Genomic DNA, 72,089 nt, shown 5'->3' on the forward strand with positions numbered 1-72,089 from the left:
AGTTTATAAAGCAAAGAACCCAAGGAAGGAAATAACAATCTTATACGCAAAGAGATTAATATTTCACAATCAATTACAAGAATGGCTGGGTAACTACCCGCCTAAAAGAAATCTATACAAGGCTAAGTCTATCCTAGCAGTGGGAAGGGATCTTCAGGATCAGGCTTCAGGGCCACCTCCGCTTGGACCAGCACCGTCAGAGCACGGCTGCCCAAGGAAAGCCTTAAGGATGCTTAGCCCATCATCAGCAGCAGCAGCTTCATTCACCTTCTCTACCACTGGATGCGGGAAGGCAGCGTACTGATTCACAGCTTGGTCATAAGCAGCTTCAGTATTAACATTGAATAAAGGGAAGTTGGAGGGCGGAAAGCCTCTCTCAGCAAACCCTAGACCAAGCAGGAAGCCAGTCTTCTGCCCATCCTCATGAGAAGCGTTGAGGGCTGCGCTCATTGCATCGTCGTAAGAGGTCTCTGAAAGGACCCGACGCACAACCTACAAAAGAAAATTACAAGTTAGAACATTTTCTAATTACGAGCGGAAAGCGTAAAGAAAAAGATAAAGATACCTCAGGCAACGCTTCTCGAAGCAGCCATTGGAGGGTAGCTTGACTTTCTTTGTAAGCACGTTCGGCTCCGCTTTTATCAAGGTTGGCAAGTTGAACTTCCTTGGCGGCAGCTTCTTCGACGCTTTTGAGTTTCCTTTCAGTACGGTCAAGCATCCCCCTCTGGTCAAGGATCTCCTGCAGCTTCTTGGCATCTTCCATTGCCAAGGCGTCATGAGCATGCTGAAGAGCCTTTAATTTGCATTTAAGCTGCTCATTCTCTTCGCGAAGTGGCTCAGCAACAGCTTCAGCCTTGGCAGCCCTCTCAGTTGAGTTTCGCGCAGTCTCCTTGGCCAGCCGAAGCTGTTCATTCACAGCTTGGGCAGCCTTGGAGCGGGCCTCGAGTCGCGCCTGGACTTCAACCTCGAGGGCCTTGAATGCCTTCTCCTTCTCGGCTGCGGCAGCGGCCAACTGCCGGTTCTCCTCCCGAAGAGCCCGCGCTTCAGATACATCTTTGGCGCGAGCTGCTTTTAACTTGTCGTTTTCACGACAAAGCAGCTCGACGCGGGGCTGCGTTCGGGCCTGGAGAACCCGAAGCTCATTGGTTAGCCTACCCTCTTGGTAGCTAGCCATGGCTTCCCCCAACGCACCATGAGGAGCAGCGTGGCGAGCCCAGTCCACGCACTCCACAGGGGTGCGAAGGGTTGTTCCTCGGCGTATGTTCCATCTTGGAACATACACTTCATTGGAATCCGACACTGCAAAAGAAACAAAGGCAGTTAGGAAAAGATGACAAAAATATACAAAGAAAAAAGAACCCTACGTACCTGTAGGGTCAATAACAGGCCGATAGCCGCCAAACCCATCACCTGAACCTAAAGGAAATCCATCCAACAGGTCAGGCAGACGGGAAGGTGGCGTAGATCGGCGGGAAGCCCGGCGCGTACCTGATGGTCCGGCCGTCGGTGCCGGTGGCGCAGGTATAGTGGCAGCCGCCGTGGTAGCCATTGTTGGCGCCGTCTCCTCAGCAACAGTAACCGCCGGCTCCGTGAAAGATGCTGTAAAAATTGCACTCACGGCCGGCGGAGACACCTTCTCAGCTGGAACAGCCTCAGGAAGGCTGGAACCAGCGGAAGCAAGCGTAGACGCCTGGGTCGACGCCTCGGGAAGGCTGACCGAGCCTACCGTCATTGGCGGGGGAATACTTACTCCAACTCCACCCTGGAATGCGTCAACATCCACACCTGCACAAGCAAAAGTGTTAGAAAAATTTATTTGAAACAACAAATCTAGACAAGAATTATGGGGGTACTTACGGGGTTTCTTGAGCTTGAACGCACGGACGAGCGGGGGCGAACCCGATGGAGCCGGCCTCTTGACACCGGTAACCGTCGTCGTCGCTGCCTCCCCGGAGGTAACACCTGCAGCCTCCGGAGCGGTGGTCTCCTCACCACCGGGCTTCCCCGCCACCTCTGCATTATCTGACTCCGAGTCAGATAGGACTACCGGGTCGGCCGTAGAGGCCACCTTCTCCTTGCCTTTCCCGACGGCAGCCTTTTTCTTCCGCACCAGTGGAGGACCTTCTGCGGATTCCTCAGAAGAAGAAATGTCATGAACTCCAGCAGCAGGCACAGCATTGAGAGGTTCAGGGTAGAAGATAGGCTTACCTGGCCGTCGGTGGCTCAGGATCTCTTGGCCTGGCGGGTAAACCTCCACGAACCGACCCGCAGTCTGCTCTAAGATGGGCAACTCGTTCTCGTCCAGAGCACGAGTACCCATCCGCGCAGGACCATCTTCCTCCCGCGGATTCAGGAGCGACTGAAGATCGTTACCCTCTGAAATCAACAAGAAAGTTAGAAAAAATCGTAGTCAGCAAAAAAGAAACAAGACATACCATAAGGGGTAGAGTTCGAACCATATTCAAGGACGATCGGAACCTTATCCGCATTCGCCGCCTTCCACACCCGGCTCATCCCCAGCATCACCATCGCCGACTCCGGAAAACGGAAAACCGGGGACTGGACCCGGGATATCTTCGCGAACCATTCCGCCTCCTCGTAGTTGATGGCGGGAAGGTTCGGAAGCGGCTGGCCATTCTTGAACTTCATGGCAATGGGGATGGCTCGAGCGGATATAAAGAAGAACTCTCTTCTCCATGAGCGAAGACTCCGCTCGGTGGTACAAATCTTTAAACCCTTGATACGGGTTGTAAGAGTGTACCACCCTTGGATGCACCTCCAAGTATAGAAGGTCATCAGGCGGTCAACAAGGGGCTCAAGGCCCAGTATCCGGCACACCCACTCAAAGTGCCGGACCTTGGCAATGGCCATGGGGTGCACCTCTGTCAGGTGCACACCGTGCCTCTCTAGGACACGGTACACAAACTTTGTCAACGGAAACCTAAGGTTCCCGTAGACAAAGAATGCAGCATAAACCCCGATCTTGCCACTAGGGGCATCGTACACAGTATGGTGGGGCTCAGGAAACTCAGGCTCGAGAGACTCGAGCATGAACTTCCTGACGATATACTGGTACAGCTCGACAGGAAGATAACACTGGCATTCGCCAGCAGTCTTCTGATCATCAGCATCGTGAGAAGACATGGTGGAAGAAAGAAGAGATTTCAGAGCAATGCTTTACTGAAAAAGAGAAATTCGCCGGAAATTACTGGAGAAGAAGAGATGAAAGTGGAAAGTGTGAATTGCAAATAACCTTCTCCCCCTTTATATAGCAATCGCAATTAATGCGATGAATTTAATACGGAAGAGAGAGAAATCAAAGGTGCAATGAAACTATGACGCGTGGCAAAAGCAAACTGGCAACAGCTGTCAAAAAGGACGTGTGCCAGAGATTTCGCGGCTACGCGCCCGAAATCCCGTGCCCACGCGCCTGAAAAAGCAACTGGAATGACCACATAATGTCATGTCACCATAACTTCTGGCACGTCCTGACACAGTCAGAAGAAACCGTCGCACGACGTTTGAGGTATTGGGTTGTTATCCATCCAACTCTTCAAATTTCAAAATTTAAAAATTTGAAGACTAAGGTTCAAAAAAAGTAAGCGGGAAAATACCCCTTACCTTGGCAAACAAGTAACCATAAGCCGGGTGTGGGTACAGTGTAAAGGCAAAACCCTTCACATACCTAACACCCGCAGGGAATTGAAGCCAAAATATTTGGCAACCAAGTAACCATAAGACGGGTGCGGGTACAGTGTAAAGGCAAAACCCTTCACATACCTAGCACCCGCAGGGAATGGACGCCAGGAATACCTTGGAAGTAAAGTAACCGTAAGACGGACGCAGGTACAGTGTAAAGGCAAAACCCTTCACATACCTAGCACCCGCTGAGAATTGAAACCAGGAAGGATCTTCTGGGCAATGCTTGTGAAAACGGAAATAATATCCCCGCATTGCGGGAACATCGAGTACTACGTTGTTTGAGGCTCCAAGATGGAATTGGTGGTTTAAACATAATTGATCACTATGTTCAAAAACTACCAGAACCACAGGGAGAATCCGCACAACTAAGACTCAATGCTCCTGACTTGCGAGGAGGTTACAGACCTACCCGCATCATACCCAAAGACCAAGCAGGAAACTCGGGAATTTCTGCAAGTGACAAGGACTTCCGCGGGAAGAACCCCCATGGAAAACCTTACAAAAACCCCTTTTCAAAACCCTTTGCTTAAGTCCAAAAATTCACCTCACTTTATTAGACATTCGTGAGAAGAACATTGGACTGGGGGGACTTGAAGAGGTAGGTCCCAGCAGGGCTCAGTTGGTCCCGCATGACTCACCTTGAACAGGGATGTCTGCGCAAAGACCATCTACTCCCGCAGGACCCACCATGCTCAGAGAAGCCTACGCGCAGTATGCAAGCTGCATACGCAGGGAAAAGCCTCCCAATGGTAAAGTAACCCGCCTGTTCCCGCAGTTGCGGATACAAGCCATCAGGGAAGGCTACCCGCACAGCATAGCTACACGCATAAGGCTTAACACTTACAAATATTCAGTGTCACCTGAAAGAATGAGCAAAGGCGGGAGGGGGAAAACTCCCGCCAAAATGGGCCAGTCCGTATGATGGAGGATCTTTTGCGTGATACCTGACGAGGTAAAGACAAAAGATCTGACCAAGAATGCGACAGCTCACTGACAGCAGCGTGGCAGACAGCACGCCACAGCACTGTGACCAATAGCCGCCGCCTGCCCACCAACTCCTGCCAGACCACGTGCCTAGCCTGCAGTTGGTAGAAGACGAAGAGTGCACGGCACGCCTGCTCTGTGTCAGCCGCTACCTATCCACCACTCACAGGTAGGGCACGTGCATAGGTTACAGTTGGTAGCGTGTTGGGCCGGCTAAACCCCTTGGAAACCCACCTTCGGCTATAAAAGACAGCAAATGGTATTATCATTTCATCATCTACTATCTCGTATAACTTACTTGATAACTGCTCTAATAGTATTCATATACTTTTATATTCAAAGAGCAATATAGACTGATTCTCACGCCGGAGGGTGGTCACAAGGAGGAACCCCCCCCCCCTTCTCAGTGACGAGCTTACGGTGTCTGTTTTGCAGGTTCCCTGAAGTACAACTTACTCTGCTGGACCTAACCTTCGTGGGAAACATTACTTAGCCCCCAGATTACCCATAATCTGCCAGGGGTCACTTAGTGTTTCTTCAGTCACCGAAGGTAATAAATTCTAACATAGTTTCAAACTTTCAAATACATTGACAGGTAGCATAAGTTAAGTTGTTGGCATCAACAAATGTCATTTGAGATTTGTGTGGTGATATTCTGAAACTTGTGTGGTGAAAAGCGTGGTTGAGATCCCTTCATAAATAAACGAAAAAACTGAAAAGAAGACAAAACAAGTAAACAGTAAACATTTATTGGGAAAGTGAAATCTTTTAAGATATTAAAAAAAAAATATTACTGAGAAAAGTAATTGATTAAACGCTCCATTAATACGTTCAACTACTAAAGATAAAAAAAATGACAATGTAATCGTGCCTAGATGAACGATAGTGAAATGATAGCTATATGTAATAATACTTACGTCAGATACTAAAGTAAATACTACAATAACTTCCTTCAACAACCAAGTTATAACTAAGATTAAAGTACCCTTGATATCCCTCAAGGATATAATTGGTAATAGATTATTATGGTTATCGTTTAGTATGGACGGGTTTATATACTCATGAACAAATACACTTGATGTCCTCGTTTCTCGGCTTTCACTTTTATGGTTGTCTTACCTAAGAGTATAGATGTTTTAAATTTTAATAGTTTTAACACGTATATCAAGTACCTTTAAAAAACACAACTTAAACGCATTATATCTTTTGATGATGTGAAAATGATAAAAATACATAACCCGCTCCAATTTAGAAGCTAATTTAGCATGGAATAGCCGAATAACTAGTTCATTAAACACTTAGGCATGATAACTTTTAACCAAATTTTATAAGCTAGTACTAAGTACCCTCGTGTTGCGTTGGGCCTATAGTAGTGAGGGATGCATGCATGTGTTGCGCCAGGCCTGTATAACTATGATAAAAAAAGACATAGGTAACAACATTATGCAATCTAAAGCAATAGTGAGTGGAGGTTTTAGAAATGGATCCGAAATATATGGAATAAACTTATAACCATGTCTCATCTTCACTACACCCTTGTAAACATTAATGTTGTTATAGCATAAAGCTAATGCTCCATATGCAATGACCTGCAAAGTACAAATAGGCTAGTAATAAGATAAACATTTTGTAAGAAGCATCGAGCAAGTCGACAAAAGTGGAAATACTTGCTGACTTGAGGTATAGCACAAAACCTAAAGATAGCCTGATCATGCAAGTCAGACATATACTTGAAACAATCTTCAATGTGTATCATAGCGTTTGCCACCATATCGTTAAGGCACCGAATGGCCTTTTCAGAGTTCTGTTCATACTTGAGGTCCTGAGAGTGAGTTACAGAGGTGCATAATTATCGAACAACCTATTGTTTTAAGATCGACATGCACACGCACCTCTAGTTTATTTACATATTTATTCCATATCTCCCTAGGCCAATATGCACGGGACGTAGGTGTCTCCTTTATATCCACTAGATAATCTTGTATGGTATTTACTTTCTGCAGTTTTATAACAATATTGGAATCAGAGTTTCATAAAACTGGGACAAAAGCATTAAGGCTTAAAAATGTTTATCCAACACTTACCTGAAGAAATACACCCATAGAGTTGTGAAGAAACACTAATCGACCCCGGGCAGATTACGGATAATCTGGGTTACGGATAATCTGGGGGTTAAATAGATGTTTCCCACGAGGGGTTAGATCCGGCAAAGATGGTTCTTCTGATAACCTGCAAAACAGACACCGTGAGCTCGTCACTGAGAAGGGGGGGGTACCTCCTTGTGACCACCCTCCGGCGTGAGAATCAGACTAGATTGCTCTTGAATATAAGTGTATATTAAGAGAATGACTAGAGCCGATATCAGGTAATATATCAAGATATGAGATATGAGATAAGATGAGATGATCATACCATTCCAAGGTGTTGGAGTATTTATAGCCGAAGGTAGGTTTCCAAGAAGGTACAGCCGGCTGAATAGTGTTCCTGTTCTGCCAACTGTGGGCTACGCACATGCCATGCTGGTGGTTGGTGGGTAGGCAGCGGCTGATAGTGACCAGGCCGGCTGTGTACTATTCCTGTTCCACCAACTGCAGGCTATGCACGTCCTCCGACAGGTTGGTGAGTAGGCAGCGGCTAATAGTGACATACAGTACAAGAGCGTGTTGCTCGTCATACTGTTGTCAGTGAGCTGTCGTATCTTTGGTCAGATCTTTTGTCCATACCTCGTCAGGTACAGTACAAAAGATCCTCCAGTATCGTACGGACTGGCTCATTTGGGCGGGAGTATTCCCGGCTTTGCTCATTCCTTCTTCAGGTGACATTACTGAATTATTATCAGGGTAGCCTTCCCTGATGGCTTGTATCCACAGCTGCGGGAACAGGCGGAGTACTTCACCATTGGGAGGCTTTTCCTGCGGGACCAGCTTGCGTACTGCGCGTAAGGACGTCACGTCTCTGAGCATGGTGGGTCCTGCGGATCCAGTTGGTCTCTGCGCTGACGTCCCTTAAGTCTTGCGGGTTCAACCGCGCAGACGTCCGTTAAGGAGTCTTGCGGGTTCAACTGCGCAGACGTCCCTTTTCAAGGTGAGTCTTGCGGGTCCAACTGGGCTCTGCTGGGACCTACCTCTTCAAGTCCCCCGAGTCCAATGTTCTTCTCATGAATTGTTAATAAGTGAGGTGAACTTTTGGACTTAGGCAAAGGGTTTTGAAAAGGGTTTAGTTTTAAGGTTTTCCATGGGGATTCTTCCCGCGGAAGTCCTAATGTCACGTGCAGAAATTCCCGACTTTTCTGCTTGATCTTTGGGTATGATGCGGGTAGGTCTGTAACCTCCTCGCAAGTCAGGAGCGTTGAGTTCCACTTGTGTAGATTCTCCATGAGGTTTTGGTAGTTTTGAACATAGTGATCAATTATGTTTAAACAACCAATTCCATCTTGGAGCTTCAAACAATCTAGTTCTCGACGTTCACGCTATGCGGGGATGTTATTCCCGTTTCCGCAAGCATAGCCCAGAAGATCCTTCTTGGTTTCAATTCCCTGCGGAGTGCTAGGTATGTGAAGGGTTTCGCCTTGACACTGTACCCGCACTCGTCTTATAGTTACTTTACTTCCAAGGTATTTCTGGCTTCAATTCCCTGCGGGTGCCTAGTATGTGAAGGGTTTTGCCTTAACACTGTACTCGCACCCGTCTTATGGTTACTTGGTTGCCGAGGTATTCTTGGCTTCAATACCCTGCAGGTGCTAAGTATGTGAAGGGTTTTGCCTTAACACTGTACTCGCACCTGTCTTATAGTTACTTGGTTGCCAAGGTAAGGGGTATATTCCCGCTTACTTTTGAATCTTTTTGAATCTTTTTGAAATTCAAAGAGTTGGTGAAAGGATAAGAACAGTCCAAACTGTTGAAACGTCGTCCGAAGGTTTCTTCTGACAGTGTCAGGACGTGCAGGAAGTTATGGCGACGTGACAGTACATGGTCATTCCAGACGCTTTTTCAGGCGCGTGGGCGCGAGTTTTCGGGCGTGTGGTCGCGAAATTTATGGCATGCGTCCTTTCGACAGCTGTTGCCAGCTTGGTCTTTGCCACGTGTCATAGTTTCATTGCACCTGTGATTTCTCTCTCTTCCGCATTAAATTCATCGCATTTATTGCGATAAGTATATAAAGGGGGAGAGGGTCCTTTGTAATCTACACTTTCACTTCTATCTTCTCCTTCTAAGCGATTTCCGGCGAATATTCTCTGAAATCGTTGCCTTTCATCCTTCCAGAATGTCTTCTTTTGCCGAGGAGTCTGACGTGTTCGTCGAGAATCCGTCGTCCACTTCCGATTAGGATGACAAGAGTACTGCTGGCGAGTGCCAGTGTGCTCTTCCGGCCGACCTCTATCAGTACGTCGTCCGGAAGTTCATGCTCGAGCCGTTCGAGCCTGAGTTTCCGGAGCCACACCAGACGGTGTACGATGCCCCCAAGGGCAAGATAGGGGTGTACGCTGCATTTTTCGTTTATGGGAATCTCAGGTTCCCATTGACGAAGTTTGTATACCGTGTCTTGGAGAGGCACGGTGTGCATCTGACGGAGGTACACCCGATGGCGATCGCCAAGATCCGGCACTTTGAGTGGGTGTGCCTCGTTCTGGGCGTGGAGCCCCACGTTGATCGGTTGATGACCTTCTACTCCTGGAGGTGCATTCAGGGGTGGTACACCTTGGTCAATCGGATCAAGGGTTTGAAGATCTGCGCTACCGAGCGCAGTCTTCGGTCGTGGAAGCGGGAATTTTTCTATATTTCCGCTCGCGTCGTCCCCCTTGCGATGACGTTTAAGAATGGGAGAGCACTCCCCGCCCTTCACGCCCTCAACTACCAGGAGGCGGAATGGTTCACCAAGATTTCCCGGATCCAGACTCCGGTGTACCGCTTTGCGGAGTCCGGGATGGTGATGCTTGGGATGAGCCGGGTGTGGAAGGAAACGTCCCAGATTCCCATCGTCCTCGAATACGGTTTGAACTCTGTCCCTTACGGTATGCTTCATATTATCCGTTAATTTAGGGTTTTTGTTCTAACCGTTTTTTCTTTTTGTTTACAGAGGGAAACGACTTGCAGTCTCTCCTGCAGCCGCGGGAGAGTGATGGTCCCGCTCGGATGGGTACTCGTGCTCTAGATGAGAACGAGTTGCCATCCTTGAGCAAACGGCGGATCGGTTCGTGGAGGTCTACCCGCCAAGCCACGAGATCCTGAGCGCCAGGCGGCCAGGTAAAGAACTTTTTGACCCTCGCCCTCTCAATGCTCAAACCTCTGCGGGAATTCCTCTAATCTTGTCATCTTCTGACGAGGAATCCACAGATGGTCCTTTGTTGGTGCGGAAAAAGAAGGCTGCCGGCGGGAAGGGGAAGGCGAAGGTTGCCTCCATCGCCGATCCGGGGAACCGGTCAAATTCGGAGACCGAGAGCGAGGAGGCGGCGGGGAACCCAGATGGTGTTGAGACCACTGCTCCGGAGGCTGAGACGACTGTCACCTCCGAGCAGCCCAGGACGACGACGGTGACCGGTATGAAGAGGCCGGCTCCATCGGGTTCGTCCCCGCCTGTTCGCACCTTTAGGCTCAAGAAAACCCGTAAGTATAATCTTCCTTTACTTTTACTGCATAGCTTTCCACCATTATACTTACATCTTCTTTGTGCAGGCGTGGATGCTACCGCATTCCAGGGTGGAGCGGGAGGTAGCAGTTCTGGACCCATGAAGGTAGGTTTGGTCAACCTACCTGAGGCGATGACCCAGGCGACTGCGCCTGCTTCAGTTGGTTCAGTTGCTCACCCGGTTGAGCCAATTGTTCCAACTGTGACGACGTCCCCGCCGGCTGTCAGTGCCATATTTACTGATTCATTCACTGAGCCGGCGGTGAGTGTTTCTGTGGATTCTTCCGCAGCCGCGGCCGCGGTTGTGAGTTCACCTCCGGTGAGTTCACCTCCGCTGGTTTCTACCGCGGCGGCCTCCGCTATGCCTCCTCCGGCGCCGGCGACTACGGCCGGTCCTTCAGGTATGTCCGGGGTTGGGGCGTCAAGCCAATCTCTGCCTCCTTCCCATCTGCCTGACCTCTTGGATGGATATCCGTTAGGTTCTGGTGATGGGTTTGGCGGCTACAGGCCTGTCGTCGACCCTACAGGTGCGTAGGGTTATTTTGGCCTTTATTTTATATATATATATATTTTTTATCATCTTTTCCTAACTGCTTTTTGCTTTTGCAGTGTCGGATTCCAATGAAGTGTATGTTCCAAGATGGAACATCCGCCGAGGAACAACCCTTCGGACGCCTGTAGAATGCGTCGAATGGGCGCGCCACGCCGCCCCCGCCGGTGCGCTGGGGGAAGCCATGTCCAGCTACCAGGAGGGTAGGCTGTCGAATGAATTGCGGATTCTCCTTGCCCGGATGCAGCCGTGCGTCGAGTTACTTTGTCGTGAAAACGACAAGTTAAAGACGGCGCGTAGCCTGGAAGTGGCTCAGGCGCGGGCCATCCGGGAGGAGAACAAGAGGATTGCCGCAGTGGCTGCGGAAAAGGAGAAGGCCTTCCAGGCCCTTGAAGTTGAAGTTCAGGCCCGTCTCGAGGCCCATTCCAAGGCTGCCCAAGCTGTTAACGAACAGCTTCGGCTGGCTAAGGAAACTGCACGGAACGCAACTGAGAGGGCCACCAAGGCTGAAGCTGTTGCTGAGCCTCTACGCATTGAGAATGAGGAGCTTAAAGCCAAGCTAGAGAGGCTCCAGCAGGCTCATGATGCCTCGGCTATGGAAGACGCCAAGAAGCTCCAAGGGATCTTGGACCAGAGGGGCGTGCTTGACCACACTGAGCGGAAGTTAAAGGGCGTTGAAGAGGCTGCTGCTAAGGAAGTGTTGCTCGCCAACCTTAACAAAAGTGAAGCCGAACGCGCCCGTAACCAAGTTCAAGCCGCCCTCCAGGAGGCTCTGGTTGCCAAGGAATGGCTTCTTCGAGAAGCGTTGTCTCAGGTATGCGTAATTTCATAATATCTTTACGCTTTTCTTTGTAAATAGAAAAGGTTTTGATACTTGTATTTTTTCTTGCAGGTTGTGCATCGAGTCTTCACGGACACATCATACGACGATGCCATGAGCGCATCCCTCAACGCTTCTCATGAGGATGGGGAAAAGGCCGGCTTCCTGCTTGGTCTAGGGTTCGTTGAGAAAGGCATCCCGCCTTCCAACTTCCCTTTATATGATGTGGATACAGAAGCTGTATATGACCAAGCAGTGAATCAGTATGCCGCCTTCCCGCATCCGGTGGTGGAGAAGGTGAACGAAGTTGCTGCTGCTGATGATGGGCTAGCCATTCTAAAGACCTTCCTTGAACCGCCACAGCCAACTGATGGTGCGGTACAAGTGGGTTTGGAGGGAGTGGTCTTGAAGCTTGAACCTTAAGATCCCTTCACACTGTTAGGATAGGTTTACATTGTATAGATTTATATTCATGTAGGCGGGTAGTTACCCGGCCATTCTTGTAATGAATTATTATGAAATATAAATCTTTGTGCGGTGAGACCGCTACTTTCGCTGGATGGCTTGCTTTATAAACGTTATATGACTTGCTCATCCATACTTTAGTTTAAATTAGCAACTTTCCAAGTGTTCTGAATAAGTTAACCTTTGAACGTGGTAGATAATAGGTTGAAGTTTTGCTTCCTCCTTCGTGATTGTGCGGGTAAGACCGTCACTTGCACTTAGTAGGATGGCTAAACTTTACCTATATCTGACCTGCGTGGAGGTTTTCCTCATCTTTTCGTTAGAAATTTTCTAATTGTTTAGAATAAGTTAACCTTTGAACGTGGTAGATAATAGGTTGAAGTTTTGCTTCCTCCTTCGTGATTGTGCGGGTAAGACCGTCACTTGCACTTAGTAGGATGGCTAAACTTTACCTATATCTGACCTGCGTGGAGGTTTTCCTCATCTTTTCGTTAGAAATTTTCTAAGTATTTTGAATAGGTTAACCGTTCGACGCGCGGTTGTCAATAGGTTAGTTCGGTTTCTTCTATCATGATTTGTGCGGTTAGGACCGGCACTTTCATTTAGTGGGATCACCAAACTTTACCTATGACTGACCTACGTGAAGGTTTGCCGTTTTTTGTGTTTATGCGGGTTTTGCCGCCTTCCACATGCAACGACTTCTTTCCCCACTTATGTATGCGGTGAAGACCGGCATATCAGTGGAAAGTTCATAAGTATAAATGTAAGACCATCAGCGTCAATGTGATAAGGAGAATCATTTCCATTAGAAGTGGCTCTGGGCCTTTTCTTTTACAAGTTTGGAATTGATCTAAATGCAGATTGTGTAATTGAGCTCCCTTCCATGTTCTTGGGAGTGTCATCGTGTAAGGCCCCGAACCCGGTGACCCTACTTTAGCGTCGGATTTACTCATAAACACAGTTCTTCAAATCAGAGTTTATTAAAACTTTTCGCGGAATATAAAACGTCAATCATTTGTTACAAAACATTAAATCTTTTCCTTGATACCATAACACCAAAACTTTATATTTAAAACATCTTTACTTCTTTCTTCAGATGCCAGCCGTTCAATCCATGCCATGTGCCATCCTCATGCTAACTCTATAATCAGCTCACCTGCGTGCATACTAAAAGTCAGCTACGCTGAGTGAGTTCTAGTTAATCACATAATCATACAATACATTCTTGCATTTCATACTTTTATTCTTTCATACTTCTATACATTCATATATTCATACGTTTTAAAGAGCCTTTCGCCCTATAACCTCACAGATATTATAAGGGTCTGGTCCCTAACATCACAGATATTATAAGGGTCTGGTCCCTAACATCACAGATATTATAAGGGTCTGGTCCCTAACATCACAGATATTATAAGGGTCTGGTCCCTAACGTCACAGATATTATAAGGGTCTGGTCCCTAACGTCACAGATATTATAAGGGTCTGGTCCCTAACGTCACAGATATTATAAGGGTCTGGTCCCTAACGTCACAGATATTATAAGGGTCTGGTCCCTAACGTCACAGATATTATAAGGGTCTGGTCCCTAACATCACAGATATTATAAGGGTCTGGTCCCTAACGTCACAGATATTATAAGGGTCTGGTCCCTAACATCACAGATATTATAAGGGTCTGGTCCCTAACGTCACAGATATTATAAGGGTCTGGTCCCTAATTTTCGAATATTAGAAGGGTTCGATTCCCTCTTCGTCACCATACAACCATACATCATACCTCGAGTATTAGTAGGGCTCGGTACCCTTTTCGTAACCATACATTATCATTTCTTTCTTCTATTATCTCTATCATGTTCATACACATAAACATACATATCATACTTACCTTACACATAGTGTTACAACCTGACAGTACGTGCAATATCCGAAGATCGTTCACGTACCATCAAGCAATCACTCCTATATATCATATCATTCACATAAGGCATACACTTATCTCTTAGGATAAGCGTATTAACAAACATATCGAGTATGCACACAGCCCCGAAAACATAACACATAAATGGGGCTAGAAACTCACCTGAACTCTGCTTCTGTTTCTGATAGCTGTAAATCCCTTCTCTTAACTGGGCTCGGCTGACTGAACAAGTTACACGTATCAATTAACTATCACCTCTCATAACGTATTTCTATCTTTATATTTCTATCTTTGTATGACCCACAACGAACGGGGGTCCGGGGGCAGCGCCCCTGGCAGCGGGGTCTAGGGGCGGCAGCCCCTAGCAGGGTCCAAGGGGCAGAGCCCCTGGCTGGGGTCGAGCTGCCAGGTCAGCTTGGAAAAATTTTATTTCCATTAACTGTCTTAACACATTTCCCATTAGGTTTTTAATTTATTTTCTAAACGAACTTCACTTCAGGCGAAGTTAAACCTTAGGCGAACTTGGCTTCAGGCGAAGTTAAACCTTAGGCGAACTTGGCTTCAGGCGAAGTTAAACCTTAGGCGAACTTGGCTTCAGGCGAAGTTATCCTTAGGCGAACTTGGCTTCAGGCGAAGTTAAACCTTAGGCGAACTTGGCTTCAGGCGAAGTTATCCTTAGGCGAACTTGACCGTAGGCGAAGTTAAACCTTAGGCGAACTTGGCTTCAGGCGAAGTTATCCTTAGGCGAACTTACGCTTGAAGGCGAAGTTACGCTTGAAGGCGAAGTTCATCAGGCGAACTTAATCTTGCAGGCGAAGTTATCGCGCTGCAGATCTGTTTGCCCATAACTCCTTCGTTTCTTAGCCAAATAACTCGATTTTGGTACCCACGGAATCGTATGATCAGCGCCTACAAACCCCAACCATCAAATCGGCCTAAAATCGACGTTTTAGGGGTCCGATTTGGGCAGTAAGGTTTCGGGTCCGGTTAACCCGTCAAATCCTAACCATCTTCAGTAATAATAGCTTTGTTAGATTAGTTCTTACCTTACCAACTCAGATCTATCAACAAATCTCGGGTCTCGGCTTCGAATCTAGATCGGTTAGAATGTGTGTGTTTTGAGGGTGTAAGGAGTGTGTGTTAGGGAGTTTGGTGAGAAATGAGATATTTTGGGATTTTGGGGGTATTTATATCCCTGAAATCCCATTCTCATTTAACCTATCTCAATTAACCCAAGTCCATAACCCACTTCCATTACCCGACACTAGCCCGACCCATACCAACTCCTATTCTTTTATTTATTTCCTGATAACCCGAGTAAACTTCCCATCTATTAATAAGTACTATAATTAATATTACCTTTGAAATTTCGGGATGTTACACATCGAGCCTTTCGAACCGATATGCACTTTGTTCGGAATCTCGTTGTGTTCGTAAAATTTACTACACTTGCCCCGGTTTGGGTAACCGGGGTAGTGTTCGTAAAAACTGTGTAGTTGCCGGTATTCCCCCCAGTAGCTGGGGTTGTGGTTACCGGGGCTTCTTGGTCACTCGTTGGTTTTGGGACCGGAGTACCTTTAACCATATTTCCAGAAGTTTTGAGAAAACTGAAAAAAGAATTAAGTTCTAGCTTTTATGCACGGATGACGCCAATGAAGAAACACTAATCGACCCCGGGCAGATTACGGATAATCTGGGGGTTAAATAGATGTTTCCCACGAGGGGTTAAATCCGGCAAAGATGGTTCTTCTGATAACCTGCAAAACAGACACCGTGAGCTCGTCACTGAGAAGGGGGGGGTACCTCCTTGTGACCACCCTCCGGCGTGAGAATCAGACTAGATTGCTCTTGAATATAAGTGTATATTAAGAGAATGACTAGAGCCGATATCAGGTAATATATCAAGATATGAGATATGAGATAAGATGAGATGATCATACCATTCCAAGGTGTTGGAGTATTTATAGCCGAAGGTAGGTTTCCAAGAAGGTACAGCCGGCTGAATAGTGTTCCTGTTCTGCCAACTGTGGGCTACGCACATGCCATGCTGGTGGTTGGTGGGTAGGCAGCGGCTGATAGTGACCAGGCCGGCTGTGTACTATTCCTGTTCCACCAACTGCAGGCTATGCACGTCCTCCGACAGGTTGGTGAGTAGGCAGCGGCTAATAGTGACATACAGTACAAGAGCGTGCTGCTCGTCATACTGTTGTCAGTGAGCTGTCGTATCTTTGGTCAGATCTTTTGTCCATAACTCGTCAGGTACAGTACAAAAGATCCTCCAGTATCGTACGGACTGGCTCATTTGGGCGGGAGTATTCCCGGCTTTGCTCATTCCTTCTTCAGGTGACATTACTGAATTATTATGAGAGTTAAGTGCCTTGTGCGTGTAGCCTTGCTGCGCGGGTAGCCTTCCCTGATGGCTTGTATCCGCAGCTGCGGGAACAGGCGGAGTACTTCACCATTGGGAGGCTTTTCCTGCGGGACCAGCTTGCGTACTGCGCGTAAGGACGTCACGTCTCTGAGCATGGTGGGTCATGCGGATCCAGTTGGTCTCTGCGCAGACGTCCCTTAAGTCTTGCGGGTTCAACCGCGCAGACGTCTGTTAAGGAGTCTTGCGGGTTCAACTGCGCAGACGTCCCTTTTCAAGGTGAGTCTTGCGGGTCCAACTGGGCTCTGCTGGGACCTACCTCTTCAAGTTGGATAACGATTCTGGAAACAACACTTCGGTTCCTGAGGCGTGGAAGATCTTCGACAATCCCAATCCAACAAGTCCTGCAACATAGTGACAATACTCATCGTAGTCATCAACTGTCTCCACCTGCAAACACAAAAACAATATTAGAATGGGTACTTTGAAAATCATGAAAATCACGTCATTTTTGTTTAAATTCCAACCAAAATAACATTCACTTTGGCCCAAATTGGTAAATTCTCTATCTGGCCATAAGGAGTTGAAATTGATATATCAGCCATCACTAATGAAGGAAGATCATTGGGAAACAGGGTGTGCATGGGCCAGTTTGGTTTAGTTTTGACTTTTGGGTTAAAACCGATATGTCTGTTTTCAAGTTATCTATAACCATTCGGTTTCAGTTCTCTTAGCTTTTGGTTTGGGTTAGATTCGGTTTCGGTTTTGCCATTTGGGCTTGAAATTTAGGCCGAACAAAAATTTTGGCTAAAATATTCAGATTAAACTATATATTAAATTATTATAAATTACTTAAAATTTAATATAAGCAATAAAAATTAATAAGCTCGGTTTTAGTTACGCGCAAAACGGAACCGAAAATTTAGTTTCTACGAAAATATAAAACCAACCCATCGGTTGGTTATTTCGACTTCTTTCTGTCGGTTTCAGACCAGTCTTTTCAGTTTCATGCACGTCACTAGCATGGAGGTATGAACGCATACCGATGGTGCCAAGAAAACGCAAAACCAAATAAAAATGCACACCTGCATAGCATTTCGTCCATCAGACTATCCACATTGCAAAATGCCCTTAACATGTGCCTTTATCACCTGCCCGGTGAGTAAGTGACACATCATCTGCCCAACCTTAAAAGTTCTTTGCAACAGACCATTATCATGTGGGACCCATGTGCGGTTGCATGCTGCGCCGACCGTGACAAACATGTCTAAATGGCAGTTGATCTCTGCTGGGAACACGCACTAACTGCGTAGGTGGATCGGTTGGTGCTAGTCTTTTTTTTTTTTTTTTCTAATTTAGTAACTTTATCTAATGTTATTTTTGTAATATAATGTGGATATTTGGATGATTGTAATATAACTGGGTTATGTTACGTTTGCTTTTGGTTAATTTTTTTATTATAATTTGGTTGGTAGATTATGGCTTGATTAGTTATTGTGTGATGGTTAATTTGTAAATTTGCATAGAATTTTTCAACGAGAAACAAAAACTGAACAATTCTTTAAACAAAATAAAACTTATGTGAATTATAAAAAAAGGTAAATCAGTAATTTCACTCTTTCCATCGATGATAAGTTAATGGTGCTATAGTAGGGAATGAAATGGTTCATTTTTGAAGCCATTAGAACCAAACCTATTCGTTTTTTTAAAGACCAATCATGCCCGTCACTTTGTTATAATTGTTTTGATTTTAATGAGAATGAGATTATCGATTTTCAAAAACCACATGAGGCAAATGGTAGCCTTGTGATTATTGTAAAAGGAAACCGGAGCGTGGATCAGCATAGCAATATGGGCGCGTTATCATCATCTTCCCCTTTTATCCTCCGATGTCTCCTCCGCCGTCCACCACCGTCAACCACCACCACCGCCGTCCATATCTCTTCCATCACACCTTTTTTCTTCAAACCCTTCACACCCACCACTTCAATTTCCAATTTTACCCCTCACACTCCACTCTCCTCACTAATCCCAAGATCTCTCTCCACCACCACCAACACCGCCGTTGAACCACTCATATCCACCGAAACCCAAATGGACGATGTGGGTCCTACCGAAACTGAGATTGAGCAGCCTGTAGACCCTAGAATATTGAGTGCACATAAGGAAATGATGTCGAAACTGAAATCAATGAGTGTGAAAGAAAAGAAAGAGTTGGGTTCTTATGCCAACAGTTTGGGGAAAAAGCTTAAATCCCAACAGGTTGGGAAGTCGGGTGTTACCGATGCCGTTGCGATTGCGTTGGTCGAAACCCTTGAAGCTAATGAGCTTCTCAAGGTATTAACTTTATTTCGTTTCGAATTCGGTTTCAGTAGTTAAGCATTGTGTTATCCTTAGTTGGATGTTAGGGTTTAGGAATTGGCCAAATGCAGTAGAATTGAGGTTTTATTTTAGTTAAGCGAGTTTTAAGATCAATCCGAGGTACTAGCTATTTGAATTGGAATTAATTTGAAGCTCACCTCAAAATCGGTGTTCGTTTATATCATGTAGTGACTCCATATAACTAGAAACTTTGCTTAAGTCATTCTTGAAAAGAAACCACAGTTGGTAAGGTTTGGTATCACTGAAAATGTGGAATTGCAGTTTACGTGGCGGAACGTGCAAATGGTGATCCGTAAGATGTGAAGAGTTTGTGAGATATCTAATGGATTTGATAAAAAAGATGAAATTTCGTCCTTGAAAATGAAATTTGTAACATTGGTTTTCATTTGGCCTTTGCAGCTACAGAAGTTGAAAATGTTAAGAGCATGGCATTGTCAGCAAAATATTGTTCTTTTTCATCATAATCTTAACATTATCAATGTTTATAGCTGCATCCACCAAGTGGAGTGTTGTGTTGTATTTTTATTTTTATTTTTGTGTGCCATGTCTTCTTTATCCATCAAATCCACTAGCTTTCTTACGGACTCTTCCACATCTTTCAAATCACCTTTTGTAGATACTACTCCGTGAAGCGGTTTCCTCATTTTTAGTGATACTAGTTTAAAGAAGTTACATTAAATGGAGGCGTCATATAGAGTTACACCGATTTGAGGCACTTATCTCTAAGTCCTTCAAGTAGTTCTAATGCAAATATAGTTAGTATGTCATTCATCTTAGAATTATATTCACTAAGGTAAAGCTTCAATTTCATTGCATTTGCTGAGTTTGAAGAATCCTTTAATTTGGTTTGTCGTGATTACTTCAAGCCTTGGCTTTAAAACGCACGCATCAGGAGTGCGTAATGTGGTGATGAAACACGATGCGCATAATGTTATATTTTTGACTTGTAAAGTTGAAGGTGGTTTAAAATGAAAATTCTAAAAGTTCTATTTGCATTGTTTTCAAATGTGCTTAATAAGCTTGTACAATGAGCTGATGAAGTTGCTAAGTGAGTTGTATAGATTACTTCTATCTTATGCATAAACTGCTTGTACACGTAAAGTTAAAAAATTCTTATTTTTTGTTATGCATAAAACTTAATTTGTAGTACTAGAGCTTTTTTTGTATTTATTTATACCAATTTCTTGTGTTTCGTCTTCAAAAGTTAACAAGTATTATTAATATTATTGTGAATCCAAGTTACTGGTGAGCTGACTATTATGCCTTTTTGGTTCAGCTTAAAACTCTTAAATACCTTTGTGTGTGTATTCATTATTTATACATGATATGGTTATTGTATCTATCCGTTTTGATTTTGATAAATGCAACAGCTTAAAATTCACAATAACTGTCCGGGAGAGCTAGATGATGTGGTTAGTCAGTTAGAGGAAGCCACTGGCTCGGTTGTGGTTGGTCGAATCGGTCGAACCATAATCATTTACAGGCCCAGCTTAACAAAACTCAAAGCCGAAGAGAAAAAGAAACAGGCTATGAAGATTTTTCTTAAAAGAAGAGCAGCGTATAAAGCATCTTATCAGGTTTAATTACAACTTCATTCTTGACCTTTAATATTTGTTTATATTATATCCATCATATATTGGAAAGTTTGGTTTTTTGATATGCAGGGGAGGATGCAGAGTAGAGGACAGTCATCGACATCATCTAACCGGAGTCGAGAGTTTAGAAGGTCTTGAGCTTGCTTTGATGGTGCATTTGTTCATTTTGTTAGGACTTAGGATACATCCTCTAAAAATGGGATTTGGTTGGATGGGGTCTGCTATACGAGTATCATAACGTTTAGCTATCGACACTTAGAAGCATGATGTTGTAAACATTTGGACATACGTAATGCCACTTTCAACTCGGTTGATGTTTCCTACCATCTTATTTTTGGTTAAGTTGTTAAACTTGTTAAATATGCAATAAAAATATATGTTGTGTATATTATAGAGAGAAAAATATGATGAGTTGGTTATATGGAAGGAAAAGATGGTGTTTGGTCCTTGCTCAAGATTCAAGAACTACTTTTTTGGAGGTTATTTTGTGTGGCATAAGTCCATGACCCGAAAGGGTTATGAATTTATGATCTTAGCGTATGGTATATCAAAATAAAGAAAAAAAAAGCATGTGAAATTATCCAAAAAGACAAGTGTAAACCCCTAAACAAGTAAAATAATTTGTAATATGCTCATTGTTTAAAGCGTTTGAGAAAATCTCATAGAATAGTAACTAACTTAAGTGTTCCAATTAAGTCACTCATGCATATTTTTTCTAAATCGGGACACTAAATCTTTTCACCGATTTTTTTGTGCATCAAGAAAGAAATGGAGGATAAGATGTGGGCGTCGGAATTTGCAACATATGTAGTTAAATTTAAAAGGAATATTGGTTTTAAATAATCCCAATTATGGCCTATTGGTAAATATCAGTCCCAACTTTACACTTGCCTGCTGATCGTCCCAACTATTGATGTATTTGTTTTTAACGGGCCGCGACTAACGGATGTTAACTTCGTTAGTGATTTGTTGACGTGGACCTTCTTCTCCTGCCGGAAACTTTCCGGAAACCTGCAACTCGCCTCCATTCTCCCTAATATCGTTACACCATCTCTCTCTATCTTTCCCCTCATTCGAAACCTAACCGACGTGCCGCCGTTGTTGTCTCCGGCGAAGTTCACCCTCGTCAATCGTGCACCATTCGAGGTAATTGACACATCATTCGACTCGTTTTTATCCTCTTAACAAAAGCCCTATGCTTATTTTGTAAATCGTGTAACATTGATTTCAAATTTTTGAAAATAAAATCGGGTTTGGTATATAGGGATTGGCCATGAAAGAAGATGAAATCTACTTCATTTTCTAATTTCTGATGTCTTTTGAAGAGGGAGGGAGACGGTGTGACGATATTAGGGAGAATGGAGGCAAGTTGCAGGTTTCCGGCCGGAGAAGACGGTCCATGTCGGCAAATCACTAACGGAGTTAACATCCGTTAGTCGCGGCCCGTTAAAAACAAATACATCAATAGTTGGGACGGTCAGCAGGCAAGCGTAAAGTTGGGACTGATATTTACCAATAGACCATAGTTGAGATTATTTAATTCTTTTTATAATCTTTTGTTTCCCGTTTCTTTCTCTTATTAAACAATAAAGATTTTTATAAAATAATTTTATAAAGCACGCTTTATTTTTAAAAAATAAGTGGTTCACAAAACATTTTTATAAATTGAATATTTCATTCATTATTTAATAAAATATATCATTTTTATAAGAAACATTCATAGATTTATGAATCCTACCGTTTTTATTATACAGCACGAGTAATTCACCTATCTGTATAATATAGGTTTTAACACTAAGGGTATGTTTGGTTGGAGGTAATATAATGGATGAGTTATGAAACGGAAGAAAAAATGGAATGGACAAAAGAATGAAATTGATCATTATCATTCTTTCGTCTTGTTTGGTTAACCTATGGGAATGAAATGAATTATTACTTTATATTGTTTAGTATCCAAAAAAATGTAGAAATGAAATAGAAGAAATAAAAATACTTATATATCAAAATAACTTTTTTACCAAAATAAAAAAAATTGCAATGGTGACGGTGGTGGTAGCTTCGGTGACGACAATGGTGGTGGCGATGGCAACAGTGACAGTGGTGGTGGTGGTCGTCAGGGGAGGCCGCGGTGGTGGTCAGGTAGTGGTGGTGGCGATGGTAGTGGTGTTGGTTGTTGTCAGGTGGTGGTGTTGTTGAGAAAGTAAAATGAAAGAGGAATGAAATGGAAAGAAAAAGAAAAGGTGTGATAAGAAATGATTTTGATGTAATGAGATTCCAGATGTAATGGGTGATTTTATTACATTGAGTAACCACCGTTTTTTTTATTCTCATGCAATGAATCATTCGATTCCCTTTTATCATTAGTGCATATCAAATGCTACCTAAGTTCGGTAACATGCTCATATTGCTCCTTGAAAAACTAAAAATTCAATCATATTAGACGGGCAAATTAGTAAATTGGCAAATTACAAAAAGGTTCATGAAAGCAGGACATGGGATAGGCAAAAGCAAAACACACGTGATTCAAAAGTCAATAAAACATTTGATCTTTTTGACTTTTCATAGGACCTAAGCAGTGGCAATAACGTAATAAACGATAAAAAAGGGATATGAAAGAAACACAATATCCCTCAATGGAAAGTAAATGATGATGCGAGAGTCCACAAGAAGCATTCGATTTGTGATTTGCTTTCGTTCCTATCACTAGCAGCCCGATTCCAGCGAGTGCAATTATCCTAAGACAAAACATTGTATGCTTGATTATGTTTGTATGCTCAAACCCGACACAAACCTGAAAATTTCTTTGTAATCATGTCATACAAATGAACCTAAGCACGATTCGTGTATTCATTATTCACGGTATGACATGAGCACGACTACCCGAAAACAAAATTATTTTATTTTATATTATACTTTAAAATTCTGAACTTCAATATTACTTTTATTCTTATAAAACAATCATGTTTAAGCAATTTATTTTATGCCAATTTATTTTTAAAATTATATATGTTGGCATAAAATTATTACTTTTACTTCAGCATAATATATGAAGCACATTTTTATATATAACTAATTAAACGGTATGTGGGATCGACCCAAAAAACTATTATCTAAACAAACAAATAAAAGTACCCTAACATTTATCTATCTCATAAGATAAAAAGGTTGCTCTGCTCATAACCATTTATCTAGTTCACCCCATTCGTGTGTGTTTATTTGTTCGATTAAAGTTAAAAAATAAATTAAAAAATTCATTTGATTTGTTTTCAACCCTAGGAGTGGCATCAACTAAAATTATTATACAAGATGGAAGGAGATATGAAAAGAGCACCATGTAATTATGAGAGATACAGATAACAATTGTCTCCTCCACTCTGAAGCCTTATGGTTGTCCTCTTGACTACAAGCGGTGCAAGCACTTAGCAAGTTAGCCAACACATGAGCCACAATCAACAACAAAATCGCACCAACACCGAACCTAAATGCTTCTTGGCTTGGTTCTTTGCACTCAAACAACCACAACCTTAAATGCTTCTCCTATATACTCATCACACAAAAAAACAAATATTAAATCACAAATTCATTTATGTGAAATACAAATAGCGTATCATTCTCGATAATATGTCGGTAAAAGTCTATTTTCTAGTAATGTTTTGATTCGACAAATGAGTTTAAAAAACAGTTGTCAAACCTGATTTTGTGCTGCTTCGGCTTTTATACCGAGAAATCCTGCAACTATATCTAACGCGACGATGACAAGACAGATAAGTATGCCGATAACTTTGTTAACCATTGTGACAAAGATTTAATCAAGCTAATATTAGGGTTTGTTGTTTGTTTTGCAAGTGTTGTATGAATGGAGATCAAAGGAGGGTGTTTAATATATAGGGTTCACGCGGGATGCTTTTTTTTTTATAATTTTTTTTTGATTTTTAAATCTTTCTTTATTATTTAGTTTTTACTTTGGATTCTTTGGTAGGGAGACTAGGTTCTAACCGGGGTCCAGAGCAAGACATACACGATTTTAATTTCTAAAAATAATATAATATATTAGTATTAAACCATTTTTTTTAGTTATACGCAAGTTATAATATGTTTGATCTCATAGTTATTAATAAGAGTTTGTAAAATATTTAATATTTTAAATATATATCTTGTAATTATTTAGGCACTTTTACCCAATAATATTATAAGATTTACTAAACAAAATCTTAAATAAAAATATTTGACTTTTATGGGGCATGGCTGTCTTCAATGTGAGATCGAGCATGCTAATACTACTAAACCAACCTTTTTCCGGTTATTTATTATTATTATTATTATTATTATTATTATTATTATTATTATGAGGCCCTATAGTTTTGATTCTCATACTTAACTAATTACAAACTTGATCTTACATGCTAACAGCATATTCCTTGTCTGGTCTCGTACATGAACATCCGTTAGTTTTCATAGATAATTCTCCCCGCATGCTTCCCATCTGAGGGTATTATGGTCTTTCCTACTTGAAAAGATGCAACGTTTAGATTGCACACTCTAGTCCCTAGATGTTAGTTATCCATTTTTCCCTCAATTCTCATACTCGCTTTTCAAACACACAGTCATTCATGGGACTAGACGTACTGTGCAATCACGCAAGGAATAAGTTGTTATCATGTAGAACCAAGTTGTTAATTACTAATTAGTTAAGTCTGGGGATCAATTGTACTATATCTAAAAACCACATGGACTGACCAAACAGTTCACTCTCATAATTATGTTTGAGAAAGTTTTCATGGAACTATGAAGGTACATATTGATTACTAGGTTAGCTACCCATATAGCAAACGGGTTACAATAGGCCTGTAAATAAACCGAACGTTCAGTGAACTATCGTGAACCGTTCGGCGGAAAGTTCATTTATCTTCGTTTATTTAATAAACGAACGAACATAAACAAAAAAATTGTGTTCGTTTAATTAAACGAAAGAACATGAATGCATGTTCCGTTCGTTTATTTATGTTCATGAACGTTCGTTTAATTCTGTTTATTTATGTTCATTTATGTATTAATATTAATAGAAAATAATTAAATATTATCTGGATAGGTCATTTGCTTAAAGGTTTTATGTTTGTTAATTTGTGTTCATTTAAGTTCATTTATATTTGTGTTCATTTACGTTTTTTCATACATGTTGGTTTATCTTTGTTTAGTTATGTTAGTTTAGATTTTAAACAAATAAACACAAATGTCCATTTTTAAATTAGCGAGCATGAACATAAATATTTGTTCGATTAAGTGTCCGTGTTCTTTTAAAGTTAAGTGAATGAACACGAACATGTCTATAACAAACCATAATAAAGAATAAAATAATCAAAGAAATAAATGAAGAAATGAGAAAGAAAAGAGAAGTAAAAGGAAGAATGGAAAATATAAAGGAAAATTTTCATCCCACATTGGTGGAGGAAAGAAAATGGAAGGCTTTCACCATGGTATAAATAGGATTTCTAACTCTTGTCCCACATCGCTAGATTACAAAACTTGTAAGCTCTTTATAAGGAAGAAAGTTTACATGATAATATTCTTATGTGCCAAATCACACCCAGTAGTCCTAGCGGAGGGTGCGAAGCACCCGACGTGCACGGGCTCGGGCGAATTGAGATGGGCGCAATGTTGGCGCACTTCGCACGCTCGCATCGTCGCGAGCCGCTTAAGGGCCGCCTTAGTATTTTTGCACCTTCACGATACGCGAAGGAGTATGCTTAAGCTTCTTCGCGATACGCGAAGATGTGACGTAAAAGTTACGCAGCATTGACACGTCACCTGACACGTGTCGCGCCACGTGGCATAGCTAGGGCTGACTCGACAACCCTACTGCAACTTCGCGATACGCGAAGATTCCTTCGCGATACGCGAAGATGCTCAAATTCAAGTATAAATAAGGCAGAAATCTGGACTTCACAACTCGTTCAAAAATTTTCTCTCTTCTTAAAAACTGGTATTATACCCGAAGAATTGTAACGGTACCTCTCCGATCGAAATGAACTTTTATAACACGAATCCAAAAGCTCTACCTAACCAAGGTATGACATTGTGCCATCGTGTAAAGTTTCATGTCTCGTGATTATCGTTATAATTATGGGTTTATATTAATATAGATATACTACATTGTGCTTAATCTAGGTGCTTAACATCAGAAGGCTTGTTAAATATAAACTTGCAAGGTGAGACGTTCGAGTTTTTACACAACTCACATTTGCGTGAGATAACTAATTTTTCAACGCTGTCATGATGCTTCTCTAAATCCATTAAACTCATGACAGATAGTCCAAATATTTTCAAACGATTTTAAATACATTACAGTGATTAAGTCTCTGTAGACTTACGGGATGGTTACTACTGGTATTGTGGGGCTTTGTATACAAGGCTTGCCTACTGGGCTATTACACCTTACTTATTGGACAAGTGTTAGCCAATAAGTATTATGACCACAATCACAGATACGGTCAAGTGACAAGTACCTTTCAGTAATTTGTAAGTAGGCAGATGTAAAAACATCTTAATGTTGTAACTGTAAAATGTGTCATTTATAAATGAATGTACTCACCAGTATTTCCTGCTGATCAAATATTTTTAAACATATTTCAGATGACCTGTTAGAGACAAAAGAATGATGCCTGCGGGCTTCCAGCTTAAATAAGTGGCTTGTCACAAGAATAAAGAAACGTGTTTTGTAAATTAGGGTTTATCTCTATAAAACTTATGTTTGTATATAAATGGGTTTTTATCCCAGGTTATGAAATAAGAATTATGGCGTTTTTATAACTCTGATTAATTTTCTTAACTACGGTTCTTATGAAATATTCCGCTGCAAATTATTTTAATAAACATCGATACCACCACTCAACATTCACGGCTCCCCTCCCGGGGTATAGGGGTCGGGGCTGTGACAATGCCCTTGTTCGTGTTCATTCGATTCGTTTAAAGGCTTTCATTATTCACATTGATGAATACATCGGTCTCAATCTCTAGGCTCTTCCGATTTTATTTGTGTTCGTTTGTGTTCGTGAACACATTAATTTCCCTAATAAACGAACACGAACATAAAATCTCGTTCAGTAAGTGTTCGTGAACCATTCGTGAACACATTATTTACTTAACGAACGAACATGAACAAGGCCTTGTTCGTGTTCGTTCGGTTCGTTTACAGCCCTAGGTTATAATAAATAAATTTATTTAAATAATCATGTAATGTAAAATACAAAAAATATGTTTAAAAGATATAAAGATATATTATATGTTAGAATAAATTACACGTTACACAATATGGAAATAAAAAGTTAGAAAATTCATAAATCTTTAAATATTTCTTTGTACACAATATTTGTAGTTTTATTTGTAATTTTACTTTCTATATAAAAAATTAGTAGTTTCATATTGTTTCTATTTATAACTCTAAATAATGCAACACATAATTGACAATTAGTTAAAATAAATTGTCTCAAAAGCAAACCAACCATTTATAATGATTGACCTTAAATTTTATTAATTTTCAATACAAAATAAAATAAAAAAAGGTGAAAATTTCATACTTTGAAATTAATCATTTTATCTAATGGTATAAGATTTCTTTTTTAGAATAAAAGTGTGAGTTCCAATATTACTTTTAGATACGATTTCGGCTTCTATAGCGCGGCTATCATATTGCATGTTCACATATAGTTTAGTTTCATTGCATAGACCAATTGTCTAGTTAATATTTTAAGTAACATCGCTTCAACATCAACTTTTAGGACTATTCTGTAACTTGACAACCTTAGATTTTAAGGTCATTTAAAACATCAGGAAACTAATACTTTCTTGTAACGTATCATTTTATGTCTGATAGATACCATATGAAGAATGATAATATTTTTTACTCCCAGAAATGTGGATAACAAACGCTTGCTAATTTCTTAAACGACCTCATTTTTCGGTGCAAGTATACCTCGCTCACTAAAGAAATCTATATTTTTGAAATCTTCAATAATAGAAGAATATACAAAGTTAATTTATCATATGATTAATAGTGTGCTAATGTCTAACATTTGTATTCCAAAGATAAGTTGTTTTATCCAACTGAAAAACCAAAGCATGTAGTCTAGTATTTATATTTTTGTGGATTTTTAAGATGATGATCTTAACATAAATAATGGGTCGATTAAATAGTCAATTAAAAAAGAAGTTGTACATGTTAATTTTTTAAACCAACCCGTGAACTGAAACTCATACAAATCATAAACTGTTTTGACCTAAACCATGTTTGATATTTTAACCGGTTAAAGAAACCCACTCGTGTAAGTTAACATAAACACTTAGAATACGCCAATATGAATTTGTCTTTTAAGGGCTTGAAAGAAAAAGACTTGTAATTTAGTAAATAATCATATATATTTAATAAGTTAAAGTTTATTGAAATTTAATCTAAATTAATCTTGTCTCTTCATCCAATAATATCATTTCTTATAAAATCTTAATTTTTGGAATCATTATTCAAAATCAACGTGAAAATTGGTTATTTATAAAAACCTAATATTAATAACTAATATAATATATTTATATATAACAAAATAAAATATTTATGCTGGTATTAAATTGTTTAAATCAGGAAATAATTATTAAAAAAGATAAAATGAAAGATTAAAAAGTAAAAAACTGAAATACAAAATTATTAATAAGAAAGTGAAATGCCAAATATATTTAATATAAGAGAGAGCAAGGAAAATTTTTGTAAGGATTAATTTGGTAATAACATGTGACACTTAATAAGTTTTATTTATTATATAATATAAATTAGCTTTAGAGCCCGTGTCACACACAGAATGATTTAAATTATAAAAAATAAAACAAAGAGTTGCATAACGTATATGAAAAAATATATTGCATCTATGCTTGTATCTATACTATGTGTACATAAATTAATTATATATATATCATAAAATAATTTTTTTAAATGAACGTAATAAAAAAATGCATGTGTAAAAACATACCCGATAACGCTTTTTCTATTGAAAATTTCGTTCTCAGTGTCATATATGTATAATGGAAAGAATTTTGGTTATTAACCAATTTCGTAAATAAGACTTCTCATACAATAGTAGTTCTAACCACTCAGCTTAAATATAACCCATCGAATGAAAGGAGAACATTAAATTGTAACGACGGATATTCTTCAAAAACTATGTTTTTCTGAGCTACACCATGAAAAAGATTTTGACAAATTTCAGGGAGCTTCTCGACTTTGTCATACAACATAAAAAATAGCATGTTAACTCATTCTATTTTGTGAATATTTTGTTTCATTTGAGCATAGTTTTGCATGACATACTTCCCATACAACGTTCTTAAGCATATATTTATAATTTAATGATTAAAAAATTATTTCGTAAAATAAAAGCATATTCGAGTTTTGTTTTTCTTTACAATCTTCTATAATATACACGGTACAATATGCTAATGATAACATTTAAAATTATATTCTTTTCAATCTTTGATAAACATGGTTTATTGTTGATTTTTGGATTTCACCATGTATTTTGGAATACATAGTAAATAATATGTTAATATTTATTTTTATAAAAATGTATAGATATAATATAAATTGAGTAAAAAAGGAAAGCGAACATTTATCGACCTATTACATATATTATGGTTAATTAAGATATTAGTTTTGGAAGGAAAAGTGTTGTGAGAATTAACCAAAAGATAACAAGTGCTTACAATTATTTTACTTTATTAGAATAGGTAGATTAGAATATTAACTATTTACTATACATTAAGACAATACCTATGCAAAAATAACATACCTTTTGTTTTTTTTATAAAAGTCTCTTAATAAGTTTTTCAAACAAACAGATAACATAATTTATTTGTTTTCATTTTCTTATAAAAGTCCAGTAACCATTTTTACACATTAAACGTCTCCACACATTTTAAATTCGAACATAATTGTAATTTCTTTTAACATGTTAATGTATCGTTTGGTTCACTGGAAATTTTTGTTGGAATTCATGAAAATAATATGAAAAATCAATTACATTTTTATATGCAAATTTATTAAAGGAATTAAAATGTTCAAAAAATAAAAATACATAAATACTCTTAATAAACTCCTACTAAAAATAATTCAATCACTATCTTTTAAAAATGTAAGGTTAGTCGTAATGATTCAATAATTAGAAATTGGGATTATTCAGAAATACACATTGAATGGCCTTGAATTTTTTTGTAGTATATCCATAAGACTGAACGTAGTGATCCTAAATTGGGGGGCTAAAGTGATGACATGGCTTCCAAATATTTGCTAAAACCATTACAAGCATGATTAATTGAGTGCTATAACATTTTTTCGTTAATACTTTGGCGGGCGCTAGTTGTGTGTTTTCTTTTTTTGAACAGCAAAACTTTATTAACAAACATAATTTGTTCACTCCTTCAACGTCTAATTCATTAAAAAAAAAAGTAATTTGCCTATATAAACACGTTCATATTTTATTTTCAATACTCACTCTAATGACTTATCATCTTAAGAGGTGGGTGAGACAATGATAATCTAAAGTGTTCTAGTGAGGATAAAAATTTTAGTTGAGCACGACCAAACATCACATCACGACCGGAACCACTTAGACGGCGACCACCACTAGAACGGGATCGTTTGGAGGCTCGTAACAGGTTGATGCAAGATTGCTTATTAAAAGACTTTTTATATGATCATGTTGCATTCCGACATCATTTTCGTATGAGCAACCAACTATTTCTACGAATTACCAGTGATTTAGAGAGTGGGTATATCCATATTTTCAACAAAGGGAAGACGCTAGACGTAAGCTTGGATTTAGTCGTATTCAAAAGTGAACTTCCGCAATTCTTCAACTAGCGTATGGTACTTCACAACATTTATAAAAAATGTTCTAGTATCTTTTATTTTTATTATTATTATTATTATTATTATTATTATTATCCATTGTTTTTTTTCTTCTTATTTCGAATATCGCTTTTTTTATTTCTGTGCGCTTCTAACTTTTTCTTTATCATAATAATCTTTTATTAGTTTTATTGAATAATAAAATATCAAATTAATAAAAAAAAACAATTGAGTAATAACTACAATTAGTTAAAACTATTATACTTGATTTAAATAGGCTTTTAGTAACTTTATTTTTAGCTACATGACACTTGAATGACACTTTAACTAAGTAATTATTAAAACCATTACATATAGTCTAATAAAAAAAGTTTTTGTAACATTCCAACGGAAAATTTGCAATTCCGTGAACGAAAGATTTTTTTTTTTTAATAAAAAGACCATTCCAATTGCATTTTCCACAAATGTTAATTCCTTTTTACACAAATATCAACCGAAGTACCAAACATGATTTTTTATTATATAGAAAAACATTGCAACGCCAATTACACTTCCAAGACTATCAACATACCAAACACTCCCTAGTATGTGAAAAATATAGAGATGACCTAATTAACTTTAGTTTAAATCCGATAAGAATAAATTATCTGATTTGGATAAAAGAATTTCTTTAAATCATTTAAAAATGGCACAACATTGTTGTTTGACAACATGTATTGATAAATAATATGTTTCTTATTTAATCATCATTAAATAAAACTTCAATGAGTCTTAAAAAAACTAACCATGCCACAAATTCATGAAAGATTAAATATAACAAAAGCCACCTAGTTTATAACATTTTGTACAAATTTAACTAGATAAAATTTAAAACAATTGATCAATGGACAAACCAGAACAAAGAAAGTTCACAACCACAACATCAATGCCCACAACCCGCACTAGATGTCGACACCTCAGTGCTACAAACTGGGCACACCTGCACATGAGAAGCCAACGTCATTCAAATTTTATAAACCGACAAACATAAATTATTAAGATTTCACCTTAATATTAAAAATGATAATTAATTAAAAAGCTAAATCTGATGGTAAAAACATGTACCTTGTTTATTTGCAACCAGTTGGTTATGCACTCAGAATGGTACGAGTGCTTGCACGGAAGCAAGGTCAAGTTATCACCATCCTCATAGTCTAAGCGACAGATAACACATCTGAAATATGCAAATAAAAAAATATCAAAGGGAATATAGTCGGTGCATTTTGACTATGTTTGGTCAAATTAAAAAAAAAAAAAAAAGAGCAGAAGAGAAGTGTACTTACGTTTCACTGCTTACATTTTGAGTATTTTGGGTCTTGTAAACGATTGAGGTTAAAGAAGCAATTGAATCAGCAGAAAGCCCTCTACTCTCGGTCCCGACTACTTCACCCAGTGCAATCAGTTCCTAAAATAACTACATGTGAGCAGAAACACATACAAGAACAAAACACAACTAACTTGAGATAATGAAATGATTTTGTTACCTCGTATGAAAGTTCATCTGGGTCAACATCATCCCATGAGCCCTGAAAGATACAAACACACAGCATCAACATATATGTTAAATGGGTAAGTTAATATCAGTTATTTTGAATAAGAGTATAGGGTGAACTCGTGAAGCAAGATGTGTGTAACGAACAAATATGCAATAAGGTTAAAAAAAAAAACTGACAGAAAAATGCAGATTTTGGTTGTACATAAAGCTTATTTGGTTGTACATAGAGAAATGCCCGTAGACTCAGTTTTTGGGACCGATATGCTATGGAGCACCTTGCGCTTCTTGCTAGGAATGAGCAAAACGGGTACTAGTACGGATTCGGTACGGGTACCAAGTTTTGAGTTTTCGATACCGGTATTTCCCTAATTTTGCCTTAAACACTCATCCCTACTTGTCACAACCTTCGCTTTAAAAAGCGTGAGAGGCTTTGATGCCCATTGGTCCAAAAATATGATGTGAGAGGCGCACGTCACTTATGCGAGGCATTCATTGTTTAAAAAAAGAGAGTAGAAAATTAATTATGCGTGTCGATTTTTATATTGCTATACTTGAACATAAAAACACTCTGGTATCACACTTCCAAAACATACTTATAAGTTATAACAAAAAATAAACTTAAAATTATCACACACTTATAAACATACTTAAACGTTAACGTGTATTTAAGAAAAAGTAGGATTTGATTTTCATTATTGTTATACCATCAAGAATAATATATTTAACGTTACTGCAATACTTGAGAGTTGAGACAACATCAGGATAAAAACAATTCGTTATGGTATTCTATACCAACAGAAAAAATACACTCAAGGCGTACAAAAAAATAACACGTAGACTGCGCAATATAATAGTATTAACTGGTTATTTGGACGTGCTCAAGTATTCAAAATATCTATATGCATTATTACTATTAAGTTTACAAGTGCTAACAAATTTTGCAGAAATATAGTTTACAAGTGTTCATGTTTTTTAAATTCTTACGAAACCCAAAAATAAGCAAAACGATCATGGTGTGTGTGTTTCTTTTATTCTTCTCAAAAATAAAAATGACCAAATTTCAAAATCCAAACTCTAATCAAGAACAAAGCAGAAAACGGAAACATAAAAGTTCTAAATTATAAATTTATTGGCCGTTTTTACAATTTTGGAAATTACTAGTTAATTGATTATATTTTGTAATATAAATTACTAATTAATTGATTTTATATTTATAATATTATATAAACCGCCCAAATTGAATGATCGTATTTGGATTTTCGAAACCTTTTAATTAATACCTAAAAATGGGAAAACAAGGAGTGCCTAATTTGCTGACCAAATTGATTGGAATCATTGGATCGATTAAATTGATTGCCATATCCATCGGATCGGCTTTAATTTAAATCTGAATCAACAAACCAGCCAATTGAAATTGTTTTCACCATCCATCTGGAACAACGAACCAGTCAATTGGATTCGTATTCATCATCAATTTGGAACGACGAACCAGCCAAACCAATACGCGATTTCATAGCGATTTGGATTGATTGCGATTTCGTTTGAGAACAAAACGTTCCAATACAAAATTCACGGCTTATTGATCGAATTATGTGACTATGCTCATGACTATATTTTTAATGAGCAAGTGTGTGTAAACAAATACTATTGAGCTAAATTAAAAATCAAACAATTACCTGAGAATTGCCACCATCATCCTCCATACTATCCTCTTCCTCCTCAGTAACCACTGGCAATCAGCAAAAACTTTGTTAGCCATACACGTTTTAACCGGAAGCGGAAACAGCATCCAACAAGACTAACCTAAAACAAGAAAATGGAACTAATAATTAAATCCAAAACTCACTTCCATTAATGCCGGTGAGAGCCAGCAATCTAGCAGCCATTTCTCGATCTTCAGCATCTTGTAGCGCCCTTGCATACGCTTCATCATTCGGAAAAGAAGTTGGCTCCAACTCAACACCTCGGTTGTCCCTATCTTCCTCACCAGATCCATTATCAAGGTGAGCATGCACATCAAATGCATCTTCTTCATCTTCTTCAACATCAGAACCATCATACTCACTATTATGTTGATCAAACTCATCATCTTCACCTTCCACATAGCTTCCAGTTTCCCAACTTTCATGGTCACTTCCACCTCTTTTCATCCTCAACATCATATATGCCCTTTCCTATAAACACAATCTCAATTACATAACATAGAATCACAAACTAACAAAACAAAAAATTATCACAATCAATGGCATTAAATCACATTAAATTCATACTCCAACGCCTAAGTCGACCTAAATAAGTTAATAAACAATGAAATCAAATCATAGATAAAAAAAACCTCAATTTCATAATATGCAAACACAAACTATCAAAACACTAAACTATCACAATCAGCAACATAATATAAATCAAATTTTATACTGCAACATCTAATCCGACCTAAATAAACTAACAAACAATTAAATCAGAGATAAACACAACCTCAATTTCATAATATACAAACACGAACTAACAGAACACAAAACTATCACAATCAATAACATAATTTCACATCAAATTTCAAACTCCAACGTCCAACACCTAATCCGACCTAAATAAGCTAATCAAAAATAAAACTAGAAACAAACACGACCTCAATTTCATAACATACAAACACAAACTAACAAAACACAAAACTATCAGAATCAATAACATAATTTCACATAAAACTTCATACTTCAACGCCTAATTCGACCTAAATAAACTAATCAACAACAAAACTAAAGATAAATCATAAAACACAACCTCAATTTCATAACTTACAAACACAGACTAGCAGAACACAAAGCTATCAGAATCAATAACATCAAACTTCATACTTCAACGCCTAATTCGACCTAAATAAACTAATCAACAATAAAACTAGAGATAAAACGCAACCTCAATTTCATAACATACAAACACAAACTAACAAAACACAATTTCACATTAATTTCATCCTCCAACGGCTAATTTGACCTAAATAAACAATGAAATCACAGACATATATACACACACCTGATCATTTCATATAACACAAAACCATCAGCAATCATTTCATACTCCAATGGCTAATTCAACCTAAATAAACAATACACATACCTGATCTTGAAGTGTACGAGCGAGAGCAAGATCTGCATCGACCTGACTGAGACTCGTGAACGGCGTTCTCGTGACGGCAGCAGGCCGGTTCGGATTGGCAGGCTCTTCAGCAGCGGCGGCAGGATCAGCAATGGTGTTGCTAGGGTTTTGATCGGAGATCTTGCTGGCTTCATCTTTGGAGTTGGAGTTGGAGTTGGAGTTGTCGTCCATGAAGGAAGTCAGGCTAGGGTTAGGGTTTGAAATGAGGTTTAAGACAAAAGTAGTTTGTGTGTTGCAGTGAGTACGCAAACGCAAGCTTTATACAGCCGCAATCTTGGCTACTTGTTGATGAGATATACTCGATATTTCGTATAGGGATTGGTTAAACCTCAATCTCTTATATTCCTCCTTCCAATTGGGAAACTAATATCGTTATTTTAATTCGGACTATGTAATAAAACCCGTCGGAAGTTATGGTTAAAGGTGTGCATGATTTGCAGTGTGAGTTGATGTGGCTTTAGTGGATCGAAAACTATAAAATGAATTACAAATTGCTTTAAATATAAATCTTGAAGATATACTTTTTTTACGTAATAACTTATTTTGTCTTATTCTTACACCTTATTATGAATTTCATGTTATGCAAACAAACAGAAACGGAAACAGACAATACATCATGATAAGTGGATTCAGAATGATACAGTTATTGTTGGTATATTTTACTGATTTTCATTAATTAAGAGAGATATATATTATTAACCTTAACCCTAAACATACCATGCGAACCAGAACCGATTTTAGTGTTTCCCGTAGCTTAGGATTGCAAGTTTTGACGGGTTTGAAGGCAAGGAATCAGCCAGTGAAGTGCTCCTCGATCGAAGACAAAGATTACAGGTTTTATCATCTATTTTCTTTCGTTTTCAATTATTTTCACCATGATTTCTTTGAACATTATTTTGTTTGATTTTATAATGACTGGCTAAACTTTATAGACCGCCTAGGTGTGATGAACCTTCGTTGAATGTTTGATATAGATTTGGGATTTATTTTACGTTATGGTTTTATGAACTAAGTAAAAGGTTTAATTATATGAATTGATGCATATATGTACTTAAGATTGTTTGTGGGTTCTTATTATTCAATAGTTTCCTTGGTGATTGTTTATCATATAATAGGTTGCTATTAGGTCATCTACTATGTGTTTTTTACTAATATATGATTGAATTGCAATAAGATCATAGGAATAATAATTATTAATCAAATAAGCCTAAGTGTGATGCTAATCTAAATAGCTGTAAGGTGCTAGATTATTGATAGATCTTTGTTAACTAAGATTGCTAGATTTAGTTATTCTTAAGGAGTCCGTCTAGGTTTTGATTGGTTAAATTTGTCTATTAAGTCAATTAAATATATTAAACCGCTTTTGATTTCCGCGCTGTAAAGTAGGATTTCACATAAAGGAACTTGTTCATAATTAATTAGGTGACTGTAAGGAAACTTGATTTTTAAAATTGGTTTGCGTTAAAACTTATTAGAAACCCATAGGTGTCTTCTTGAGAAGGGTCAGGGGCCTGTTCGGGTTTTCTTTTAAGCGTCTATTTTACGATCCCAGTTCCATAACAAATATTTCTCGGTTAATTGACAACTGAAACTTAGGGGATTCTAGTATAGGTAGTTTTTCATCATCACCTGATTAAAATCAACTTAAATTATCTTTTGTTTAAATTATTTGTTTTTCTTGTTTAGTTTTTAATAATAGTTTAATCTTAGTATTTTTAATAAAACCCCCCTAAAACAAATAAACAAATAGTTGTGTCAGTTAGTCAAGACTAATTAGCCAGTTAAACGTAATTTAAAGAGTCTCATGAGTTCGATAACCGGACTTACTTAGTTGTACTAGAGTCGACCGATTCACTTGTCGGTTAGTAGTTTTACTTAAGTAAATAGTCTAAAATTATTACTTAGTGCCTAGATTAGCATAATTTTAGTTAATAATTTTATAACTACTTTTAACACATCATTAACTTAAGAGGAGTGTAAAGTAAACACCTGATAACTTACTAGGAGTGCACTTGTTTAACTCTTACCTAAGAGGAGTGCATAATAAGCTAGTTAAACGTAATTTTAAGAGTCTCGTGAGTTCGATATCCGGACTTACTTAGCTGTACTAGAGTCGACCGGTTCACTTGTCGGTTAGTAGTTTTAGTTAAGTAAAGAGTATAAAATTATTACTTAGTGTCTAGATTAGCATAATTTTAGTTAATAATTTTATAACTACTTTTAGCATATCATTAACTTAAGAGGAGTGTAAAGTAAACACCTGATAACTTATGAGGAGTGCATTTGTTTACCTCTTACTTAAGAGGAGTGCATAATAAATCTAGATAATCTGCTATCCAGGTCAAATATCTAAGATTTAAACATTAAATAAAGGTTAAGTGATCTAAATATAACAAAACTTTACACCACTAACTTGATTTAAACAAAGCTAAAACTTGGTTACTATTCTATGGAGGGGTAAAGTTAAAATGCAAAGGGAGACAAAAACGAGAGGTGTGAGAAGAATTTGTGGGCACAAAAAAACCCCTAAAAAAATTCAAAAAAAATCATAACTCAATATATAAATAAAAAAAGAAAAAATTAAAAAACCAAAAAGTTTCCCCATCATTCTCGTTCAAAAAAAAATGGTGAAAATACATAATGCCGAAAATGAATAAACTACACAATGATAAACAAAAAAAGACAAAATAGATCACAAAATATAACACAATGACAAACAAAATATGACACAATGTTAAGTAATATAACACAATATCAAGAAAAAAATACACAATGTCAAGAAAAAAAAGACACAATCGGTGACGAAAATAAACATAAAACACAATGACAAACAAAAATACGCAATTATCTTTTCACTCAACATCGTGTCTTTTTCGAGAGTTTTTTTAGAGCGAGGAAGACTGTTGAAACATTTTTGGGTTTTTACATTTTTCGTTTTTGTATTAAAATTTGAGTTATGATTTTTTTTTATTAATTTTTGATTTTTTTTTTGCTACAAACCCTTCTCATATTTGTCCCTTTTTATAGAATAACTTGACCCATCAGTTTTCCGTCATATACTTGAAGATTGTTATAAACGAGATTTTTTTTACGTGTAGCAGAATCCTATCGGTTGAAATTCTCATCGAGTGATGATTAATTATTAAATGGGTGGACTACATTTGTGGTGGACATATTGGTAAAAAACTGGTCAAATGGACATTTTGTTACTTTGACGGGTAAAATTGCCATTTGGTCATTTTACCATTTTTCCTGAAACAAACATGCCAAATTGTTTTATTCAAGTCACTTTTGCAATCATATTGTAAACTTGTTACTTACTACAACCAGCTATTTACTTAATATACAGGTATATATCCAACCATTCTTTGCATTTGTAGAATTTAAGATCAGTGAAAAATGGCCTGAAAACAAATTCATAAGAAAAGAATACTCAGTGCACAGTCAACATATTCAGGTTAATATGGAGGTCAGTATATGTGGTTTTAGCAACACTAGTGGCATGATATTCCCATTTTTCAATAGTTTTCTTGGGCTTATTGGTGCCACCACATTCTGGCCATTAAGAGTCTATTTACCCATAGAGATGTATATTTCAAAAACCAAGATGCAAAAGAATTCTTTCACATGGATTTGGATGAAGGTTTTAAGCATCGCGTGTTTGGTCGTATCACTTGCTGCTGCTGTTGGATCTATCAGAGGTCTCACTGTGTCGGTTTAAGCTTTTCCATTCAGTATCTTAGACTTCGTATTGTGAAATTATTTCAATAACATTATTTGTACTCTTTTCCATTTCTATGTAATCTTCTTCTATTTAAGTTTTGATTTTTCAATCATCGACGCATTGAACCAACAACTATATCTAACATTATGCATGAATTTGATGTAACAGGAAAAACAAATATGTAGTGAGAGAACTTTGAACAAGCCCGATTTGGTTTTTTAGTCAATATCATTTCAACCCAGAATATTCAACATACACTCAAACTAAGGGTAAATTGATTCATTTTGAACTCTAACACTCCTCACTTATTCATGAACTCGAAGATTTGGAACCAAGAAAGAAACACACTATAACGTAAAAACAAAAACTCAATCGTCGGCCTCCTCCTCGGCTTCCTCCGGGGCTTCCCCACCATCAAACTACAAATATTTTGTCAAGGTTAAGTTAACAAAACAGAAACCAGGCCAATGAACAAAATAATCGAAACCACATAAAAAACCGAAACAAAAAAAAAGACCAAAACCACGTAAAAACCGAAACATAAAAAAAGACCGAAACCACTAGGGCATTTCATCAAACATCTCGTACCTCAAAGTTGCTGAAGATTGGCTCTGACGAAGAAGCCGCCCATAACGGCTTTTCCCGCAGAGTTCCATCAACCTCAAGAAACCTGGATTTTTTTTTACCGAAGGTCGGAAAGAACCATCTCGAACCAGAAACACCCAAAGGGTTTGGGTTTTGTTGATGTACACCGGACACTGTTGTTTCTTCTTTTTATTCAGTATCTTGATTCACGACTACCGAATGGTATGCTGGTTCCGCCGCATCATCTTCAGAATTGACCCCGAATCGAAGCCAACGATTGGTGGGAGAACGATAGAGTGGTGGTGTACCGATGGGTGAACGGTGAAGTGGTGGTGTGAACGGGTTGGTTGATGGGGTGGTATTTGAAGAGTTGGGTGATGTCGTGGCACTGACATGGCCTGTGGAAGGTGACACGGTGGCATTGACATGGCGCTTGATAGGTTATGTGGTGGCATTGACGAATCGAATCGAACTTCAAAACGAATCGAATCGAATTTCAAACGAATCGAATTCTTAAAAATGAATCGAATTGAGTTCTTACAAACACGATTCAGACCGGGTTTTCCTACTCTTTCGTTATAAATGTAGGGCCCGTTTCACCATTATAACGAGTTCTGGTCATAATAACTTCATCTCTTTGCTTTTACACGGACCGAGCGGAACCCGGTTGGTTCCGTCTTACATCCGATAACCCGTTTGTAGAAAAGTTTGGGTTTTTCTTACATGATATGGTCTGATTTGCCTTAGTATCAAATCTTATGGCGAACCGACCTCAAACACTCAACCTTTTATTCAAAAGCGTACCTCTTGGGTTCGGCTCGGTTCAGATCTGATTCAACCCGTGAATCAGGATGCGTTTTCTTGTTATTTGATGAAGATTTGACATGAAATCTACCATTTCTTCAGCTCGGATCTAGTGTTTGTGTGTGTTTTTGAGAATGTATGGAGGCAATGATGATAAAAATGATGGTTTTAGGGTGTTTAAATACACATAGGCCCATGGACCTTAAGGCTCATCACCATCCCTTAACCATCTTTTATTTTCCAAGCCCACACTCGACTTATTATTATTTTACATAATTAAATAACAACCTTTTATTATGTATTAATAAAAGTAGGATGTTACAAAATTAGATAAAAACAATTAAATAGTTATACACTATATAGATAAAACAATTAAATAGCCAAGGCTCAAAATGGTTGAAAATATTTTAGTCAACATTATTGAGAAGAAGTATGTGATTGGGCAATTCTAGCATGTGTCGTACCCTGCAGCTTTTTCAGAATTGGAGGTTATGTATGTAGTACTTTAGGTGGTCCATCCTCACAACCTTTTTATGCAAAGAATCAAGTTAGTTGTAGAAACATGATAGCAATCAAATGCATGAATAATATGTTATACAATATATTTACCTTTTTATTCTTATTTTCTATAATAAGTCGAGTTTGGGCTTGGAAAATAAAAGATGGTTAAGGGATGGGGATGAGCCTTAAGGTCCATGGGTCTATATGTATTTAAACACCCTAAAACCATCATTTTTATCATCATTGCCTCTATACACTCTCAAAAACACACAAACACTAGATCCGAGCTGAAGAAATGGTAGATTTCATGTCAAATCTTCATCAAACAACAAGAAAACGCATCCTGATTCACGGGTTGAATCAGATCTGAACCGAGCCGAACCCAAGAGGTACGCTTTTGAATAAAAGGTTGAGTGTTTGAGGTCGGTTCGCCATAAGATTTGATACTAAGGCAAATCAGACCATATCATGTAAGAAAAACCCAAACTTTTCTACAAACGGGTTATCGGACGTAAGACGGAACCAACCGGGTTCCGCTCGGTCCGTGTAAAAGCAAAGAGATGAAGTTATTATGACCCAGAACTCGTTATAATGGTGAAACGGGCCCTGGAGAGATGAAAAAAAAAACGTTTATAACGAAAGAGTAGTTTTAACCAAAAGAGCTAAAAGGATTCTTGCGAACAAGCAGTCGGCTGCACGCTCTAAAGAAAGGAAAATAAAGTATAAGAGTGAGTTGGAGAGGAAAGTGCAGACACTTCAAAACGAGGCGACGACACTGTCGACCCAAGTGACGATGCTCCAGATAGACACTAGTCTTACATTAGTTAATAATATTCTTTTAGCATTTTATGTTTATATTGATTTTTAGTGGTTTATTTGCATTTGAATATTCGGGTTTAAGTTCGTGTGCATTCTACACTGTTTGATAAATATTTGAGTATAACTAGGCATGGCAAAATGAACGAGTCGGATCAGGTTGGATAACGAGTCCAAACGGGTTCTGACTTAAACGGGTTTGGGACAAAATAGTAAGCAATTTGGTTCGGGTTATAACAAGATTAGACCGAATAAGAAACGAGGCGTTTCGGGATAGACTAGGGGATAGAGGTAAGGTTTCTCTCTCTCTCTCATATATATATATATATATATATATATATATATATATATATATATATATATATATATATATATATATATATATATATGTTATCTATTTATTTTTTGAGCTGAGAGTCTCACTGAAAGCAACCTCTCTATCCTTGTTTCTAGTATAGTTTTAATATACTATTTTCTTTTCTTATATATATATATGTTATCTATTTATTTTTTGAGTTGGGGGTCTCACTGGAAGCAACCACTCTATCCGTAGGGATAGAGGTAAGGTTTGTCTACATCTCATCTTCCCCAGACCCTACGGATAGCTTTAGTTATTTGTGGGATATGGTGGGTATGATTGTTGTTGTTATTTTCTAGAACGATTCATACTATACTCTTAATTCACTTATATTAACCACACATATCTTCGACTTAATTTTATGTATAGATGAAAGACACGTTACTATTACAATGTTTTTCGTGAGATGACAATAAAGTATATGCTAATATGCATGCAACATTTGGATATGCATACAACAAAACATATGGGATAAACTGTTAGCATTTAGAGTGTGCGCGTTGCGGTTCATGTTAACGTGAATTTAGTCAGTCTCAGCTACATTCATTACGATAACGGAACTAAAACAAAAAGGTCGGTAAACCTCAAGCGTTGTCGGTCCCGGGCGTTGCGGCGGTGAGTCGACGCGAATTCGGTCGGTATCGGTTATGTTCGTTACAGTATTGGAACAAAACAAAAAGGTCGATAAAACCCGGGGTGTTGCGGTAGTGAGTTGATAAAATTTGAGTGTTGTCGGTCTCGGGCATTATGGTGGTGAGTCAATGCGAATTTAGTCAATTTCAATTACGTTTGTTACGGTATCGAAACAAAAAACCATAATATTGGTGTGGCCCAATACCGAACCACCAAACAGGTTGCCAGGTACCAAAATTATGTTTTATACAACTATGCCACTGAAATTACAACCACAACTAATATATTTCCTTCACATTAATTCACTATTCACTTGTTTGTGGCATATGAAATTAACTTAATTCATTAACTTAAATAGAAGAATGAAAAATACAGTAGTAAAATTAGTTTGGATAAGTTATTTTAAATTGTGGTTCATCAAGTTTTGACATAATGTAAAACAAAAATTAACAAAAATTAACAGATGTAGTATTGAGGATAATAGAATGTTAGTAATTTCATGTTTCTAACTAATACAAACTTACAACTGATAATTTTTTCAACCTAGCTTTTATTTTTTAACATGCCACCGTAGAATATATAGTGCTTTTATCTTTTATACGCTTGGAACCTTACCTTCTCATGCCACGTGAGATGAGCAGGCCACATAAGTCTTGATGTGGAATGAAATGAGTAGCACTTTTGGTTGTAACTTTCAGCTTAATAACAAAATTTGTTTTATATTTAGTTTAAATTAGTGGTAGGGTAATTAGTCATGACCGTTAAACTGCTCCTTGGTTTTCAAATTCTTTTAATGTTAATTGTATGTTCATGTAAATTCGTTTGTGATCACTCAACCGAATGAGTTGTTTTAGCGTATCATTGCAAACATAAAACTCGCCGCAGAGCGTGAGGCCGTTTACTAGTTAGTTATAACTTATAACTAGTTTTTGAACCCGCTCGTTGCTGCGATTATAGCATAGTGGCATTGTTTGAACAACAAAATTTTAGGGCAATAATTAAAAATGATTTTTAGGTTACATGTCGGCATGGTATTGCCATAATTAGGGTTGTCAAAATTGTTCGCCGTCCACTCAAATTTGCTTGAAAAATGCTCGTTCGATTTCGGCTCGGTCCGGTTTGAAAACAAACCAAGCACGAGCAAAGCCTTGCTCGGTTTGGTTTGGTTCGTTTTTGCTTGAATTATTTTTTATTTATTATATATATATATACACACACACGTAATTTTAGTTGCAAAAGTTTTGAGTGGAAGTAAAGGGGAAAAAAAAGGTAAAAGAATTTCACACAAGCTGATGGGAAAAAAACAAAAAAAAAATGCAAGATCTTGCTATAGGAAAATGGAGAAAAATTAGGGATAGTTGAAAATTCTATTTAGTTGGTTTTACAAGAATACCCTTATAAGATAAAATTAACCCTATAACTTTCTGATTAATTACAACTATGTCATGATGTGTTTACAACCCTTGATTAACTAAATCAGTGGCTATAAATAGTTCTTAGAGTTCTTAATTAAATTTGAGTTCTTTAAGAATACTAATCCTATATATATGCATATAGTATTTTTTTAAAGATTTTGAAATTTCCCTCTTTGGTGCTGACTTTAATGTTCAATTTTAAACTCTAGCTGCTCGTTTTATGTTTGCTTTCTTGTTAACTTTGGGTTACATTTTAGGGTTGGAAGTCTAGACATTTTGGAGTTAAAAGTCTTGAATTAATGATATTTTATACTTTTAGAAATTTAAAACTAAAAACTTTGCACGAAACCGAGCAAAACCAAGCCGCGCGGTTTCAAACAAAACCAAGTTCAAGCACAAAAATATCGCTTGTTTCCTAAAATTCAATCCGCTCGGTTCGGATTGCTTTGAAACCAAACAAAATATGAGCAAGCCTGAGTTCGGTTCATGAACAGTCCTAGCCATAGTAACAAAATGATAGCATTTGTAGTTGTAGTTGATCTTTACCACAGGAGCCATAATTACAAAATATTGGTATGGCCATAAGCTGGTTACAAAAAAGAGGGGTTTGTTTGCTCTAGTGTGCCATAATTTTGAATGTGTCAAAACGGTTTACCAAAGGTGATCAGTCTTTTGAATGTTTCCATCAGTTAAAAATCAAACATAACGACTCATACTCAAAACCTAACTTGATTATAGGCATGTAAACAAACACGAACAAGAGCATGTTCGTGTTCACTCCTTTAACTTTAAACGAACACAAACACTTAATGGAACAAATATTTGGGCTCATGTTCGTTCGTTTAAAAAGTGTACATGTTTGTGCTCATTGATGTTCGTTCATTCAAAATCTAAATGAACAGTTCACGGACATAATCGAATATAAATGAACATATATGTACATACGTAGACGAACACAAACATATATAAAACATATTAGTGTGATATAATTTGTAAAATACAAATAATATTTTATTATTTTCTATTAGTATGTAAATGAACATGAACGGATCAAAATAAACGATCATAAACAAACATGGACTAACGCTCACGAATATGAATGAACGAATGAAACATGTGTTCATGCTCGTCATTTAATTAAATGAACACAATTCTTCTTCATGTTCTTTTGTTTGTTAAATGAACTAAAATAAACGAACTTCCGTCGAATGGTTTACGAACAATTCACTAAAATAAGCAAAATAATTAAGTTCTCTATAAAACTTCCATTTTTGACTTTTTTGTGCTTATTTCACCTTTGCGTCTATATTGTATTTGAAGTTAACTATAACCACTAATTGGGTTATTCAGGTTAACCTGAAACCCAATTTTTTTTCAAAAACGAACCCACAACCTGACCCTATTAATAATCCAGGTTAACCTGATTAATACCTTTTGTTTTGGCCCTATTTAACCCGACCCTAATTAGCTTATTTGGGTCGGGTCAGATTAACAGGGTTCGGGTTTTTTTTGGACAGCCCTACATATCTACTCTTATTTTACAATTTAACGAATTCTGTAAAGCGAGCATGCCTTATTAAAAGAATTTGAAGGATTTCGTTTACAATTCCAATTCCTTTGATAACCAAACAAATCAACAATTGAATTAAGATTCCAATTACAACGAATCCTGCAAACGAAACAATTTAAGAGTTGGAATTCAGATTCCAATTCCATTGAATTCATGCGAACCAAATGTATGATTCTGAAAAAAACCCATATTATGTTTGAAGATCTACACTATCCTATATTCCCACACAAATTCCAAAACTTAAAAGAATTACTGTGCATGATTACTATGTACAATGTTATATGATGCATGGTTTTAAATGACTAGACATGTATGTATGGTTTGCTCGTTGTTGGTTCGGACTGAAGTTTAGCTAGCATGATCTGGTCAAGGCGCGCTCTTCTTGCAGCCTCTTGGATGTGGTGATCACGGACGTTTGATGCGCCCAGTAGACCCGAGAAATGAATCTTGTTTGTACCCATGTAACCATGACCGTCCTGAATAAAAAGTAAAAAGTAAAAACCAACTCATAAACCAAACTTCAAGCTGGAACATGTAAATTACTCACCATATATGATTGTTTAGTAGTATTAGTACTCCGGGAAAGATCATGCTTCCTCCTCCTCCTACTTGAATGTCTTCTTCTTCCCGTTCGATCTTTGCTATTGCATTCTTCATCATCATATTTCTTCTCTGCTGCAACCAATGGCCCCGAAAAGAACTCTCGGGCTTTTATATCATTATTGCTCACTTCATTTGAATAATAATGTGATAATCTTGGTTGTTCAATATAAGGGGCAGCATTTCTCCCCTTTGAATTTGCTTTATCGTGTCGTCTCTGTATTGAATTCTTAAGTGTTAACAATATTATCACAATCATGGAATTTTTGTTTACTACAAAATAACGGGCCGAGTGGTGAAATGGATAATGGGTAGTTAATGAATAATCTTGAGTCAAATACGATTAAGAAAAACTATAATCCAACAAGTTTTGATCATACTCGAACCGAACAAATATTGATTTTGGGAATTTGTTACTTGTCAAAATGTGTTGTTTGACAAACCAAATACATTAATCAATGTTACATAATACAAAGATATTTCAACTTGTTACTTTTTCCGGTCAGTGGTCATTGATTACTAACCCGAATAGACCCATTTTCACATCCATGAGTTAAATAGCAACTTGATTGAATTACGCAAAACTCAAAACTTGTGTGAGAAGGAGGGGGGGGGGGGTACCTGCATTGATGCAACTAGCTCAGCATTAACATCGGGAGCTGGAACCACCCGGGGCTCTCTTCGTCCTCGGCTTTCGATGCCAATCTTTTGGCCCTTACCTCCTTCTGCCTTTTGTCTACAACAACTACTTAGTTAGTAAAGCATTGCATGCTTATAGTTCATACTTTGACTTTAAAAGTCAAACATCAAGGACAATAATGATACAACAAAGTGTACATATTCTTCATGTACCAATAACCATCTAAAATCTAATCAAATGATTTTTAGTAAAAGTGCGGTTTTGTGAATGTCGATTAAAGAAACAGGAACACATTATCAACAAACATGCGCATACCTTCTAGCTTCTTCCTCCCTATGTTTTGCATCTATCTCTTTACTGGGAGAATATTTTGGCAAACTCGAAGGATCACATGCACACGGTTTAGTTGTAAAAAACTGAAAGAAAGATTAAAAAAAAGTATATGTTTATGTCATCTGATTTCATAATGTTGTCATTCTCACATTCTCATAAAGATGAAAAGAATAGAATAAGTTGATATATACCTCGCTCTCAAGAGCAGACGATGCAGTTCCTCTTTGTGAAGGTTCTATTGCAAGTAAGGATTCCATAAGCCTGATAGCACCAGAAGGAACATCTTTAAACGTTTCTGCAATGCGGTTTCTATAAGGCTGGGAGGGTTTGAACACTGTCACGTTCCGTAAATTTGACTTTTTCCAATAATCTTCAGATGGCGAACCACAAAGCTTGAATATTTTATGCAATTGCTCAACCTACAAGATAGATGTCAATATGTCATAAGTCAAATTACAAGTTCAAAAATACAAAAATAAAATAGATTTGTTACTTTTGACTTTCAATGTGAAACTTGAATCTGACATAACTTTTTAAACAATTAAGGTAGTCGTTATTAGGGGCGAAAATTCCTGACAAACACGAAAGAAAACAGGTTTTGGGTTGTTAACACAGCCCGTTTGCTTAAACAGGTTGGCACAAACATGACCCGTTTAAAAAAATGGGTCAACCCAAACATGACCCGTCAAAAAGTGGGTTGACCTGTTAAACCGTTTAAGTGTTTTTAAAGAAATTATTTTGATTTCTGATATAAAAAGTGTTAAAATTTAAAATTATAACTTTTGAAACTGAAATCAATTTCCCTTTTGAACCTTTATATCTACTCTTCTCACTTCCTACAATTTTATTTTATTAGTTCTAACTGCCCATTCTCTAATTATTCCCGTCCATTTATTCTAATCTCGAGCTATATATATAAATCCAATTTTCTTAATTGAGAATGACAGATATATACACAGAAATAATTAAATTAACACAAATTACAAAAAGGTTGTTTAAATTGTTACTAAGTCACTACATATTACCCACATTTGTATATGAGACGGCCCGCTTTTAAGTGGGCTCGATAAGAATAAAGTGAAAGGAGTATATTATCTCGGTTCGACCAGGCATGATAGGATTGCCAGCATAAAGTTCTCCAAGAATGCATCCAGTGCTCCATAGATCCACAGCAACTCCATAATGTGTTGATCCAAGAAGTTCAGGTGGTCCATACCAAAGTGTCACAACACGGCTTGTTAGTGACACATTTCCGCTATCATCAAACATATTTGCCAAACCAAAGTCAGCAATTTTCAAGATGCCATTATTATTGTAGGGGTATGGTACTAAACCCGGCTTACGACCTTAATTTATTATGTTTGGCTTATTTTATTTTATGGACTAATACAATATTATTGGGCTGAGGGGGTTTTGTGGAGGTAACCCTAACTGGGCTAGGCCCATTAGGGTACCATGATGGTGGCCATGAGGCTCCCTATATAAGGAGGTCTCCACCTCCTTATTAAGGGTTGTTGTTCTCAATAAGAGCCACCACCATAACCATTTTTGTGTCTGTAAACAAGAGATCCTTGAGATTTCTTAGCAGTCATCTCCACACCCCCAAAAAGCCATTGCAGATCTCAAGTTACCGGAGAAGAAGATCGAGTCGTGGTTCGTTCATCTCGAAGACCGGGGAACATCGTCATGGATCAGGTCAGATTCATTTCATGTTTCTACATTGGCGCCATCCGTGGGACGGCAACGAGCTACCCTTCGATTTTCGTCTCGGTTCTCAGATCTGTTCATCCAAGAAAAATCCATATCTGGAAGTTTACAGAAAAATGCTTCAAGATTTGTTCTATTAAAGCTCAAAAAGATCCATAGATCTAAAAGATGCTTCCAGATCTGTGCAAAAATGATGCTGAAAAAGATTTGTAGATCCAAAAAAGAAACTACCTGATTTGGACGGTCAAGCCTCCGGATCTGTGATGGTTTTAAATTCTCTCCACTCCGAGCTTCAGATCTATCTAGATCTGGTTTACAGATCTAGATCTAGGTTATAGATCTAGCGAACAAGACTCCCGACGCCGTGCATGCGCGCCCGCGAGTCATCACTCCGCCGCCATGCATGCGCTCCCGCGGAAACCAACATGTGGGTTGGAAGACGACTCCATGCCTTTGGCGCAGAAGACTCCACCGCCATGCATGCGCGTCCGCAAAAACCCACCATGCGGGTCAGAAGACAACTCCATGCCTTTGGTTTTGCGCAGAAGACTTCACCGCCATGCATGCGCGCCCGCGAGTCACCACTCCGCCGCCGTGCAAGGGCACTGCCGAGGATCAAGATTCTGCAGCCATGCATGCGTGCAGCCACGGATTAAAATTCACCGCCCGTGGAAGGTTTCGTCACCATGCATCCGCGCGTCGCGGCTGATGCACCATCATGCATGCGTGCAGCCGCGGATCAACACTCCACCACCTATAAAAGATTCCTCGCCATGCATGCGCCGTCTCGGAGGAAGCCGCATTGGAGGAACACTCCGACGCCTTGCATGCGCAACCCCGCGGATCAACAACCCGCCATCATGCATGCGCGCCGCCTCGGATGATGTATTCCGCCGCTATGAACAGGCGCCCTGCGAAACAACTCCCGCCATGCATGAGCGCTCAACTCCCGCCATGCATGCGCGCCCAACCCCAAAAAGACATTCTTAATCGCGGAGAAGGTGACAAGAAGGAAGGCGGCGGAGATCCTAACAGACCTTTTCCAAGAATACGGACTCCCCTCACCAAACTAATATGCTTTCTATTACCTTTTGCATACATGTTTCACACTTCCCTTTATTAATTTTGAGCAATATGACAACATTGTATTGACATCAAACTAAAAATAAAACAAAGTAAAACATACATGCGCGAGCTCCAAGCTCAGACACGTTGACGAGTTTTAACTCTAAAACGTCAGGGCCTTAGCCCAATAATATGAGCCTTAGCTCAAATTACTCATAGCATCCATCCTACGTATTGCGCAGCTGGACCATAAAAATACCTAAGCACAACTAAGGCAAAACACATGCCAAAGCATAGTTGTTAAGGTCTCAGGTCGGGGCCGCGCATGGGATTATAATGGATATAGGCAGAGTAACACATACTGACACGAAAAGGCTAAAAAACTCATTCATAATTCCCTATAATAAATGCACGATAACGTCGCGCAAAAGAGGAATAATGAAATGCCAAGGCACGTGTCAGCATATTCAGAATATCGCAAAATAACTTGAAATATGACAACTGTTAAGGATTAAGTAAAAATAATTTCCTTACAACCTTGTTCAAGTTTCAATGTGTAAGCATACCTTATATTCAACAAGCACACGCATGCGCCACCGCGGTTCGATACACCGCCATCACGCATGCGCCACCGCGGTTCGATACACCGCCATCACGTGATGGCACATGGGTCAGGTGAAATACCTTGGTCAGAGAATAATCAATGAAAAAGCACCAGGTGTCCTAAGTACACGTGGCGCGAAGCAATAGGAGGAGGCCAAAAAGGCCCTAATTGGGTCTGAACCCAATCATTGGAAACCCTAATACTATAAATACCACACCACCTCCACAGTTGGAGCCAGGCAAGAAAATATATTCTAAGTCCTTTACTCATTTTCACAACACACCGCCATGCATGCGCCCGCGGACCAACACTCCGCCGTCATGCATGCGCACTCACGGATCACCACTCCGACGCCATACAAGTGCGCTGCGGACGAACTCTCCCGGCCATGCATGCGCCGCATCGGAGGAACACCCCGACGCCATGCATGCGCAGTGCTGAGGGTCAAGACTCTAACGCTATGCATGCGCACGCAACCCCCCGCCATGCATGCGCGCTCAACTCCCGCCATGCATGCGCGCTCAAGTCTCCGCCATGCATGCGCGCTTAACTCCCGCCATGCATGCGCGCTCAACTCCCGCCATGCATGCGCGCTCAACTCCCAACATGCATGCGCGCTCAATTTTCAGTCGCTATGCATACGCGCCCGCGGATCACCACTCCGCCGCCATACATACGCGACCTTGGATCACCACTCCGCCTCCATGCATGCGCGCACCGCAGATCAACACTCCGTTAGACCAACACCGATCACTAAAGAACGCATACATCTTCGCAACGCAACTTTTTAAAATCGACAAACTGGGGCGGAGGTCTTATTCTGCTCCGACACGGCATCCCTTACAAATTTGTGGGTCTTCGAACAAGAAATAGTTAGCTAAATAAATAATATTATAGCATGTCAGTAGTGCAACGTAAGCATTGTCAGTATCATCACATGTCACATGACAACAAAGTCTTGATGGAGGAATTAATTTCCAAATATTCAAAACAGCCCCCTCAACTCTTGAGTCATATTTATTATGATAACAAAATAAGGATTTAAGCTGTTGACATTTACCCCCCTCTACAAGTATAACAAGGAAACCTTCCGCGATCTGAAAGAAGTCTCGCGTCAGAGGCGCGGAACACTTGCGTTAGAGGCGTGGAACTCTCATGGCAAAGCGAAAACAATTCTCGCGTCAGAGGCACGGAACACTCGTGTCGGAAGCGTGGAATCCTCTCGGCCAAATCCCAGAACGCTAACAATAGCACATGCTTGGTTACAAATTCCTCAAGTAAGTGAATTACTTCACAAGTTTTTACAAAACCTCAAACTTTTTGCCTATATTGATTTTGGTTTAACAATCAAAATAAAACAAAATGAAAAGTATGAGTATATAAGATTTGCATGAAATGGCACAAAAATTGTGCTTATATTAATGCAGAACACACGGCTACGCGCCGAATACATAGGTTTGGGAATCCTCATAGACCCATACGGCTACGCGCCATACTTAAAGGTTGGGAATCCTCATAAACCCATACGGCTACGCGCCATACTTAAAGGTTGGGAATCCTCATAAACCCATACGGCTACGCGCCATACTTAAAGGTTGGGAATCCTCATAAACCCATACGGCCACGCGCCAAACTTAAAGGTTGGGAATCCTCATAAACCCATACGGCTATAGCGTCAAACTTAAAGGTTGGGAATCCTCATAAACCCATACGGCTACGCGCCAAACTTAAAGGTCGGGAGCCTAATAATATCCCACATGGCCACGCGCCAAACATAAAGGTCGGGAGCCTAATAATATCCCACATGGCCACGCGCCAAACATAAAGGTCGGGAGCCTAATAATATCCCAAACGGCCACGCGCCAACGTAGGTTGGGCACACCTCATAATTTGCCCGAGGATGGGAACCTTGTAATACATCCACTGTTAGTTTATATGTTTTTGCAGGCTCGGCTACGAGTCGCGCAAGCACCTATGACATTATTATTATTATCTGGCCGTTTGTGCCTCCATTATTATTTTGAAGACAAGCCGGGATAGTCATCCTGCGTAGAAGAGGCCCTTGTGGGCCAATCATTATCATCATATTATAGCTCATAAGCCGCAACTCGCGCATGCTTCACTATTTTATAGCTCGTAAGTCGCCTCGCGCGCAAGCTTCATTATTTTCATAGCTCGTAAGCTGCCTCGCGCGCAAGTTGCATTACATTATTATCGAGATGCGCACTCTATCTTTTATCAGGCCCCGCGCCACTATTGTTATGATGCGTGCTATATCCTATTCATGCCAGTGCACCATCATTATCATAAGGATCACAACATGTCACCATCATGGAGAAAACCTCTCAAAACTCAAAGACAATAAAGACAAGGCCGAAGAAAGGGGAAAAAACCGCCTCATATCCTAACACACCTTATGAAGTCCAGCGCTCCACCTAAACGCTTGCACGCCTAGGAGCAACACTGGACTTGGGGGGCTTGTAAGGGTATGGTACTAAACCCGGCTTATGACTTTAATTTATTATGTTTGGCTTATTTTATTTTATGGACTAATACAATATTATTGGGCTGAGGGGGTTTTGTGGAGGTAACCCTAACTGGGCTAGGCCCATTAGGGTACCATGATGGTGGCCATGAGGCTCCCTATATAAGGAGGTCTCCACCTCCTTATTAAGGGTTGTTGTTCTCAATAAGAGCCACCACCATAACCATTTTTGTGTCTGTAAACAAGAGATCCTCGAGATTTCTTAGCAGTCATCTCCACACCCCCAAAAAGCCATTGCAGATCTCAAGTTACCGGAGAAGAAGATCGAGTCGTGGTTCGTTCATCTCGAAGACCGGGGAACATCGTCATGGATCAGGTCAGATTCATTTCATGTTTCTACAATTATCAATCAAAAGATTTGACCCTTTTATGTCACGGTGCAGGATGCCACGACTATGACAGTGGTCAAGTCCACTTAGCAGCTGCTTCATGTAGCATTTAACCTACAAATATGCATCCATCATTTCCAATATCAAATCAGATATCACAAGTATGAACATCAAACATAGAGATAACGATACTACCTGAGACTCTGTGAACGTGACCCCAGGTAGTGATGCAAGTCCGGTAAGATCATGTTCCATGTACTCAAAAACCAGATACAAACTACATGAAGAACGCGACATGACCAATTCTTCCAGCTTAATAATATTTGGATGATCAAGTCTTCTTAAAATAAGGATTTCTCTCATCATAAATGGGACACTCTCGGGGTCCATATTATCAAAACGCACTCTTTTAAAGCCACGATTTTATTATTAGTCAGATCGCGAGCCTTGTAGACACTGCTATATGTTCCTTGCCCAATCTGCACGAACATGAATCGGAAGATATAATAAACATCAGAACCAATTTTTTTTGTTGCAAACTAACCAACTATCTTAAAACAAGTTGTGGGAAATTAAATGGAATAAAAACATCTAAATTTTGTTGCAAAATGTATTTATTTATGTTTATTTGCATTTTCACAAAATCAATAATGGTTTGTTTGCAGCAAAAGCGGAAGGTCAACCGCATGCTTATACTTTGAATTCAAACAGCTTAACTAGAAATGCAAAAGCTTCATTTTTGTGAAATCATAGCCAAATCCAACTGTTGAAAAGGTCAAAGTCAACCACTGGTTCATGCAATCAATTGAAGTAACTTACCTAGAATGGTCATATTATTATAACATCTTAGCAACCTATTTAGTTAAAAACTGAATATGTTCATTACTAAAAAATCTAAAACCGAACGAGCTAATAACATTTTTATATGAACAAACATACCATATCCAACTTCTCAAAAGTATCCGGTCGTCTAGGTAGCCATCCATGAATCGCTTCACCGGCTACAGCAGCAAGCCAAGAAGGCCAGCCTGCAACAACCAGCTGACCTTCAACAGCTTTCGGAATCACCTCAATAACCTCTTTCTTATTATTATTATCATAATAATAATCATCCGTAACACGCCGGGTGGACTTCAACCTGTTATCATCATGGTTTGCAGAAGGCTTACAGCAAATTCCATCCATCAGATCAAACCAAAGAATTTGCTTGTTTTGTTAGTTCAAACAAGTTGAACGCGGTTTTAACTTGGCTAGGTATGTAGGTATATATGTATGTATGTATGCATAGAAAGACTTTTTGCCGAGTCTAAGGGGGTGATAGTTTGATAGCATCACTCATGTCTAGAATGCATGTTACTTAAGACGCAGTCAGAGGATTAGGTCGACGGTAAATCATGGCAATCTATATTTATATTCAAATCACACCACCTCGTCGAAAGACTATTATTATTATTATTATTGTTGTTCTATTTGGCGACGTCCGACTGGGCCAAGTATTATATATATATTTTTTGTTTTAAGTTTGATGATTAAACGGTTATTCGTGTCGACTCACCACTACAACACCTGAAACTGACAACACGTGGCATTTACCAACAACTGGATTTTACGGACATTTTTGTTTTAGTTTCAGAACCATAAAGAACGTAACCGAAACCGACCGAATTGATGTCGACTCGTCGTAACGCCAGGACCGACAACGCTCGAGTTTTATCGACCGAATAACTGGCATTTTAGATATTTTTTTTGTTTATATGTTAATTTGACGAATTTATTTTTTTGGGTTTTAACACTTAGGTTTTGTCAACATTGTTTATATTGTACCGTTTCAAGCGTAACTGGAACCGACCAAATTCGTGTCGATTCACCATCACAACGTCGGGTACCGACAATGCTTGGCTTTACCAACGTTCGGGTTTTAACGGTCAAATAAACGTCGTTTTGAATATTTTTTTTGTTTTAACGCTTACGTCTTAGGATTTAGAGTAACGTGACTGGAATATAAGCATATCTGACCACGCGCAACAATTCGGATAATTTAGTAGTTATAGTCTATTTAATAAATACTTGTAAGACCCCGAATTCCGGGAATCCTACAGTTGGTATTCATACAAAACATTTGTAAAAATACTTAAACTTGAAAACAGTTTGTTTCATTAAAATAAGCATCTCAGAGTATAATTCAGCGGAAAACATAAATAATAAAATAAGTTCCCAAAACCCGGGAGTTATGCCCAAAACCAATTTAAATAAATGTTAAAAAGAAAACGTTTATTAATTTTGAAACATCCGACTAAGCATGCCGTCCACCGTCCAAGTAGTTTCGTGCACGTCCAAGCGGTAATGCATCCACATCCTAACCTGAAACTCACACTAACATGCACACAAAGTCAGCTTGAGCTGAGTGAGTTCAAGTTTTAATAAATAACATCAATCATAATAATCATAATAGTCATTCCCAAAGGTTTTAAACTAAAAAAAGGGATACATCAGTTAGGCCATCATCTTCGATAAATAATCATCCTTATGTATATATACATATACAAACCTACATATAAACATCTTTATAAGTGCATCCCTATATATATATATAACATCCAAGTAATAACATCAGGGTCGAGCAAACGTACAACCCAAACACGTAACATCTCATCAACGTATGCAAACACAAAGTAGGCATACGTAACATCCGTAGTCGATAACGACTACTAACATCGCCAAATATTGGCCATACAATAATATATACATACATACTGTAACATCCCAAGGCCTACCATATACAAGCAAGCCTATATAAAATAGTTTAAACGTTTCATCAAGCAAAATCGCTTAGGTGTGCATGCTAGCCCAAAAACTTAAAAAGAGTTAAAAGGGGCATCATGAACTCACCTGACACGAGACACGGATTCACCACGATCTAGAGAATCCCTAAGAAATCCCAAGACTCAAACACCTGCCGGTTTACACTCAATCAAGACTAATGACTCGTTTACCCTACGAGACGTTCTAATGGGGTTCGGGTCACCTAAAGCCTCGACCTCATCAAACTAAATCACAACAGCCCCCGAGGCCTCACATTCACTAAAACGACCCTTAGACACTCCCGGGAATAAAGAATTCCCAAATTACCCCCGGAAGCATTAGGTGATACCAATACGCACGTTTAAGGGTCGATTAGGCCATTAACATCCAACTCAGCCCCGTGTGGACCCAACATGATAAAATCACAGCCAACAAGTCCACACGATGCTACACAAGTCAAATGGGTCGGTAACTCACAAGTACAACGCACCAACTACTCAATAAACGAAATTGCGCGTTGTACCGACCCGTTAGAGTAACTGACAACCAATTCAGCCCCATAACTTATAAAAATGATTTTTCAACAGCCCGTACATCAAACCAAGTGTCCCCGAGTTGAATTGGTCGTTAATCACTTCAACCCTCGCGTTAAATGCATCCAACTACAATTCTAGTCAACCGAACACAATCTTTCAAACAATAACTAGTTGACCAATCTAACGAACACCAATAAACACGATACTTAAGTATGATATACGGGACATACCTAGGAATATTATGGTGCAAAAACTCGCTTTAAACAGCCCCAACAAGAACACAATTGAACATCCACCGGTTAAGCCTAAAACGAACTTATCGATCAATAACAAGTAAAACGTGCAGATTTTAGCATGCGAAGATGCATTTAATTACATAGGATAAACTTTGAAATAAATTATTAAATTTTTACCAGACTTTAATAAATGTCTTAGGTTTATAAAAATATTTTTATTATATTTTTCTATTGGACACAAAAATTATAAAAATTCCTCCAACACAGCAATGTACGTGTAGCTATTTCAGTGCACAACAAAATGGTTTTATTTTTATAAAATTCATTAGCGAACCAAATTAAACAATTCCAATTGGGTTTGATTCTTAACTCAAAATATTAAGTTCAAGAAGTGGAACCAACTGATTTGGACTTGTTGAAAAAGAGTTATGATGTCGGGAAGACAGACCAGAATCCGTCATCCCGCATCAGCTTTGACACTCGATCTTATAAATTCATAAAAACCATTCAAATCTCGTCCAAAAATTACATATTATACCTTTCTGGAAACTAGACTCAAAGTAGAACATCATGGAAACAAGAATCGATCAAAATCAATGGATTATCATCGCGTTACAGACCCTACAATAAACGTATATGAATCTGTCAGCAAACTGTTATCATCAAAACTCAACCCTAACGTGTTCGATAACGGGTTTAATGGTGAAAAAGACTTGCATGGACGTTAGACTACCCTTGAATTGAAGTTCTATGGCTTAATCTTGGCTGCAAAAAGAAAAATCGGGGGTGCTTGGGGCTTTGCTTCCTGCCGATCGGACATAAGGGGGGGGGGGGGCTTGGGTTTAGTTTATGATATAAAATAATAAATTACACTCTAGTCCCTCCAGTATGAAGTGTGAAGCAACTTGGGTGGAAAGTTAAGTGATTTAACGTACCGGGGTGACGAGAAGGTTTTCGAGGAAAGTTGGTTAAACCCCGAGAAATATACATACTTTACAAGCTTCGAATCCTTGAACTGGAAATTAACGGGTGTTACAATACTGTAACATTTTAAAATTATATTTTTATATCTCACTATATATAAAGCACCATGGACCTCTTTAATTATAAGAGGTACCATCAATAATACAAAAGATACAACACATGATGCATTAAATTATGATATTCTAAGGGCACTTTTCTCTTTAGCCGTATCAATATAGGTTAACTTTAACTTTGTTAAAAGTAAGTTACAATTTTAGTCCTTCAACTTCAATTAGTTTTTATTAATTTATATAATGGTTATATCATTAACCCTTATTTTAAACAAACTACCCCCGCGACTTTTAAACGGTCATAACTTTTTCACACGCTAATATTTTTTTTAAAAAAATTACGCCATAAAAACGAGCATTTTATTCTCTTTAATTTGAGTATGGTATTGCCATAGTTTATTAATTTTTAAAAAACTAACATGTTACGTGATTACCAATAAGTAAAAGGTCGGACAGGTTCGGCTCATTGGTCATAACGGATTAAAGTCAGAACAGGTCGATAAAAAAATGGTTAATTTGGTTCAGTTCTCGGATTCAGGTCAAAAGGCCCCTGGTCAAAACGAGCTTTGGGTTAAAACGATGCTGGATCGGAAGGGTTTCTGCGTCAGAACGGTCTGGTTAAAAAGCGGTTTACTTGAAATTACTGTACATTGCTTTTTTCCTTCTTGATTTTCATACCGATTACGCACGTTCAGGCATTAGTTACGCGGATGACATTGTTTATGTTGTACCAGATTGCTCGCGTGTAAGCATTGTTTGACGCGCTACCGACACCAGTTACGCGCCCGATGCCACGTTAAGCACATACTGTTGCGATGAACGTACCGACACTAGTAACGTTCGTGTGTATCTTGCTGCATCACGTGAGCACATGACTAGTATTAATAATAACCCACTAGACTAGCTTTCTATAAATTATTCAGTTTATACTTCACTTTCTATAAATTATTATATACTAGCTATGGTGTTCGTTGCTACAATAGTACAATACCATTCAAAAGACATTACCACTTATTGAAACCTAATATTACATCAATAAAAAGTATACAATTACTTTAAAGAAATAAATTTATTCAAGTTTTTCTTATCTTCGTGAAATTACAGACGTAAAAGTATGAAAAAACACGAATCCAACAACTTTTAGACCATCTTTACTTTTATTATGTGAAGTGGGTAAGAAATAACGAAAATTAATTAAAAAAAATCACGAACGGGGTAATTAAGGGAGAATTTACTGTTTTTTTTTGTTACCAACAAAACTAATTTCCATTATCAAAAGAACACAATTACACTTTCAGTAAGGCGCTGACATAATTAAACGAATTTGGCAATCGCAAAAATAGTCCCTACATTCGCCTTTCCTACTATTAGCAAATAGTTGGATACAATGCCATAAAATAAAGAAAGTGCATATGTAGCCATATTTAACCATAGTGCTTCAACTAATCTTGTTCCAATTGTCGAGTACAAGCCCCTAAAGTGAAGGAGAGTGCTAGTTTCCAATTCATATCATGTCCTTGCCATCTTCCCTTTAGTTACTTCCTTTTGCTTTTTATTTTATTTTTTTATATATAAAAAAACAAATATATATATAATCACCAAAGCTTTTTTTATGTTGATGTAACACCATAATTATGCTAAAGATTAGATCTTGATTCTGGGCAAGCAACTTGAATCATATGATTCATGTTATATGATTTAGAATTCGAATGATTGTTGTTGGAATTTTGTAAGCAATATTCATGATTTATAACATCTATTATTTGGATTATTTGTATACTGTGGTTGATATGAGTGCCTATTGGATTTAAGCAACTATGAGAGTGGAATTAGGAAAAAAATGACACATATTAATTTCTTAGTCCGTATATGAGGTTTGTTAAATTAGCATGTGCATATTGGTAATGGTTCGCTTCGTTATGGTTCATATTGAATCGCCATCGCATTCCCGCCGCAATGTGCGGGCTTTCATACTAGCATGGCTTAAGTTATAAAAAATACTTATCTTTGAGGGGTTTTCCTCAATACCAAGTTATCATTAAAATTACTCATATAACTTAAGTTTTACATAAAATTATATTAGAAAAGTAACAGATAAACAGATTAATTCCAGAACCTCCATCGGGTTGACACAAACACAAATCGTTCAGCTAAACGTATTTTTGGGGCTCACCTTAAACTGATCCGAAATTGTCTATGCTAAACCTAGACCCATAAGTTTCTTGTTTTTTCAGAGATTCACGCCCGTAGTTTCTCAAAGATAAGTGAAACTTGAATGAAATTTATTTCTTTAGAGCAATTGCTAACTTTTCATTGACGTAGTATTAGGTTTCAATCTACTCGTATAAATGGTCATGTCATTGACTGGTGTGCGGTTTGAAATAGGAACATTTCGGTAAAGACAAGACAAGAGGCCACATGCCCCCACCCCACCCCTTTTTACTATATTGCAACGCTAACAAGTAGGTAGAGCATTTAAATTTGGCTATTCGCCCCTTGTGTTGGTGGAGTGGGTTAGTTTGTTGCATGTATCACAGGTTTGAATCTCGCTATTCGTGGGCCATTCATCTCCCACCTCTTATCTTTCGCCCCTTTTACGCTTTTCTCCTTTTTAGTTTACATTTCTTGATCGTTTTATTTTATTATATACTTTGTTAATTGTTAAAAAAGTTGGAAGAAATATTTAGAAATGTTTTCTAATAATATCCATTTATACAATTTGGGTTATGCTTAATCTTAGATGGGTCAAAGTAACCCAACTGTTTTAGCTGAAAAGGATATAGGTTCAAAGTCATATGAAGCATATTCAAATGCATAAAACATTAAAACCCTCCCAATGTGATGCATGTTAATCGTCTATACAATGTTTGAAAAATGAATAAAAGTTTTTTGTTGGTATGCACAAACCATACAACCACCCAACCTTAAAACGTTACTTGTTTATGTGGCCGTATGATCTGAAATGTATGTTATTTTGGTCCATGCACCAATCCTAGGCGTATGGTGGATCAAATTACTAGCACAAAAAGGCATGTACTACATTTTCATGTCATCATATCCAGCAGCTGTCTTTGGTAATTGATGGTTTCATCAACTTAACATGCCATATAAATGATAATAAAAAAGGACTACACACTTAATCCATACCACCAACTTCTCAATTCAACTTTCACACATCATTCGTTTAGTGGTTATTAACTTGTCATTAATGATAATAATAAATAACTAAATACTTAATATATTTCACCAATCTCTCAGGTTGATTTTCACACGCCCGTCATTTTTTGGATCACAATCAATAATTTTGAGTTCCTTATCTTTTGCAACCTCTTCAATCTACAACAATCCATAAGCTACACATTAGAGAAAACAATGACAAATACATATATGGTAGTTAATTACATACCATTCCTTTAAGGGCGAGGTCCCCATGAGCACCACCCGTAATAAACTCTATTGTATCCAAAACTATATACCATAAACACAAAACGTAATTAGAATAATAATAATAATAATAATAATAATAATAATAATAAAACCCTAATAAACCCAGAAAGGCGGTAAGACTAGGGCTGAGATTTTTAACCAAAATCTGACTACCAACCCAATTAAGATAACCCATTTGTGTAACCTGATTAACGCGAACACAATTATGAGAAACCGAATGTAGAATTCATTTTGGTAATTGGGTTAAAAAAAAGTTAATCGAGTCAACCCGATTAACCCGAATTTACATAAAAATGCTAATTAACCCAAATATCGATTAACCCGGTCTGAACAAACCCGAAACCACTTAAATCGAAGCTTATTTGAGTCGAGTTACGTGTTGGATTCCTATATCAAAAGACCGGAACAACCGACCCGAACCCCGACCAAAAGACTCAAACGACAATCCTAGTTCACATGAATATACGAGAAACTTACTCCCAGACTACTTGCCAAGGTTGATGCGATTCTGCACTATATCCATTGATTTCGGCTGGTTACGCAAATCAATTATTATGTTGTTCTTGAACCTTGCGTTACTGCATGTTATCTAGTTAGTAAATTCACACAAGCAAATAAAACAAAATATTTGTATCCGCACAAGCAAATAAAAGAACATATTTGTAACAAACCTTGCTTTGAATTGTTCCTCGTCATTAGCTCTCATTTTTTGTTTATATAGCTCATAGTTATCGTCATACTACATCAAGAGACACAAGTTTAATCATTCCGGCTATGGTTTTGAAAAAGCACACCTAAAAAGGGAGACTCGCATCAAAGCCTAAAGGGCAAGTCAGGGTGTTTCATGCACATATGTGTTAAAATTAAGGTCAAAAGTTGCGATAAAAAATATAAGTTATTGTATGAAAATAAGTGCTCCCTTGTTTTGTTTTTTATTAAGTGTAAAGTTTAATTTGTGTTAAGTTTGTTAATGGGTTTAAGCAAAAAATAAATAAATAAATAATAATAGTTTGCTTTGGCTTAACACTTAAACTAGGTTTTATTCTCTTCCAAAGAATCCAATTCTTTTATCATAGAATATTCCGAAGCACAGCTGATTATACGGACATCTTCCATATCGTCCTAACTAAACAATCAAACAATAAGAAAAAAGAATCAAAAACCTAAAAAATGCATAACTATAGATCCGTTGTGGGAGAAGATCGAAAAAGATGAATTATTGTTCGGTCCTAATCAAGGCAAAATTAAAAAAAAAATCTCAAACAGAAGGATGAAAGTAGGTTTTGGGGTTTAAATATCACCTTAACAGCAGATGAACCACAGCGATTAACACGGCAGGATTGAGAAGCGAGAGCTGGATCGCCGGCGGATTGAGATCGACGGATATTGGCTGGAGATCGCCGCTCACGTTATGTTATCTGGAAAGTGAAATTAGGGTTTGAACATTCAGATTTTTGTTGTTAGGTGGCCTTTTGGGCTCTTATATTATTATTATTATTATTATTATCACAAGAACGGGCCCATATGTTTGTATTTAAATTTGAACTATAAAGGAGCTAGGTCGGCAAAAATGTCCCCTTGATTGACTGCACGTCATTGGTTTACTACTATAACCCAATTACTAACTTTATAGTTTATCGATCCATTGGGTGAACCACCCAACCACATGTAATAAACTAATGATAATATTATCAACTAGATTTTTACTCGGTACGATCTGGTTATTTACCCATCGCAAATTCGGTCGATTTCGGTTATGTTTGTTACGGTACCGAAACTAAAAAACTTGTATAGCTTACAATACAAAATATAATATGTTTAAAATGACGTTTATGCGGTTGGTATCCAGACCTTGTGGTGGCGACTCGAGACACACATTTCAAACAACATTTATTTGGTCGGTAAAACGAAAGCGACGCGGTGGCAAATCGACACGAATTTGGTCGGTCTCAGTTAAAACACACTTCAAACTACGTTTATTCGGTCGGTAAAACCTGGACATCACGAATTCAATCGGTTTTGGTTACATTCGTTACGATACCATAACTAAAAAACAAAAAAAATTATATATATATTCAAGGTCGTTTCCGAGGATTTAAGCATCTAGGCCGAGTAAGAAAAAAAAGGCCCATAGCCTTAATGAATAACGATATACAGAGGTGCATAAATCGGGTTTTTCAAATATCCGGGTTCGGGTATGGAACCGGGTTCGGGTATGACCGGGTATTAGAAAATCGGGTATTGGCAATACCGGGGTCGGGTTCGGGTCCGGGTATTGTTTCTAAAAACCATACCCTATGCATCGGGTTCGAGTCGGGTATAGAACCGGGTATTCTAAAACCGGGTATTTGAATACCCTATTTCCGGGTATTGAATAAACCCTATTTTCAAGTTTTTTTGGGGTTTTTCACGGGTATTTTCGGGTGTATATTTGATTTTTTAAGATGTTGCACTTTTTAGGGGTATTTTCGGGTATTTTCAGGTATTTTTTGGGTAATTTCTTATATAAATTGGGTATTTGAAAAACCCAGTTACGGGTATTGGAGAAACCCGGTTCCGAGTATGGAACCGGTTTCAGTTTTCGGGTATTACCGGGTATAAATCGGGTCCGGTTTCGAGTACGGGCTTTGGTACTGAAATGCATACCATATCTGTACCCTACAGGTAGGGTCAGGTACGGGTTCGGGTATCAAAAACCCGGGTATTAAAAAAACTGGTTCCGAGTATTTTTTTCGGGTCCAGTTCTGGGTTCGGGTTTTTTGTGCACCTCTAACGAAATATATAAGCTAATTTTTTTAAACGATGCATAATATTGTAACAATAAACATAGAAAAATATATTATTAAAATCAAATACTGTAATAATTGACGATTAACCAATGATTCGTGAAACTCTCCTAAGTCTTAACATTGGAAAAAAAATAGCTTGATCCTTGGTGGTTAGCTTGGTCAACCTTGGAGGAGCCTGGTGGTTAACAACGAACCAACAGTGGTGGTCGGCTGGGTTGGTCGTTGTTCAGCAATCGGAAAGAAAGAAGGAACCAAAGAGAAATTTCAATCGACCGTTATTTCTTTTATTTTGCATCTGGTTTTTATTTAATATTTTTTAGTTTTTAGTTTTAGTTTGGGCCCAATAATTTAAACCTAATTAAATGGATTATGAATAAAAAATAACCTAATAATTATAAGATGGTAAAGTGCAATTCATATTTTATAAGTTTTATATTTTTAAATGTATATATAAAAAATATAGATATAAAAAATTTTGGCCCATAAAAATTACGTGCTTCGACCGACGGTCCAAGCGGCATCACTTTCATACCGGCGTTGCATATATTAAAAGCAAAAAAAAAAGAGAAATAAAACACATTGCAATACTCGAAAAAAAAAAAAAATCTTGTGAATGGCCTAATACTGAACCAGCCAAGTGAAACAAAAACAAATATAAAAAGAGCATATCACCAGACAGGTTTCAAACTTGCACAGGAAAAATATGACTATATATTAAAGAAATATCACATTAGCCATCAAGCTAAACATAAATCTTTACTTTGGACGTCAACTTAATTATTTAAATACCAAAACTCATTATGGCTTTCAAGATTTGTAGCACCAACATCGCAATATTTATCTTATATATATATATATATCAATTATTATTATTATTTTATTTTTTTTCTTTAAATATTAACAAATCATCCATATGTTTGAAATGTGAGAATTCAAACTAAAATTAGCTTCCGGATCGGTATTTTCGGTTTGGTACCGGTATTTTACAGAATTTTACCTTCGGTACAGGAACCGTACCGTACCGAGTACTTTCGGTACCGGTACCCATTTTTGGGAATTTTGGTATCGTATTTCGGTATCGGTTACCGGTACCGAAAGTACTCGGTACGGTACATTACCTGTACTGAAGGTAAAATTCTGTAAAATATCTCAATCGATGTATTTTTTTTACCGTATAGTTTTTTTGTTAATTTTCATGCGTCTTTTATAGCTCTGTTGATGTAAACCAAGTTCATATCATTTTGGGTATTTTAACAAATGCTCATAACGTAACGAATCAAAACTACGCCGATTGGATTCCCGCGCTACTTCCCGCACGCGTTGTGCAGGTTGTTCTAACTAGTTTAATAACAATGTATATTTAAAATTATTCAATCACCAAATTCAAAAGGAGATGGGGAAGCTGATGTAGTGAAAATAGAAATTTTTTATAATTTCCCTTCGGTAGTCGCCATAATTGCTTTTATGAAAGAAATGTCTTCACAAAATGTATGTTTGTTTCAATTGCAGTGTAGATTCCAACATACCATCACACGGTGAGTGTTTATAAACAATTGATTGATACAACATGAATCTACAAAACAAACGGATGATCATATGACCAAGCCTAAAACTACATGGGAATGACTATATAGGAACACAAGAATCAGAATCCTTTTGAGACATGCGTGTTTTCATCCCCATATTCGAAGAACAAAACTTTTATAACATTTTATATCGATTAAATAACTAGCGTGGTTTCACTATTCAAAGATTGTGAGTGCAACACTTTGCCCAGCTTGTTGCTGCTACGTTATGCAACCCAATTGGTCTTAACTGTTTTAGAACCTGTATTCAACTTCTGAAGCGGCTTCAAGGCTGCCATGATTACAAGAAATTGATGCTATTGCAACCCGATAAAAAGTTGCATTAGGCCTAATGCAACCTTCTATCAAGGGCTGCATTAGGTGAAGTTGTCTTTAAACCTAATGCAACATTTTTATCAAATAATGCAACCTTTTCTGAAAGAGTTACATTTTCTATTCAAATGCAACCTTTTCAGATGTTAATGCAACTTTTTTACATTTAAATACAACTTTTGTAGCACCCTTTTGCAACCTTTGCGACCTCAAATGTAACCTTTGCTTCTGATGCAACATTTTTTACATTAAATGCAACACTTTTTTACACATTAGTACATGTGCACCACATCGAATACACATTAGTACGCATGTGTAATACAGCACATGTGCACCACATCGACTTTTATTTTATTATTTTTTTTCATATAATACAACACTACTACACATATACAATACATAAATATTGAATATACGCAATAAACACCATTAAACTCAAAAATACATAGTAATACACATGTGTAATACAACGGTATCGCACAGTAATACGTATGTGCATTACAGCGGGTTTTTTTTATTTTTTTTATTTTTTTCGAGCAAATGGTAAGAAAATATAAGAATAATGGCAAAAACAGAAATTTGAAAATAATTTTTTATTTTTAATTAAAAATAATTCTTTAAAAGTTTTTAAGTTTTCTCTTTAAAGATGAGTTTTCTTTTGATCCTCTCTCTATATATATATATATATTTGTAGTTTTCATTGAATCACACAACTTTTAAAAATAAGATTTGCAATTTGCATACAAGTTTTTAACAATGCAACCTTTTTACAAAAGATGCAATTTTTAGTAAATTTTGCAACTTTTTTTATAAAAAAAGTTGCAATTTCAATAAAATGTGGCAACCTTTTATGAAAAAGGATTCGTTAGATAGTTTAATGCAACCTTTATATTAAACGAAGTTGCATTAGAGTTAAACGCAACATAATTGAAAAGGTTGCATTAGCCTTATTTTCTAGTAGTGATATGTCAGCAAACGTAGACCGTAGTTTTAAATCACTATAAAAGAGAGGAAATATTACGTTGAGATTCTCCATTAAAGCCATAAAGTTCACATAGTACATAGAAATATCATACAACTTGTGTATATATATGTGCATTGCATGTATAGGGACACGTTCAATACAAAACCAGTTTTAAGAAGAGCACTGTGGAAACCGCATATGCACTTGTATGTTATGCAAGTTAGATATTGTGGAAGAAAGAAAGAGGGATAGATTATGGCCACATAATCGCCTTATGCATCACAGTTAAAGCTATAGTGCAAGTGTTTATTATTGTTTATATGGCTCTCACAGTTCTCTATATTTGTAAAAGGTGCAATTACATGCTATGTAAAACTTTCTTAGATGCTAGAGGTGGCAAATTTTTGGGTCATAATCTCTAATGGGTCAAATGGGAACTGGTTGAAAGTCGCTTAAAATGGCTTTAACATAGAGGTTTTGAAATCATATTTAACACAACTAGGTGGGTGTCCGCGCGATGCGGCGGGTATTTGAATACATATCTTGGTAATCACGTAACAATTATGAGTGTTCATAGTTTGGTGTAAAGTTTTGAAACCATGGTCGTATTTTTGTTTCATAGTTGGTTTTTATCATTTACATTTAGTCGGTTGGTCGATTCCAAAATTTTCAAAATGTAGTTAATGGTTTAGCTTGTAGTTTATAAGGAAAACCGTCCATATAAAACCAGACCATACTGTAAATGTTTAATGCATTTTAATCTTTTTGATTGTTTCGTATTAGATATGTTTTGTTACGCACACACACACACAGGGTGAGAATCCTAAGAGAACCTTTTGAAATTGAGATATTTGAGAACAATTTTATGACACAAAATACCCTCTTAAAAATTATAAAACGAAAAAAAAAGAAAATTTTAAAAAAGTAAAAAGACCAAAAATTTTTATTTTGCATTCCAGGTTTTATTAAAAAAAACCCTAACTATACACATATGTATATTTTTATTTAATCTAAATTTACATAATGTATACATATGTACATTATCATTTATCTTAATTGTACATATGTGTATAAAGAATAACATGTATAAAATTAAAAAATACAAATAATACATATATATATGTATAATTTCGATAAACCGATATTTTTTAAAAAAATTTTACAAAACCGGGATGAAAAATTCTTTTTTTTGTCTTTTGTTTCTTTTTTTTATTTTCGTGTTTTTTTTTTATAATTTTTTTTTCTTAAAAAAAGAATTTTTTTTTGTCCAAAAAGCTCTCAAAGTTAACAATTTCAAAAATCTCGATCATGTATATATATTAGATATAGTTAAAAATAAAACTTGAACAAAGTCTTTTTTTAATAAAAGTAAACCTAACTATTACATCTTTAAATTAACCCAATTCTAATATATTTTTTTATAATATGTATTCTTGTTGCGTCTTCCATTAAAGTTTACCGTTTATGTGACAAACATTTTCCCTATTCATATTATGATCCTATTAAGTATGATATTAATGTAGGTGTTTAATTATAATTGATGGTGTAATTAGATTATAATTACCTTAAACTAAATTCACTGTTAAAGCTTAAACTGTGAAACCAAATCAGAACCAAACTGTTAGTAATAGTTTAGTTTCAATTTTCAATTTTCAATTGTTCAGTTTTAATTTTCGATAATAAAAAATTCGTTGCTAACGGTTGAGGTCATATGTTTAACTTAAAAATATCAAAACTGGCATTGAACACCCTTATGTAACATATCAATTTTTCTTTTTAAATTGAAAAAACTATAATAATATCATACTCAAATTAAAGAACATAAAAATCTCGTTTTTATGGTGCAATTTTTGTACAAAAACACTAACTTATGAAAAGGTTATAGTCTTTTAAAAGTCGTAGAGGGTGGTTGGTTTAAAATTGAAATAAAAAATATAATATGGTTAAATATGAGGGGGTAATTTTGTAAGTTGGTTGAATTATATTTAAAAGACAAGTTTACCCCTTTTTATACATGTACATCATGCATTAAAATATGTAAAACTCTTAAAATCAAGCGTCTTAATTTACCCTTGTCTTATGCATTATATATTATATAGATTAGTTTTCTTAATTGTGTAATATTTTACAAAAGTTTATTACATTAATTGTTTAATTGGTTTGGTTGATAATGTGTATGTAGGGTTGTCAACAAGCCGAGCCGAGCTAGGCCAAGCTCGAGCTCGGCTCGAGCTCGAAACTTTAAGTGAGCTGAATACGGGAGCTTGAGCTTGGCTCATTCATAAATCGAGCCAGCTCGGGTCAACTCCAAATGGCTTAAACCCTTTCTCGTTGAGCTGTTTTTGACTTTTTCATTAGTTTGAACTTAACCATGAGATCTTACTTTGAATTAATTGTTAGGACCATTATTTATAGAAACTATTCAAGGATGCAAAGTTTTAGAGGTAGAATAGTATATATTAGAGCTAGCTGATGTGGGATGCAATCATGCAAAGAAACTGTGAAAAATAATTTGGTAGAAACATGTTTTGAACTCGGGAGGAAGCAACATTGCGTGAGCCAATGTTGAGAAGTAGCAAGCCAAATGAGTTGGAACAATTTTGACATTAAAAGGTTGAATATACAAACTAAATACTCTGCATAGGCAGATTAATCGAGCTAACGAGCCGAGCCACATGGCTCTAGCTAGACTTGATTACAAAACGAGCCGGTTGGCTCATTTAAGCTCGGCTCGATTTCTAATCAAGTTTTTTCGAGCGAGTTTTTTTTCAAGCTTTGGGCGAGTCGCGGGGTTTTTGGGCGCCCATAAATGTATATGCCACCAAAAGAATTACAACTCGTATCCAAAATAATATTAGTTGGAGCTGATTTTATTCTCTTTATTTTGTAATTTGAATTATATCAATGGGAGGACTGGTTTAGAAAATTTTGATTTGATAATGTAAAACAGAGAGCATATTTATGCGTTTAAATATTTATGGGTTCATAATACATATCTAAGTTGTACTTTAATGTTTTATTGACTTGTAAATTATAATATACACTTTAATTTTGAATTTTTTTTATATCTAAACGGCGACAAAAACATGCATGTCGTGATATAGGTTTTGTTTTAGTTTAAAAACATAATATATTTAAAGATATTGAGGGAATAAATAAATAAATTTGTCAAATACTGGCTAAAAATGAGGGGTTAAATATGCAACCATTCATATATATTACAAAAGTTATATAAAGTTTAAGGGTATTTATTGTAACTATAGAATCAGAATGAAAATTTATCTATAGGTTTATAGTTGCATATCTAAGTTGTACTTTAATGCTTTATTAACTTGTACATTATAATCTACACATCGGTTTGGAAAATTTTTTATATCTAAACGTCGACAAAAATAAGCACGTCGTAATGGTAGGTTTAGTTTTTTTTAAAACATAATATATTTAAAGATATAGACGAAAACAAAAAAAATTAAACTTGTCAATTTTCTAGATAAAGATGAGGGGTTAAGTGTGTAACTATTCTTAGATATTACAAGAGTTATCTAAAGTTTAAGGGTAATTATTGTAAATATAGAAGGGAAATTAATGTAACTATAAAATTAAAATGAAAAGTGATGGTTATGGGTTGAGTAAATACATAAATACCCTCAAAATTTTAAAAATATAAGCATTTAAAGATGTACATGTTGCATAATTGATTGGACATCTTAAAATTTAAGAGGTCCTTCACTCACTCTTTATATATAGTAGAGATAATGGGAAAAAAAAACTGCTTGTGGGCTGGTGTAACACAACCCAACCAGTTTCACAGGGTACTTAAAACTGCCTATTTTCAACTTACCCATTTTGTTCTATCAACCAACCCACCCCTTTTCCACCTCTACTGCATCCAAAAGGCATAATATCACCTATTGCATCCAAAAGGCATAATATTGGTTTAAAAGGTTGTAGACTGACGTTTACCAACATTGTGTGATGGTATCTGCAATGACAGGGTCCATGTCATCTGGAATTTCAAGACGAAGATGTTGAAACCCAACTATACCAACAACTTGCATCGGGTTTATTCCGCCCTAGGTTGTTGCAACGCGCAAAGCTCCCATAAAACCACACTGAAGAGGTAGGTCCCAGCAGAGCCCAGTTGGACCCGCAAGACTCACCTTAAACA

At 37.5% G+C, this 72,089-nt stretch overlaps 2 protein-coding genes and 2 pseudogenes across 3 annotated transcripts; 1 reads left to right on the forward strand and 3 right to left on the reverse strand.

Moving 5' to 3' along the window:
* Positions 1 to 18,285: 18,285 nt before the first annotated feature.
* LOC143613107 (uncharacterized) lies at positions 18,286 to 20,577 on the forward strand. Its single transcript, XM_077087123.1, has 3 exons — positions 18,286 to 18,771; positions 20,187 to 20,393; positions 20,481 to 20,577. Exons 1-3 carry the CDS (start codon positions 18,286 to 18,288, stop codon positions 20,547 to 20,549), a joined length of 762 nt encoding a protein of 253 aa, XP_076943238.1. The 3' UTR covers positions 20,550 to 20,577.
* A 2,364-nt stretch (positions 20,578 to 22,941) lies between these two features.
* LOC143614036 (protein VASCULATURE COMPLEXITY AND CONNECTIVITY pseudogene) lies at positions 22,942 to 24,245 on the reverse strand (annotated as a pseudogene). Its single transcript, XR_013150282.1, has 3 exons — positions 24,103 to 24,245; positions 23,743 to 23,948; positions 22,942 to 23,146 (listed from the first exon to the last, which is right to left on the reverse strand). The product of XR_013150282.1 is annotated as a protein VASCULATURE COMPLEXITY AND CONNECTIVITY pseudogene (transcript).
* A 7,841-nt stretch (positions 24,246 to 32,086) lies between these two features.
* LOC143614989 (E3 ubiquitin ligase BIG BROTHER-related-like) lies at positions 32,087 to 36,157 on the reverse strand. The gene is made up of 7 exons (XM_077088453.1): positions 35,948 to 36,157; positions 34,677 to 35,004; positions 34,507 to 34,559; positions 32,820 to 32,861; positions 32,619 to 32,740; positions 32,401 to 32,509; positions 32,087 to 32,275 (listed from the first exon to the last, which is right to left on the reverse strand). Exons 1-7 carry the CDS (start codon positions 36,155 to 36,157, stop codon positions 32,219 to 32,221), a joined length of 921 nt encoding a protein of 306 aa, XP_076944568.1. The 3' UTR covers positions 32,087 to 32,218.
* Positions 36,158 to 46,694: 10,537 nt separating this feature from the next.
* LOC143615919 (putative serine/threonine-protein kinase At1g54610) lies at positions 46,695 to 55,400 on the reverse strand (annotated as a pseudogene).
* Positions 55,401 to 72,089: the final 16,689 nt, after the last annotated feature.

The sequence above is a fragment of the Bidens hawaiensis genome, unplaced genomic scaffold, assembly GCF_021521415.1.
Source record: "Bidens hawaiensis isolate Kalapana, Puna unplaced genomic scaffold, B.hawaiensis_p1.1 tig00000055_1, whole genome shotgun sequence".
NCBI lineage: Eukaryota > Viridiplantae > Streptophyta > Magnoliopsida > Asterales > Asteraceae > Bidens > Bidens hawaiensis.

Bases quoted from the DNA above. Each gene is read 5' to 3' on its own strand.
- LOC143613107 (XM_077087123.1), top strand. From the start codon at position 18,286: ATGGGCGCGTTATCATCATCTTCCCCTTTTATCCTCCGATGTCTCCTC. The intron at 18,772-20,186 runs GTATTAACTTTA...TAAATGCAACAG, and splicing joins AAGCTAATGAGCTTCTCAAG to CTTAAAATTCACAATAACTG. The intron at 20,394-20,480 runs GTTTAATTACAA...TTTGATATGCAG, and splicing joins CGTATAAAGCATCTTATCAG to GGGAGGATGCAGAGTAGAGG.
- LOC143614989 (XM_077088453.1), bottom strand. From the start codon at position 36,157: ATGGACGACAACTCCAACTCCAACTCCAACTCCAAAGATGAAGCCAGC. The intron at 35,005-35,947 runs GTATGTGTATTG...TTGTGTTTATAG, and splicing joins CTCGTACACTTCAAGATCAG to GAAAGGGCATATATGATGTT. The intron at 32,276-32,400 runs GTACATGTTTTT...TCTCATGTGCAG, and splicing joins ACTGGTTGCAAATAAACAAG to GTGTGCCCAGTTTGTAGCAC.